Source organism: Phoenix dactylifera, chromosome 9, assembly GCF_051530095.1.
Source record: "Phoenix dactylifera cultivar Ajwa chromosome 9, Ajwa_hap1_PhDact_Kaust_v1.1, whole genome shotgun sequence".
Taxonomy (NCBI): Eukaryota; Viridiplantae; Streptophyta; class Magnoliopsida; order Arecales; family Arecaceae; genus Phoenix; species Phoenix dactylifera.
In genome coordinates, this window is record NC_143198.1 from 3,853,353 (window position 1) to 3,914,300 (window position 60,948).

At 37.7% G+C, this 60,948-nt stretch overlaps 6 protein-coding genes across 23 annotated transcripts; 2 read left to right on the top strand and 4 right to left on the bottom strand.

Moving 5' to 3' along the window:
* Positions 1-2,087: 2,087 nt before the first annotated feature.
* Positions 2,088-5,288, bottom strand: LOC120104505 (CCG-binding protein 1-like). Its single transcript, XM_039115734.3, has 3 exons — positions 4,861-5,288; positions 2,730-2,803; positions 2,088-2,637 (listed from the first exon to the last, which is right to left on the bottom strand). The coding sequence occupies exons 1-3, from the start codon at positions 5,096-5,098 to the stop codon at positions 2,323-2,325; spliced, it is 627 nt and encodes a 208-aa protein (XP_038971662.3). The 5' UTR covers positions 5,099-5,288; the 3' UTR covers positions 2,088-2,322.
* Positions 5,289-19,450: 14,162 nt separating this feature from the next.
* On the top strand, positions 19,451-23,873 carry LOC103723895 (uncharacterized). The gene has a single exon (XM_008814978.6). It carries the CDS (start codon positions 20,494-20,496, stop codon positions 23,326-23,328), a length of 2,835 nt encoding a protein of 944 aa, XP_008813200.1. The 5' UTR covers positions 19,451-20,493; the 3' UTR covers positions 23,329-23,873.
* Positions 23,874-26,222: 2,349 nt separating this feature from the next.
* LOC103723894 (Prolyl oligopeptidase family protein) lies at positions 26,223-44,569 on the bottom strand. Of its 4 annotated transcripts, XR_015968630.2 has the most exons (11): positions 42,679-44,569; positions 39,533-39,755; positions 39,313-39,454; positions 39,028-39,225; positions 36,252-36,386; positions 32,354-32,482; positions 30,743-31,155; positions 30,288-30,504; positions 28,701-28,900; positions 28,422-28,612; positions 26,223-27,268 (listed from the first exon to the last, which is right to left on the bottom strand). XR_015968630.2 is itself a non-coding variant. In XM_008814976.6 (10 exons), exons 1-10 carry the CDS (start codon positions 43,235-43,237, stop codon positions 27,088-27,090), a joined length of 2,388 nt encoding a protein of 795 aa, XP_008813198.3. In that variant the 5' UTR covers positions 43,238-44,569; the 3' UTR covers positions 26,223-27,087. The 4 variants fall into 4 exon arrangements, 3 of the variants coding, with proteins under 3 accessions (XP_008813198.3, XP_088560142.2, XP_038971658.3); XM_008814976.6 differs by lacking the exon at positions 28,701-28,900; XM_088704016.2 differs by lacking the exons at positions 28,701-28,900; positions 32,354-32,482 and having other exon boundaries at positions 30,743-31,121; positions 36,257-36,386.
* Positions 44,570-44,721: 152 nt separating this feature from the next.
* On the bottom strand, positions 44,722-52,004 carry LOC103723893 (uncharacterized). Of its 13 annotated transcripts, XR_015968631.1 has the most exons (5): positions 51,608-52,004; positions 51,376-51,541; positions 51,115-51,187; positions 50,339-50,421; positions 44,722-44,979 (listed from the first exon to the last, which is right to left on the bottom strand). XR_015968631.1 is itself a non-coding variant. In XM_088704019.1 (3 exons), the coding sequence occupies exons 1-3, from the start codon at positions 51,760-51,762 to the stop codon at positions 44,972-44,974; spliced, it is 282 nt and encodes a 93-aa protein (XP_088560145.1). In that variant the 5' UTR covers positions 51,763-52,004; the 3' UTR covers positions 44,722-44,971. The 13 variants fall into 13 exon arrangements, 6 of the variants coding, with proteins under 6 accessions (XP_088560145.1, XP_008813190.1, XP_089781356.1 ...); XR_015968635.1 differs by lacking the exon at positions 51,115-51,187 and having other exon boundaries at positions 51,423-51,541; XR_015968636.1 differs by lacking the exon at positions 50,339-50,421 and having other exon boundaries at positions 51,423-51,541.
* An 826-nt stretch (positions 52,005-52,830) lies between these two features.
* Positions 52,831-53,634, top strand: LOC103723892 (uncharacterized). The gene is made up of 2 exons (XM_008814967.5): positions 52,831-52,994; positions 53,117-53,634. The coding sequence occupies exon 2, from the start codon at positions 53,136-53,138 to the stop codon at positions 53,502-53,504; it is 369 nt and encodes a 122-aa protein (XP_008813189.1). The 5' UTR covers positions 52,831-52,994; positions 53,117-53,135; the 3' UTR covers positions 53,505-53,634.
* Positions 53,635-54,287: 653 nt separating this feature from the next.
* On the bottom strand, positions 54,288-60,420 carry LOC103723890 (uncharacterized). 3 transcript variants are annotated; one of them, XM_088704020.2, is made up of 5 exons: positions 60,234-60,420; positions 60,009-60,132; positions 56,042-56,111; positions 55,251-55,310; positions 54,288-54,937 (listed from the first exon to the last, which is right to left on the bottom strand). In XM_088704020.2, the coding sequence occupies exons 2-5, from the start codon at positions 60,083-60,085 to the stop codon at positions 54,869-54,871; spliced, it is 276 nt and encodes a 91-aa protein (XP_088560146.1). In that variant the 5' UTR covers positions 60,086-60,132; positions 60,234-60,420; the 3' UTR covers positions 54,288-54,868. The 3 variants fall into 3 exon arrangements, with proteins under 3 accessions (XP_088560146.1, XP_008813188.1, XP_089781357.1); XM_008814966.5 differs by lacking the exon at positions 60,234-60,420 and having other exon boundaries at positions 54,288-54,917; positions 60,009-60,227; XM_089925231.1 differs by lacking the exon at positions 60,234-60,420 and having other exon boundaries at positions 60,009-60,227.
* Between the last annotated feature and the right edge of the window lie 528 nt (positions 60,421-60,948).

The following is a 60,948-nucleotide window of genomic DNA, read 5'->3' on the forward strand; positions in this document are numbered from 1 at the left end:
TTGCATCAATCTCCCTATGGTGCATATAATAGAACTCTTCAGGTGCATATATATATATATATATATATATATATATATATATAAGACTTTTCATGTACATATAATAGCGTCTTGGAACATTCCTCAAAATTTTTTGCATAGGCATGAAAGATTTTGTCATCTAGTATTTTCGAAGTCATATATCATATCCACTTTTAATCATTGAGTTGAGGAATGCCCTAGAAACATTGGGTGGTATATATTTTGACAAAAGTTCACAGCTGGTATTTGAGTTGTTAAAAATTGGATATTTTGAACAATATGAAACGCTACAAACTTTTTCACCACTTGATGTAAAAGCTAGAAATTTTTAAACTCTTCAAGTGTGAGTAGTTTAGAAGTTGTAAGGATCATTATGTATTTGTGTTTAATTTCACGTCAGCTATGCACTAAGTAAATCTTGGATATTTATACAAGACAAAAAAAAAATCTATGACTAGCTTTTTTGGATGTTTATACAAGACCAAGAAATATATGGCTAGCTTTTTTGGATGAAGCTATAGATTGTTATTGTTAGAGCACGAAAATGGACGGCCCATGTTACGAGATATTGTCTGCTCTGGGGGAGGGCTGCGTAGGTACTTCACCCCCATACGGTTTTGTCCTTTTGGTGCAACTTTCGCTGCTACCAAAAGGGCCCTCACAAAGGAAAGGAAATGAGACGCTTATAAGCACGTCCTTTTTCCGCTACTCAAGCAGTATGGGACTAAAGTGGTCCCTTTCCCATCTGCCTCGCAACAGTACCCTAGTGGGAAGGGTTGTGCGGGGAAGTTTTGGCGGGGCTCTCAACAAAAGCACTAACTATTAGAGCATGAAAATGGACAACCTCCGTTATGAGGTATTGTCCACTCTGGGGGAGGGTCGCGTAGGTACTTCACCCTGCACTGTTTTGTCCCTTTAGTGCGACTTTTGCCGCTACCAAAAGGACCCTTGCAAAGGAAAGGGAATGAGACTCTTATAAGCACAACCTTTTTCTGCTACTCAAGTAGTACAGGACTAAAATAGACCCTGCCCCATCCGCTACCCAACAGTTATAAATAGTCATAGAGCGGACCCAGCTAGGATATTGCAGCATGAATCTATTTGGATTCATCATGATTTCATCTGATATTTGCAATTAAATTTATGATACACATTATTGGATTTGAATGGATATGGATCCTTAGCCCAAATCACGATTCGATCTTGGTATGTGTTTAATCCCACATCGATTATATACTAGATAAATCTTATATACTTATATAGAGCCAAAGAATCAATCTGATTTTTTTAAAGGGAGATTCTAAATTGTTACTGTAGTAGTAGATCACATCCATTATCTAATTCAACAACAGAAAAATATATCTCTATAAAACTTTCACCAAATGTAACTGCCGTACATTATATAGTAAATACATTATATAATATTTTATATATAATATAACTGTATAAAAGTTTCACCCAATGTAACTGCCGTACATTATATTGTAAATACATTATATAATTGTTTATATATAATACTCCATCCGAACATTTTTTCCATTTGATTTTTTGTTGTATTCTGGAATGAACGCTACTTATTCAAAAGAAACTGGCGATCATTTTGAGGAATATTTCTGTACCCCATCAAAAAAAATGAATACTTTTGTACGTACTGAAAGTTCTGTCAATCATGAACTACTTAAGATAATATTCTTTTTAACACCAGATCTCTTCAATTATGTGAAGGCAAATGTTTTGTTTTTTGAAATAACAAATGCTTAACTGATAAAACAATCTCTAAATCCAATTTGAGAACGAGGGTTACCAAATATTGAACAATCTTCAATGTGCAAGATTTGTTTTGCAAATCCCATCTTTGACATGACAAAGTAAACATTATCAGCAGGGACAAGAGGCCCAGTAGATTTTTTACATTCAATTTCTCAAACCAATACACATATTCTAATCTGAACCCAAAAAAAAACTTGATCAAACTTCAAGTGCCAGAAAGCAACAACCAAGTATATCATTCATAGTATACACTTGGTCGAGGACAACATGAAACAAGATATTTTCATTCTAGATGCTGGACCAACTTGAATCCACAACTGTAAAGTTGTGCATCAAAATAAATTCATATCAGCAAGATAAGGTAGTCTTTATACAGAAAACAAGAATAACACGCAATTTGACCAGTTTCACATGAAAAATATATACACACTACCTCTCCTACACCCAAAAGGACCTCAACCTTAAGAGACAAAAAACATACATGGAAAGTATTATATATACATTGATTCAGTCACCAACACTAGAAACAGTTCAATCAGTTTCATGATCTGGGGGTAGCGTATACCAAGCAGGAAGTCTACCCCTCCTCCTAAGTAGCCTGGTGAAAGAAGAGTCCGGCATTCTAGCTTTTTCTTCTTCTTCCATCTCTTCAGGGGTCTTGGGCAGTCCATCAGGCACAGGGAAAGGTCTTTCCCCTTGTGTCTCTGATCTCAATGATGTGGGATTTTGGACTTCTTTATCTTTCTTCTTTTGCATTGCTGTGATCCCATGTAAACAGTCGATTAGGGACTTCATTCCACCAGCTTGCCTCACTAGCTTCTCCACATCTTCTTTTGGCATTTCCTTCTGTAATTAACCCCCCAAAAAATAAATAAGCGAAGAGCCACAATGAGGTCATAATCGCACAGAACATTCCACAACTTGACAGCTGAAGTTACCTCAAGATCCTTAAGCTCAAAGTAGGCCCTCCAACAGCTGTAGGACTCATCACCTTCAAGTGTCGAGCAGTAATCTGAGGAACAAAAGATAAACAATAATGGTTAAAATCTAAGGAATCCAGATACAAAAAAACACCGTAATACCATTAGTGAATGCTCAGATAAGTCATCAATTCCTTCAACCACCTATGGTTTATTTAACAGATCACTTGCCAAAAGCCTTGGACCTAACCAAGAACTTATACCAATGACTTCTCTATCCATAAGTTTGTACGGAAGCTTCACAAAAAAATATTTGTTTCTCATTAGATCCAAAGCAGATCCACTCGAGTATTAGAGTAAACTGCCGTAGTATCAGAAACTGTCCACTAAAAAAAGTCAGTCTCTCTGTTCTGATTTACAGAAAGTTTCATTCTTTAGTTTTCATTTACAGTCAGTTGAGTATGCTGCTATGTTATCCTGAAAAGATCTTTCCAAAGAATATTTAACTGCTGCATTGTGGTGTTCTCCAAACACAGGGATCTCTGCTACTTTATCATCGCCGCTAAGAAGTGCTGCATTCCATTCAGGGTCGATTTTATAAAGGATTGTGCTGCATTGTGGTGCTTCATCAAATTTTTTTATTCACTTCAACTTCAGATCAGAATTCGTGTCATACACGTAAATGAAACAGAACATATTACAAAATATGGTTAGTGTATGAATATACTTTTTCAAAATTTGAATTGTATATTATTCCATAGAACGTCTTTAGCGTTGTTTTGTGCATATATGTTGTTAGCCTATGTATATGTATGCAATCCATTATGTGCTTTGTAAGAAAGGCACTCAGTTCAACTGTTGCTGAATATTGATGTTGGCATCTTATTGGTGTAATGATATATAAAGGATATTCTGACATGGCTATGACATTTTAGGCTTTGAATTCTGATATTTATTATGTTGCCATTTCCTGACCATTGCCCTTCATATCCAGGTACCGCTCTGCATTTTCAAATATTCTAATGTTTTTGAGTTCAGTTATACTTGACCAGAAGAAATGTAAGTTAAACAAGTCCATCATCAATATTTAAGGCACTCTTCGGAATTTGATTCTTAACAAATGATGGCAGCCAAAATTATGATCATTAGAAGCAAGTGACTCAGAAAAATTCCCCTTTTTTCCTTTCTAAGGGAATGAATTAAAGGTCTGTTTTTATTCTAACATTCAGAGAGGTCTTAAGTATAGCATGTGGATCACCTCCACATGTATCAAAATACACACAGTTATGAATCAAAGAAATTGAGAACTGAAGAGAGGCTAGAGTGGTCTCTCGCTCATATAGATCTGATTGAAAGTTGAAATCTACTAAAAAGAGAAGTAAAGCCAAGAAATGGTTCTGCAAGCTTCAATTTGCTTAGATCGGAGAACATGACTTGTGTGTCGACAACTCAACATATTGGTATACAACCTTTTTCTTTTTCACTCTTTCTATATGTCAACAATATCTGTCTGTCTAATATCAATGTTTTACCAGCTTCATCAGAGTTCATATATTGCACAACTAAGAAGTGTAAGAAAAGCAAAGTTAATATAATTCCTAGATCTTCTCCAATCTGAAAAACCCTTGCAAAATTTTGCTCTTATTCACAATATCTCACTTTCTTTTCTTTTCTTTTTTAATGTTTAGCATGTAAGTGCTGCTGCTGGTCGGTCATTAAAGATCTCCATCCCTTAACTATCACTTTGTCCTGGAGAGAGAGAGAGGGCTAATTTTCCTAATCCTCTCTTTAAACTCTCATGTATCACAGTGATTTTCCCCCCTTTTTCTTAACACTCTTCTCTTCGCATAACTATCTCTTTTTTATTATTTTGTTTTTTTTTCCTTTTAATTCCCCCCCTCCCTCATGACAGGGGAGGTTGAGATCATAAGAAAATCGGGTTCCTCCTCGTACATCTACAGAAAAAAATAAATGATTATAGCGTGAACACCAAACATATTTCTCAAATCATATCCCAGAACTCAAAAAAAAAAGGGTGCAAAGAACACCATCATATATCTCAAATCATCACCCAAAAACATAAAAAAGAAGAAAAGAAGGGGAAAAGAGCGAAGGATCAAGGTTTTTATAATAACAAGGCGGACAGTACCTGTGAGGTCGTTCTCGCATTTCTGCAAGAAAGAAGGCTCCTTGATCAGCCTATCTATCCGGCTCCTGCTGAAGGGCTCGAGCTTGGGGATGGAGGCATCGCTCCTCTGTGCGTTGCACACCACGCTCGATCTCGGCACCGGCCGAGCCTGCGAGAGATCGACGGCGGCGGACGGCTCCAAAAGAAAACTGGCAGCAAAAGAGGAAGATGGAGCTCGGATAGCAACGGATCTCAGCATTTCTCTCTCCTTCCGCTCGTATCGCACAAGGATTTGGTCCTTCTTCTCCTACCTCTGTTTCCGGCGAGAGGAAGCAAGGATTGGAACTTTATACACGGATCGCGGGAACGGTGGGCTATTACGGATAAGTATGGCGAGGGCAGTTAAATTAGTTTTTAAATTATATTCCTTGAGGTCAAAGAGTAGTGCCGAAATCTAGGCCGTAGATTCGCGAAGAAGAAGGAGAAGGTGGGGACGAGGAAAACTGCGGGCGTTGCTATCGGTTTGTTTTGGACGCCGTCAAGCGGATTAATCTAATCGGCGCCCACAAGGCATGATGCCCGGTCAAATAACCGGGCGTCGACGGTGACGCCAAGAGTGGGCGGATTGGATGGATTCATGCACGGTAAGAACGGTAGATCTGGTGTCCGTATAGAAAATTCTGTGTACCCGCGTTGGATGATAGTATTGTCTTTTTAACCGACCGTACTGCTGAGTTGTAGACAGTCTGGCGCAAAGAAAGATTTTTTTTTTTCATGGATACTTTCCTAAAAATTTAAATTTACGTGATTTTTTTTATAAAATTTATATTTATTCTGTATCTTTATATAACACTGTTTAATATAATGATTCTCCCAACATCATTAATAAAAATCATATATTATTTTTAATTAAAAAATAAAATTTTGAAATTACTTTTTTGTTCTTCACTGCGATCGTCTTATAAATGTTTTTTTTTTCACATCTACCCATTAAGGATATTTTAGTCATCTTAATTTGAAAACCGTTATTTTTTTAAGGACGTTAGATGGTGTGGATACATATACAAAAATAAAAATAAAAAAAATAAAGTAGCAAAATAAGTGTTTTACGAGGGTATACATGCAAATATTAATTTTAGAAAAGTATTTATATAAAATTCAATATTTAGAAGAGTATTTATGTAAAAAAATAAAATTTTTTTAACATCAATGTCAAAAAAAAAAGTGACGATGACGTGCTAAGAGTCCTGAAACTAACCCGAAATAAAACTATTAAAATATTAAATTAATTTGGATTTTGAAATTGGATCCGAAGTCCAAAATATAATTTTTGATATTTTGTTTATTATTTTTGGATGCACTTAATAATTTTAAAGAACTAGTCCAAAAAAATAAAATTTTAATTGATTTCGAATTTAAATTTTGATTTAATAATTATATTTTGGATTTGGATAAGAACATTTATAAATGTCGCTATCTACTTTGCCCTTTTGATATTTATATTTTAATGAGTTTTGGTTGCTTCTAGGGTTGCGTTGGCTGCCCTTATCATGAAGCTAGTTCATATGTCACAATCACTTATATTATAATGGGGGACCCTCGGGCCCATTTATTAGTTGCTCTTATCATGAAGCTAGTTCGTAATGTCACAGGACCTCACTGTGTAATGGGCCCCCAGGTTTTTATCTCAACCATGGGCCCATGATGTTGATTTATCACTTTGTCTCAAGTGACATAAAACCATAAATTGGTAAACCAATAATCTTTGAAAGAGTATAAGGGGCTCATATTTTTTTAATACTTCTTTTATTTTTATAAATAAATATTTTAATTAATAAATCTTGAACTCAATATCTAGTAATAGTTTTAAATTATTATATTTGTTGAGATTTTAATATCTCAATCCCAACATATGTATCTGGAAAAATGCTAAAACTTCTCAAATTTTCTGCATTTTGGCTTGAATACCTGCAAATTTTGATCGATCCTCCGATCATAGACGACTTCAAATCTTTGAAAATTGATTGAAAAGGCAATTCTTGATTCGTCTTCTGATCATAGCACATTTCTCTTCTTTAAAATAATTGAAAATCTTGATCCACGCTAATAAATCCCACTCAAAGGGAGAAAAAAGATTTAGGGCATATTTGGTTGGAGGAGTAATTAGATTCTGGAATGGAAATTGGAATGAGTGTTCCTATTTCAACCTTTTAGTTGGGAGGAGTCTTATTCTCATTTTGATTCAAGGAAAGAATGAAAATACCCCAATTTCCAAATATCCGATACTTGCTTTTATTTAGTTCAAACCCTATTCTGATTCTTATTCTAATTCATTCTGATTCCGATTCCAATTCTAGTCGTGACAAAATGTGCCCTTAATATAAAAAAATAATATTATAAGCATTACACTGGCGGAGCATAATCCTCTCTATAGCATTATGAGACACACCATTTATAACTGTAAGAGCATGGCTCCGATTTGCTTCAATGTCTTTGATTGGCCTTCTCATGCAATCTCAGGCTGAAGCAGATGAAACCAAAACATGGGAAACTAGAAGCCCTTCATGAGCACCCCCACCACCCCTCCCCTGTTTCGACCTTGGCTATGAGGTTGTGAATTATTCTTTGTCTAAATTTCGGGAGTGAATTATTGTAGCAACGATGGGAATGATCTGCAGATGAGAAGATGGGAAGCAGCAAGGATTGGTTTTCCTTCATTTCTTTATTAGTTATGGCGGCAGGGATAATTTTCTGTGCATGGATATGGATCTGCCAAAAAATATGGTCTGTGAAATCTCGTCACCTTTCATGATGCACGTTTGATTTGCGACGCAAAAAACTTAAGATACCTATGAGATTTGGAGGAGGTAACTCCTATATTTTCCTATCCTATATGTGAGGACCCGTGCGGGCGTGTGTTTAGTCCCACATCGGTTATTCACTGGGTAGATCTTAGGTACTTATACAGGATCAAAAAATCCAAATAATATCTTCCGGCTAGCCATTTTGGGTGAGGTCCTGAGTTGTTATAAATGGTATCAGAGTGGACCGGCCCATAACCTATGTGGACTAGGGAACACTGCAACACGGATCCATTGGGGCTGACCACGGGCCAATCGTGGTGTTTGTGATTTAATTTGAATAGATATGAACCCTTAGCCTGACGAGGACGTCAGGGCTTGAACGGGGGAAGCATGTGAGGACCCGTGCGGGCGTGTGTTTAGTCCCACATCGGTTATTCGTTGGGTAGATCTTGGGTACTCATACAGGATCAAGGAACCCAAATAATATCTTCCGGCTAGCCATTTTGGGTGAGGTCTTGGGTTGTTACACTATATGCATCTTATTCTTGGGGTTTTGACTCCAATCAAAAACCACCACCCTCATCATCCATGTTGCTAGGAGTGGTTATTGAACTATATGGGGCAATAAAATCACTTTTATGACGATGAAGCTGTTGATATCTTGATGTTTGATGCCAGCATTACTGCATTGCAACACAGAAAGAAGATCCGGATATACTCCTCAGCACCTCTAGTATCTTGACTTTCTAAAACCAAGTCCTATTATCCCCGATAAAGAGGACCTCATAAGCACTCTCAGATTAGTTGGAGACCAAGTCCGTAGAATTTTCTTTTATAATGCATCTTACTTATTAAAACAATTATGGAGATTAAGATTGGAATTATCTCTAATATAGTATCCTTATCGTAACTGCTATAAAATATATCCCATCAGCGTATCGGAGGCTTATCTTGAATACAGAATCCAGATTGAGTTAAATTAGTAGGTATGTGTTGGTGTAGGCCACATCGGCATGGGTTTAAATTGGATCAACTTGACATTGATATAATAGGAGCAAGTGCTTGAGATACGATTTACGAGTTATATGTGCATTGACATGTATTATGTGTATGTGCATGGGCATGTATTACATGTGTATACATAAATATTTGAACTTATATTACAGACTATTTTACCATTCATTTGAGAATAGGGGCATTATAGTTCAGTAAAGTTCAAAACAGACTATTTTAGCAATTAAACATGTTAAAAAAAAGGGACCAGTTGCTGCAAAAATGAGCATAAAGTGAATTCTTTTTACCAAAGCCCCTCGAAATTTCTTTACCATAAAATAAAAAAGCCCCTCGAAATTTGAGTGCTATCTTTTCTGATTTGCTGCGTATGTACTATGCTCAAGCAGGAAGTTATTTCAAGTCAATAGCACATTATGTTCAGACACAGAATCCCATTGCAATAAAAAAAACTTCTTCCAGCCCAAAAAATTTCCTTGGCTCAGAGAACTTAAGGTTTTCAGTCCTACCATTGCAATGGGAAAAGCAGGCCGCATAGCATAAATGACTATTTTAGAGCTTAGGAAAAGAGAACAGGGCAAATGAGTTTTTGTAAGCAAGCTAAGACTATTGCCACCAGATTGAGGAAGTGGTAGAACAAGCCACAAAGATGCCTGCCTCTCTTTTCTTTTTCTCTGTTTTGGTCACTGGAGTTAAATCAAAAGTTTCGGGGGCAAAAGCTTTCATTGGAAATGCTTGGAGCCTTCGAGTTTGGTAGCCTAATTAATCGGCTCGATTTTTAGCCATTTTGTTATCTTACCGAGGAGTGCAAAAACTTTGTATCAAAGTGCAGTCTAAAGAAATTGTGGAATCTGTTACTCAATGCAGTGATATTTTTCTCCTAGTGGTGCCAAAATAGAGCTTATTATTAGTCTGCAGAACGACACTTGGGCCATAGCAATTACTACTTGGTTCATTGCTTCTTTCAAGACCTTTCATTATTGCACCCATGGGAATGCCCATGCTTGTGTCATTCTGCATAGATGTTTCTTTCTGATGATTTGATCATGGCAACTATTTGTGTATGGGGGTGTCCTAAACCTGTGGTTTGGGGATGCAGCCAATTTATAGGAACTGTGGGCTGGCTTTGATTGCCCAATGTTGGACCTTCAAGAATTAAGGACATATCAACTTGGGTGCTCACCAAGGGTGGCAGGAGAAATTAGAAGTTTTTCTTTGGCTAGCTTTGAAAAATAGGCTGCATACAGGAGAATTACTTGCAAAATGGGAATGGGAAGACTCTACTGGATGTCCTTTGTATGGTGCTAATATTGAAAAATCTACTCACTTGTTCATTAACTGCCCCTTCACTAGAATTATTTGGCTAGCATTCAAGGCGTATCTTAAGTTGAAAGGTTTAGAATTATTTGGCTAGCATTCAAGGTGTATAGGAGATGCAAGGAAATCCACGCATCATGGAGAAGAGTATGGAATCAACTCATCGATGGAGATTTGGCTTGAGAAAAACTCGAGGATCTCTCTAAGGAAAAAAAAAAAAACTTTAGCATGCATAGTCCTAAATAAAATCCTTCACACCTTCCATCTATATCACGGAAGACTTATTAGCATCCTATAACAACCAGCTCTATGATCCAACCACTTGCTTTCATTCTCCTTGTCTCTCCCCCTTCTCATTCTTGTAAATCCCTCTCCTAAATTTTAATAAAAAGGGGCAAGTGTCTGACTTCCTCTATATTTATATAAAAAATAACGAGAAGATGCTCTCTTTGTTCTTTTTCCCATGTGTGCCTGTAACCCGCCACTTGCAAAAAAATAACAAATCCTTATTTTCTTGATATTTTCTACATTTGATGTCTTGTTCTAAAACTCTATCATTTTATGGGAATAAAAACTTTTCAATGTTTCTTCTTTAGTTGAAATTCTTATAGATCTAGAACTTCTTTTTAATTAAAACTATCCTTTATAATTAGAATGACCCATGGAAAAATATTTTTCTAAATAATATATTATTTTAAGACAAAAATATTTATTCAAGCATTTTGTGTTAAAAAAATCATAACTATGCACCTCAAATAAATGTACATGCTCATCCCACAAGCTAAACTCTATTATTAGATAGTGCAGCATCACATGATACTTGGGAAGAAAGAATCATTAAACTTTTATTTTGAATCATAGCAAACTACATCTTGTGATGAATAGCAGCTTATTAGATTTATTCTATGTGATTTCTCCTCATTTTCCCTTTTTGTTGCTCAATAACTTGATTCATCATAAAGACAGCCATTTCACTTATTCCTCTTCTCTTTTTCTTTATTTTTATTTTGCTGCTTTATTGGATAAAAATGTCTATATTTGTCTGTCTTTGTTCATTTTAGAGGTTTTCTTTAAAAATAAGTTGATAAAACTCTTTCATGACCTGAAGATAGGGATCTTCTTAGATGTCCAAAGTTATGATTTTGCCAGGCCAAAAGAAAGGAAAGGGAAACCTTTTTCTTTTTCTGGAGTGGAGGTTGCACCCCCCCCTCCATATGTTTTGAAGACAAATGATCATCTTGAGAAGTCCAGCCAATCACCTTTACATTATACCAGATATTAGAGCGGGCAGCAAGGCCACTCTATTCTAATTTTTAAAGCCCAGATACCAAGGACCAAGGTGCAAGATCCTCAAGCATCTGGGTCAAATGCCAAAGCCGTCCTTCCCCTTTTCCTCCATATAACCACAATGCCCATTCCAAAAGATCAATGCACCTCAAATCAATTTATTATCTCTTCTTTAGCTGTGTTATTATGAGCATAACAGAGCTGTAGTCCGTAGAGGTGCTCATCTGGATGCCAACTTTTTAGACTAAACCCTTGAACTGTATCAACATCATGGGAAAAGAATAAAAGAGCAGGTGGAAAAGCACTCAAGGAAGCATGATGGAATAGAGACTACATACAACTCAAGTGCACTCAGATGGGGTCTCAGCTCCACTCCCAAAGAAAGAGAAAGGTGATGTCTCTTGGTTGATTTGAAAAGCACCTTCCACTAAACATAGGCGCCCATAAATAGAGATCCTTTTTCATCAACAAAAAACAATAAAGATCCTCAGATATGAGTAGGCCACAGTTTAAACTCTTCCTAGGTAAGGTCTCAATCAATAATCTCATCCCATGTTTGGCACTGCATTATAGCCTTGAAACACTTGAAGAGATGTTATGGCCTCTAAGGAAACAAGAAGTGAGAAAACCCCTTGAAACACTCTAGAGGAATAGTATCAGACGATTTTTCCTCCTCTATCTTCAACACTTCAAACCTTACGCTTACGCCACCTTTTGCTTAGGAAATGAGGAACTGAAAAAAAAATGTAAAGCCTTAGACTACACATTATAAATAGACATAATCAATAAGCAAACACATGAGGACAAAGAAGAAGTAAAAAAAAAAAAAACAGTAAACCACCTAGATGAGAGAAAAGTCCCCCAGTGTGGAGACTGTTCTCCGGACATGCTCCCACTGAAAAACTACAAAGAATTAAGGAAAATGACAAGTGGGTAGTTATCCAATTATTTTTGTATTGAAACTTCGCAAGCTGCACACCTCACCATGCAAGTGTACTGAGGAAAGAAAAAAAAAGATCTGGTGTTCTTTAGTCAGCCACCAAAGAGATCTTACCTAATAATAATGCTATAGAGACAACAAAGGAGCCCCTAATGTGGAACTTTTAACCTTCCAAAACCACCAAAAGAGTCACTAATGGGAATGGATGATGATGTAATACACCATCCACAAGAGGGTGTAATTTCTGAAAGTAGCACTCTTCACATAAATCCCAACTGGTATATTTCCACTCATATATGATAATAGAGTCTTCTTAAACCCGAAAAATTGGAAAAGTATTCAATATAAATAGTTTAGGTACCATTCCTTGTGCTCAATTACTTACTGGTTAATGGTAGATAAGGAGGAAAGAACCAGCTATAAGTCAAAGGAATGGATTGTCTATTTACTAAACACACACACATACACACACTGTCGAAAACGAATTATAACATGTTCTCCAGTCCCTCACAAGCTTATGATTCTAGAGTCCCATGGCAGATTGCTGAGTTATTTTTAGTCCACACCTTTATCATGTCTTCATTTTCACATGCACATAAAAAAAGAATCAAATTCTGTTGATGCAAAGTCAATTTATAATATTTTAGATCATTGGTAATTTTCTATACTAATTCCATCCTAGATTATATGCTATCTTACAGGAGAATATGCCCACCCCTACAACTTGAAAGTGCTATTGCAAGATAATGTCTTATTTCTGGGAACATACACAATCACATTTGTGCTAACTAAAGTTTTGAAAGATGACCCAATATTTCAGACTTTGTATGAGGGAATATGTATTGGAAAGCAGCATAACAATATTTAAGCTACAGTGATTTGCTAAGATCAATAATGCTGCTTATATTATTTGAACCCATGTATCAGCCAAGAAGCACACTTCTAATCATCATGTTAATACAAAATGGAAGTGCAAATTAGAGACAAATTAAGATAGACCGAGTGGCTTCGAGTAAAATGAAGATCAGAATTTGTTTAATGAGATCTGCTGCATGACAATATTGACAAAAAAAAGATGCCTGTAGAATTTCTCTGCTAATCACTGGCTGACAAAACGTAGATTGTTAGAATCTCAATTATTACGATGAGCAGTGCCATGTTAACAAAGAAATCACTCGCAAAAAATGTCACCTAGCTGACGTGACAGCTCTTTTTCTTCATCCGCAGATGGCAACTGTTAATTTGTCGAACGCGAGGAGGAATAGAAGTGCCACGCATCAGCTTTGTGACTGTTTTGGATGAGGTCTTTGTGTCACCTTATCCCTTCTCAATTAAATAGGCTTATCTCCTTGGAAAAGTACAGGCCAGTTAGTTGAGTGAGGAGAAGATTAGTTTCTTCCTTTAAAATCACCTTCTATAAGGACATGGTTCTTATCTGGCACGCTTCTTTCTCCTCATTGTTTAACTTTACAACATCTTTGTTCAATAAAACTAAAAAAAAAAATATTTTTTGCAATAACGAGGGAATACCTATTAAATATGTGCAATGAGGTAATGAAAAGAGATGTATGTGCATGCTACCTTATATTTCCATCTGGGAGAAAAGGTCTTAGCTTGGTTGCCACAAAATGCAGAAAATATTTTATTGTGTTTTGAGTTGAAAGAGGATTGATATCATACCAAAAAAGATGCTAGTGGAGCTTGAGACGGGGGGAAATCATGGGATTATTAGTAACAAAATAATGATGATGACACACTTGGGATCATGATAACAGATAGAAAGGCATTAGTGGCTGGAGCTTTATGGAGGATCTCACTTAATATAGCTTGTTTTATGTGAAAAACAAAAGCAGTGTTGGTTTCAAGAGATAAAATCTGGAGAGTACTCATCATGACTTAGCTTGTTTATATCTGGAATCCTTCTGGCAGAACTTTGGATTAGAAAGGTTTGGTCTATGACTGATATCTTGTTTGGATTGAAGGTGACTATACAACAATTAAATCCTGGAGCAAGAGGAATTTTGATAGTTTGCATGCTACCATCTACTGCTCTCAGATTTGTGGAATGTGTTCTTTTATATCTGAAGTTTGGAGATCATCCTCATATTCTGTCACATTAATCAACTTGTAAATTGGATATGAACTACAAACTAAGCTGATAACTCCGGCTAAATTATATGACTGAACTCTCTCTCTTGGGTTTCTTGAATCGATGAGAGTGGATTTTGGGGACTATCATAGTTTAGAGTAATAATGTAAAATAAGCCTATTGAGAAACAGAAAAATAAATATCACCATCATGATTTACATTCAAAAAATAAAATAATAATCACAAATACCTTAACATTAGCAGCATCCTTCCTGAAAGAGCCAAAATACAACCAAATCTGGAAGGTGACATTGGGCTGTCTTTCGACCAGGAGAGATGTAAGAGCTTCTCCAATGTGTGAGGAGTGCCCTGACATGGAGGAATCTATCAGCCATACCCTTCTCAAATGTCCTCGGGCAGCACAGATTTGGAGAAGGGCTTCATTTTCACTACCGCGGTCTCGGGGTTGGTAGAGGGCTTTTTGCATCTTATGAGGAAGTCCCTTCGGAGATCGAATTTTGCCGAGTGGGGCATCATACATTTGGTTGGACAGAAATGCTCGGATCTTTGAGGGCAGAAGGGCGCCCACCGGAATGGCGGTGGACAGAGCTTTCCGACATTCTGCTGAGATTACCACGGTCACTGCGTCGACTTCATATAGGATGGCTAGGGACATCTGGGCCCCACCTCGCTGCGACAACGCCCAGATTCACTTTTGTCTCTTGGAAGCTCCTACCCCTCAACCATCTCAAGGTGAACTTTGATGGAAGCGTATCCACAGGTGGAGACAGATGAGGCATCATCTTTGTGATTAAAAGTCATGACTCCAGGTTGATTGCAGCTGGGGGGTGTCGCACCATTGATATGACAACTATAGGGGCGAAGTTCAGGATAACTTGGGAGGGCATCACCTACGTGAGGTGGGTATTAGGGGCTGAATGCATCTCCCTAGAAGGGGATTTAGCCATAGTTATCGAATGGATTTAGAACGAGGACCGGTGGGGGGCGGACACCCGCTGCTCAATGATATTTGCAGGCTGGTGAGGGATTGCGGCTCTTTCCAGGCTATGCATGTGTTCAGAGAGACGAATAAAGCTGCGGACTAGGTCGTCTTTTTTGCTGTTCAACACTTGAGGGAGTTCCTATGGATATATTATTATATAGCTGCCCCTCTACTATTACGCTACATTCTCTCTCTAGACTCTTTTGGCTTTTACTCACATTAGAGCTGCGTGAGCAGCCGTTGTACTCAGGAAAAAAAAATAAAGCCAAAATATGGGATCAAGGATATTTGCAATCTTTTGAATGGCGACCCCCTATTGGTTGGTCTACCGACAACAGTGCTGGTCTATTATGGTGCAGAAACAGAGAGTTTCCATTGAGATAGGATGTGATGCGATTCTTTGATCCATTTTTATCCAAATTGTGCTAAAACAATTGGTAGGTCTGTATTGAAGTGATCATCCATCAAATACAAGCCTCAAAGGCTTAGCTTGAAAGTGGGACAAGGGATGGGATAAGTCATTTATCCTGCCTTATCCTGGAATAAATGCCAAAAGAAACAATTATAAAGTGGAATAGCTTATACCCAACAATTTGATCAGCCTCACTTTTTGTCCCTGCTTAATTAGTGAAAATACCTGAAACCCCTTCAATTACCAAAAAACACTTCGTTAGCTAAAAAGTAAGCAAAGGCATAATATCTTTACCCAACTTATAACCAACACAAGTCAGCTTTATCATGCTACTTGATGATGATTATTCCACATACAAATTTTCTATTACTCCTACTTATTCACTTTAAAATGGAACTAGCTATCACCAAATTACTTCTCCTGCTTCCAAGCCAGGCCAAAAAAAACCATGGTCCATGGATGGCAACCCATCCAAGTTGACCCTCCTTGTTTCCACCATCCAACATACTTGAACTGCAGCATGTCACCATCTGCTTTTAGAGCTTGAACTCATCAACTTTCCACAACCCTAAAACTGGAATCATGGAGCAATGCCCAATTCTAACAACCCTAAAACTTGCACCCCATTTGCATTTAGAGACAACATGAGAGTGGGAGGAACATGCTCTTCCAAGGACACTGAGCCCTTTGAGATTAGGATGCCTTGAATATTTTTTGGTATTAACTTGCTTATTATGATCCAAAAAAGGACTGCCCCAGCTGTGCTTTGTCTCAAGTAGTAGGCCTAATAAGTTTGTACATGTCAAAAAAAAAAAAAAAGTTAGGTCAAACATTTGTCGCAGGGCTAGAAAGGCCTAGTTCCTTAGATGGGCGAATAAATTGGCCTCTCCTCCAAAGCGTGCGCTGACCTACACCAGTTCTCCAATCTCAAAAAAATCCTCATGAAGAGGCTGACCAATATCTGACCATCCCCGCTTGTCCATAGCACGACTAAGCTTGTCTTTTCTTGGAGAAAAGAATAAAACCGTGCCTGTTAGCTCATCAATACCGAAGAGGAGGGGGAGGGGAAAAAATAAAGTAGTCATATGATATAATTGTGATGCAACGTAGTCCACAGTTGAAGATGACTTATATGCTTTAATTATACTGTGATTTTGAGTTGTTGTGTGGAAAAAATGATCCTAATTGCATCATGATAGTGATTAATAAATGATCAAATGATGATGGAAAAAGGAATGAGGCTCCTGTATTAAATTCTAATTCATTGATGCTTGGGTGGTCCAATGCTAATTAATTCAACAAGAAATTTATATACTAGCACACATACGAAATTCTTTGGGTTAGGAATGCCGAAAAATAAAATCTATTCTGATGGATAGAAAAAAAGGATGGATGAGAGGACCCATCCTTCTTTGTGCCCAGTGCAACATAAAAAAAAATGAATAGAAATATTTTTTTATTTAATATAGGAGGAATGAATGGAAGGAGGGATGATATTTGTATGATTCATTCAACTACTATTTAATAAAAAAAAAGTAGGACATAAGTCTTTTGCCTTTTGCCAAAAAATTAATGCAGGATAATTTTGTCAACGTAGAAATCTATTCCTTATATGGTCCACCTATCCTTGTATCCTTTCAAATTTGGAAGGATACAAATTGGTGGGCTAGAATGGATGAGCAACCACTTCTTTTTTATCCATTGTTTGTAAGATTTTAAATTAACCAAATAGTGGATAGAGGCCATCCATCCTTCCAATTCCATCCATCCTCGTCTCGTAACCCCAAACAAACACAGGATTACTTTTTAGCATTTAAAGACAAGTACTAGATTATCATATGTCAATATTTGATGATCCACCTCAAACTTTGAGGCATTGATATTGCTTGCTTGATCTTATAAGGAGATCATCATGTGTCACTCAGACTTATTCGAGAACTAAAGATCTAGATCTTATAAAGATATATATCAACTTCATTTTGCTGATCAATCATCTCTCTCTCTCTCTCTCTCTCTCTCTCTCTCTCTCTCTCTCTCTCTCTTCTTCCTCATTTTTGTGGCCACCTTTTTTTATTGGCAAGGGATTTGGCTAAACATGTTCTGTGGCATGTAATGGTTTATGGTTACATTTCAATATTATGTTCAATATAGCCAATAATCATTTTTTCAGACCATAAGTAAAATAGAAATCACTATTATTGACTGATGATAATATGGAGTAGAAAAGTGTTCTCAAAACATACGTAGTAGCCAAATAAGAGCAGCTAATGCTACAACAGACAACCAAAATTATCATGCTCGCTTACTTCTGTCATAATGAGAACTTGGTCCACAAGGAGCTACCAGGATGCAGTCCTTTTCTTGGTGCCAGTTTCCTAGGTGCTGGGGTAGTGATAAGAAATTTTCATGGTGAGTCAGCATGTCATTATCCATTAAAAAATGGCATGAGTACGGTTACCAATTCATGCCTCTATCCAACCAAGGAGCAGACGGCTGGTGTGGTATTGACCTCTGATTGAATTGGCTTTTGTCTATAAATGGTTGTCAGACCTACCGAGTCTTAGTGTTTTAGGCTTATACCATGTTTAAGCTTCTCTATTCTACATCATCCGTCACCAAATATAAATTCTTCTCCTATGTCATTTATTCCAAAACCGTTTAACATTTGCACTTACCTTCCAGGATGTAAACTATTAGGGCTATAACCAAATTGAGTACCATTTTATTCATATCTATATTTATTTTATTTAATAAATATAAATATAAATATAGATATTAATTAGATGTAAAATTTATATTTATATTTGTTTTAAATAGATGCAAATAAAATATAAATTAATAGATAAATTACTAAGTAGAATCTAATAAATGATTAAGTAGGAGATAAATCAAATTAATAGCATATTAATATAGTAATTTATTTTTTAAATAATTATAATTACTATATAAAAATAAATAAGATTATAAAAAGAATAAGATATTTTGATATGGATTGGATAGTTATCTATCCATATCAAAATCTTTTTTTTTTATGGATATGGATACCAATATAGGCATTAATCAGATGCTCAAATTTATATCTATATTTTATGAGATTCAAATACAAAAATGAATTTGGACAGTCCACCTTCACCTCTAGAAATAAGTCTACTCTAACTTTTAGGTTGCTCCAAATCGAAGAAACTCAACGGCCATACCTCAAATTGTTAGAACAAAAAATAAAAAATTAAAAACTTGAAAGCCATATTGAAGGGTGACTCGGCGAATATGATCAGTTAGATTCAAGAGGTTCGAGTGGTGGTGGAGTGGGTCACTCTCTGCTTCGAGATATTTCGGCGGTAGTAAAAGATGGGGTGGCCTTTCAGGCTAAGCATATATTCAGAGAGGCTAACGAGCCGCGGACTGAGTAGCTGCTTACAAAGCCAGCCACTCCGAGAGCACTCTGTGGGCCGAAAAAAGGGAGTCAACTTGGGCACTCCATGATCCATTATTTTCTAATTTTATTGATGTATCGATACTCGTAATATATGAAATACATGTTTTATAAAATTAAAAAAAAAAAACTGCTCATAGAATGCAAGATGAGCTCAACAGGCACGCCCATGGCAGCACGTAGCGTTGCGCTGGCTATGGCTGGGGATTATGGAATTGGGCCCAACAGCAAGAGGCGGCAGGAGAGCCCACCCCCAATGGCATGCCACCCCACAAGTATTTAATTGGCTGTTCGATGGCAGTGATGTGGCAGGGCCCTATGAAAAAAAAAAGAAAAACAATATTTTATCTTGAGAAGTCAATGGCCATGCCCTTTATTTCTTAATCAATATCAGCTGTTAATTGATTAATTAATTTGTTTTATCTGTCCTTTTTTTTTAACTGGGAGTTAACGGAGGGAAGGGAGAGAGAGAGAGTAGGTGGTGTTGGGGCAGGGAAAGGGGCTATAATGGGGGAAGGGAAGAGCAGGCGGAAATAATGAATGCAAACAAATGGAGTAATGGAGCTGATGGGAAAGATGGCCTGCTTTTAATTCGTTGCAGGGAGGGGTTGGCGGAGAGAAGCAAACAGAAAGAGTATAAAGGGGTCGGAGTCTGTTCATGTGGAGGGGTTTGTGGATCTGGGTTTCTGTTGAGATGGGAGAAAGATCTGTTCTTTTGACTGCTCTGAAGGGCTTAAATTAGGGTTCCTGGGACTTGTTTTTGGATTTTTTTTCCCTGATTTTCTTCTTGGTTTTTTTTTTTTCTTCTTTGGATTGCTGAGTTGTTGTGCTGTGTCTATCTTCTTTGCTTTGGAGTGGTGGGGTTCAGGTGTTAGGGCTTCAGAGGCGTCTGGTTCTTGGTGTTTTAGAGGGAGTAGGAAAGGAAAAAGAGTTTGTTTTGGAATCAAAATCTAGTCTTGCCCCAGTTTGCTTCTTTTTCTCTCTTTTTTTTTTGGATAAAACTTCTTTTTCTCTTTTCTCTTCCCTTCTTTTGCTGTGGATGGGATTTTGAACTTCTCAAAGTTCTCATGTTTCGGGGTTTCGTCAATGGGAATCTGTGGTTTTAGAGTTTGAATGCCCTTCTCTTTTGTGTTCTTTTCAAACCCCAAAGTAAAAGTCCTCAAACTCCGTTAAAAGTTCGGGAATGTTGTTGAAGCTCTAGGGTTTCCGTCTCTCCCTTTCCCCAACGCCGTCCCCACCGTTTCAAGCTTCGATTTTTGAACGAAAGCTCGGATTTTGACCCTCTCTGTGCTTCCTGGGGTTAGGGTTTTGATCCAAATCTGATGGTCTTCTGAGGGTTTTCGAGGAGCTTGGCATACATGCATCTGTCTCTATGGAAGCCGATATCCCACTGCGCCGCCCTGATCCTGGAGAAGAAGAACCGGTGGCGGGACGGGTCCTCCGGCTTGTCGGAGGAGGGCAAGCGGCGGCCCTCGATGCTCCGGCAGCTGCAGGAGAGCAAGCTCCGGGAGGCCCTCGAGGAGGCCTCCGAGGACGGCTCCCTCTTCAAGTCCCAGGACGTGGACACCGAGCCTTTCGGCAACCCTGACGAGGGCTCCATCGGCCGGTCGCGGTCCCTCGCCCGCCTCCACGCACAGCGGGAGTTCCTCCGTGCCACCGCCCTCGCCGCCGAGCGCACCTTCCACGCTGCCGATGCCATTCCCGAGCTCGACGAGGCTTTCTCTAAGTTCCTCACCATGTACCCCAAGTACCAGTCCTCCGGCGAGATTGACAAGCTGAGGTCCGACGAGTACTCTCACCTCTTCGACGCTGGTGCCAAGGTATGCCTAGATTACTGCGGCTTCGGCCTCTTCTCTTACCTTCAGAGCTTTCAGAATTGGGAGTCATCTGCTTTTAGTCTGTCAGAGATCACTGCTAATTTGAGCAACCATGCTCTCTATGGCGGTGCCGAGAAAGGCACTGCCGAACATGATATCAAGACTCGAATAATGGACTATCTGAACATTCCAGAGAACGAGTATGGTCTGGTGTTTACTGTCAGTAGAGGTTCTGCATTTAAATTGCTCGCTGAATCCTACCCATTTCACACAAACAAGAAGCTCTTGACAATGTTTGATCATGAGAGCCAGTCTGTGAATTGGATGGCTCAGAGTGCAAAGGACAAGGGTGCAAAGATATGCAGTGCGTGGTTCAAATGGCCGACGCTCAAGATCTGCTCCACGGAGTTGAGGAAGCAGATCTCGACCAAGAAGAGGAGGAAAAGGGATTCAGCTGCTGGTCTATTTGTGTTCCCAGTTCAGTCTAGAGTTACTGGAGCTAAGTATTCTTATCAGTGGATGGCATTGGCACAGCAGAATAATTGGCATGTCTTGCTTGATGCTGGGTCTTTGGGTCCCAAGGACATGGATTCACTTGGGCTGTCTCTTTTCCGGCCGGATTTCATTATAACATCGTTCTACCGGGTGTTTGGGTTTGACCCAACTGGTTTTGGATGCCTCCTTATCAAGAAGTCAGTGATGGGGAGCTTGCAGAACCCAAATGGCAGCACTGGATCAGGAATGGTGAGGATTGTTCCAGTGTTTCCCCAGTATCTGAGTGACTCTGTGGATGGTCTGGATGTACTGGATGGGCTTGAAGATGAGACTGTCAATGGAAATGATGAATCACTGCAATCTGATGCCCACCGACGATCACAATTGCCAGCGTTCTCTGGTGCATTTACATCGGCTCAAGTAAGAGATGTGTTTGAAAGTGAGATGGATCATGACAACAGCTCTGACAGAGATGGGGCGAGTACCATCTTTGAGGAGACAGAGAGCATTTCTGTTGGGGAGGTCATGAAAAGCCCAGTTTTTAGCGAGGATGAGTCGTCAGAGAACTCCTTCTGGATTGATTTGGGTCAGAGCCCGTATGGGTCAGACAATTCAGGGCAGCTGCACAAAGGGAAGTTGGGATCTCCATTACCACCTTCTTGGTTTGCTGGGAGGAAAAATCATAAGAAGGTATCTCCCAAAGTGACATCCAATAAATCAAAGAGCCCAATTTATGATGATCATGTATTATCTTTTGATGCAGCTGTCCTATCAGTCTCACAGGAACTGGACCGTGTTAAGGAAGAGCCTGAAGAAGAGCATCCAGAAAGAAGCCGAAACAATGCAGATTTCCAGCATGTCAGCGAGATTCAGGAAGAGCCTGAAATCAAGGAAGCAGCAGCTACACGAGCTGTGAAGTTTTCCACTACTAATGGAAGGAAAACCAGCAGCTCTGCTTCTGTGTTTGGTTGCCACAACAGTCATGAGAATGGTTCAACATCTGAAATATGCCAAGAAGGCCATGTTGAGGCAAAAGAAAGTGCCATAAGAAGGGAAACAGAAGGTGAGTTTCGGCTATTGGGAAGGAGAGAAGGAAATAATAACAGATTTGCTGGAGGTAGATTTTTTGGTGTGGAAGAGAGTGAAGGGGTCATAAGCATGGGACGCAGGGTATCCTTCAGCATGGAGGACAGCAAGCCTGCAGAAAGATTATATCATACTTTAGATGCTGGTGAAGGATCTACACATGCACTAGGTGATGATGATGCCACAAGTGATGATGATGAGGATGCTCAAGAGTGGGGCAGAAGGGAGCCTGAAATTATTTGTAGACATCTTGACCATGGGAACATGATGGGTCTCAACAAAACCACTCTTAGGTTGCGCTATCTGATCAACTGGCTGGTTACCTCATTGCTGCAGCTGCGCTTTCCAGATTCAGGTGGGGGCACCGGTCTGCCTCTTGTCCAAATCTATGGTCCAAAAATTAAGTATGAAAGAGGTGCAGCTGTGGCATTCAATGTGAAGGATAGCAGTGGGTCACTGGTTAACCCAGAAATTGTTCAAAAGCTGGCCGAGAAGAATGACGTTTCTTTGGGCATTGGCTTCCTTAGTCATATAAGGATCATGGAAAGCCAGAAGCAGTCGCATGGGGCAGCGGATTTGACTGATACTTCATTCTGCCAGCCTACATCAAATGGTCGCCATGACAGTAAGACCAAGAATGCTATTATCAGAGTGGAGGTTGTTACTGCTTCCCTTGGATTCCTCACAAACTTTGAAGATGTGTACAGGATGTGGGCTTTTGTGGCCAAATTTCTGGATCCAGCGTTTCTCGAAAGTGATAGACTATCCACAGTTGTGGAGGTATCAGAGTCATAGCCAGCGGAATTTGGTTGCAGATGCTGTCAAGCTTTGAGGGAGGCCTGCAGCCTCCTGTGCAGCTCGAACCTAGAAGAATGATCATGAATGAGGGTGGTGATTTGGTCTGGGGGATGCAGGAAGCTAACAGAACCGAAGGGGTTGTTTAATTTTCTTCTGCTTCTTTTGGATCCCATGGGAATTTCCCCATCAGAAAGGGATGATAGCTTACGGTTCCGCAGGTAAATTTATTTATTCTTGGCCTGTTTCCTAGATATCTATCATTTTGTTTATGTAGAGTTTGCTTAAGAAATATTTATCACCGAGTTATCAGTGGAGCACCTTTTCGGTGAAATGATGCTTGTAAAGCAGAAGTGAATGGACAGAAAACAGTTCTGCTACATTGTAAGATACTCATTGCTCAGATAGGAAGACGAAGCAAGCAATTTTTACCCCTTCTTTTTTCCATTCTTATGTGTTCGACTTCATGTCTGCAACTGGTGGTGTATTAAACGTTTCTACTATATCAGTTATTTAGAGAGATCTTGAAAGATTTGTTCTTTTTATATATTTGTTTGATTTTCCTTAAGTTGTGTTTTTATCCCTGTTGTGTCACACTTTTCTGCGACTCCGCCTATCTAGGATTTCATATACCATATTTCTTAAAAAGATATTGGAGTGCAGTTGTTTTGATTCTTTGAGGTGAATGAATTGTTTGGAGTCATGGCCATGAGAACTTAGAATAGTCGTTTTGCTTTTACAGGATAAATTTTCTGTTGGGAACCTTAATTTTGTTATTTTGTTTAATAGAATTGAAATTGGTTAATGGGATGATCTGTGGCTTCTATTATCATTTTGTTGCATGTAACCTAGTGTGCAAAAACACCTGTCTGCTTGCGGTCAGTCCCGTTTGCCGGTCCTGAGGTTATACTTGGAGGAGTCTGAGAACTGTTTCTTTTGTCAGGTTCTTTGTGGCTTAGAAAGGATCAACACATAACTTTAGTAGACTTCATTTTTCTCTACCTTGATCTGTTTTAGGTCAAGGTATATGATACATTCTAACAAGTGGTTATCCAACATCTGGTTGCATGTAAACTCCTCTTTTTTTTCATCCTTTAAGTCAGAGCATTCAAGCTTCACTTGAATTCAATAAGAGATTGCCGGCAATCCAGGCCTATCAATATCCATTTACATGATTGAGGCAATATCGTGTTTGCTTGTTTATCCAATTTCTTGTTTTTGTACTATATTCACAATCACTTGTTCTTTTGCCCAGTGACATTATGAGGCTAAAATCTTGAGAGCTATGCTCAAGTTAGTTTGTCCGTTAGCCTGTGCCTAAGTTTTATTCCCTAAAATGGCTGGGAAATGTTGTAGAAGATTGTGATATTAGAAGGTAATTTCCTGTATATTGTTTATCATAAGGAAAACTTGTGAAATTTTTTGAATTATCTATTTGGTTGATACCTTCAAAGGTCATGGCCCTTGGGTCTAAATTGGTGCGGTTCGTGCTTATACATGACTATGAGATTCACTTTTCTAGCAGAATTTTTTTACTTATTTCAAACTCTAGTGATAATGACAAGAAACAGAAAGAGGCAGGATCGCAAAGCTTGCTTTTAGTTTCCCTTTTGAAATAAAATAAGACTTTGCAGGGCCAACCAGCAGATGCACCACATGGTGGTTGTGCATAATCCTGGTGATAGATTGCAGTTGCTAACATTGAATGCAAAACCATTACACCACTGGAAGGCAACTCGCTTTTTTTTTGGGGCCCCCCAGCAGGGGAAGTGAAGTGCAGCATCGATGCATCATTTCTTTTTCTTCAGTCTCTTCAAGTCCGCCATTCTCTTCACCCTCTTCATGATACCAGAGCAGATATTGGAATCTCCTTTTCTGATTGGGCCTTTGGTTTTTTTGTTTTTATTTTTCTGTTGGGTCAAGATATATGTTGGACAAAAAGTTACCGCAGGTAAGAGGTCCTTCACTTGAGAAATCACTGATGGCTAATTTGTTAGAAATACAGATATCCAAACAGTATGCAGCAAGAGATGATGAAGTATTATGTGTTAGAAACCTATGCTGGTTGGTTTGTTATTGATGCATCATGTCTTTGTTGCTTAGAATCAAAGTCAAAAGGACTCTCGCATCAGCAAGAATTAAAATCAAAAGTAGTACAAATACTTGATATTTAGCTAAATAATAGGAGTTCCTTTTTTATTGGTGAAAATAGGATGGCTTTTCCGACCATGTAATCTGCACCAAGAAACAAAGGTGGGAGAACTAATTATGGGCATGCAGTGGAGGTTAGCAGTGATGTGGTGGAGTTTCTGCTTCACTGGTATTACATGTCATATCTAATTACCCTGTTGTTCCCCATGCATTCAGAAATCCCACCATCTAGTTTCCTGGCGCTTCCAAAATTTTCCACTGCCCTCCATGGATTTGTTCACCTGTGGTCTGGTGAATGGGAAGTGGGACTTGGTTTGGCCAAACAAACCTGTCATGATCCACTTGTCAACTCCCTCTCATTCAAGGTGAAATGATGACATGTTGCATCCATACAGAAGTACTTCCAAACAGGAGGAATTGGTACAGTGATAGAAGTTGTGGCATTATATGAAAGTAAGAAAGTAACCCTTTGACAAGAGGGGGATAGAAAGGTGCAGCCACTTGCTGATGACTTTGGTGCCCTTGAAAAATAAACTTTGTGTTGTGCCTTTTGACAATGCATGCGAGCTTTATAAAAATAATGAATCGACAACGAACAAGTTGTGTGGGTGGGCAAAAATACAAGGTAAGATTGGACAATAAAAAGGTCTAGTAATTGGCCATCCCCATCATCATCACAGCTGCGACAAGCCACACCAGCAGTCCATGGAAAAGAAAAAGAAAAAAAAGGACAGTTGATCAAGTCCTGAAGAAATTTCATAATGAGGAACGAGTGTCTTCAAATCACAAGTTTTGTAACTGTACAACCAGCACCATGGATGGCAATTACGTTGACCTATCAAGGCATGGACAACGAAACAAACAAAACAAAATTAGAGATACAACAGCCGCACAAACCGTATAGACATTTGACCACAAATTATTATTCAATAACCTATTGATGTTTTCTTTCTTCAATTAAAACATCAAAGGCCGAGTATACATTACATATATTTTACATAAAAAACCTGGGTCAGCCCTCTATAAACTACAGAAAAATGCATGCTGCCATACTTCAAGAGAATAACCTTATTAAGATTGTACATGAGAAACAGCATCACTGGGCAACTTTGTTGTTTTTGCAAAAAAATGCTTTGTCACTACTGTTTATAAATAAACAAATGATGCAGGTTCAGTTGACTTCTCACATCCATTTCAACATTTGCTGCAGAGAGAGCCAATTGCCTTCATTGGACTAACCCAATTTAGTCACATATGATAAGAAAAGGGTTTGGTGGTGATGACAACGATGAACCAATTACCTTCATAATGGAAGGAAACTTTCCAGAGTCTTGCAAAAGCAACTTCCAGATCGAATCATAAGTAGATAAACAAATTCTGATCTATTTGATAACAATTTTGGGCTGAATGGAGCACCAAAGTCAAGCCATTGATAAACATAACTTACTGGCAGAAGCACCCTTTATTTGTGATTGCAATATGATACCCTTCAAAGGATGACTTTTTCATAAAACATCACTGTCCCATATGCTTGGAAAGTTCCAGCTCTCAAGAGATGCACCGGATGGCCCAACTTTTAGCTACGAGATGCATATGATGGCTCAAATTTTAGCTATCTGATACCATTTTGATAAGAAAAGCAGTCTCCAATGCCAATTCTTTGGACTGTAAATACTTGTTTTCCTCGACTATATCTGTTGTTAAATTGAGCAGTATCGGATGTTGTGGGTCATATATGGTGTGATCACGTACCTTCGCAACCCATTTAGCAGCTTCCCACAAGCCAAACCTACCATATTAAAGAATAAATTTCTTTTGTTTGAGAGTGTGCATGTACATGAGTCTATTTGCGCACAGCAACTGATTTGACAACACTTAACATTCAGAGGGAAGTAATTTTATCATTCGGATACAAAGAAAATAGATGCTAAAAGTCAAGCTGCTACTTTTTAACAGATACAAAGGAGGAACAGTATAAAACAAAATGCAAAAAATAGAGATATTGCATAATATATGCACCATAACTATCATCATTTCTACAACTGATTTGGAAGTATTTAGTTTAGTTAGTATAACTATGCAGGTTTGTCTGCAGCCATGCCGACAAAATATATGACAGATCATCCAAATTGAAATTCTACCAATACGACTTATACTCAAATTCTACTGGTTATGCCCGCCATGTATATTGCACTGATGGGAAATACACTCAAATTCTACCGGAATTACTGTAGCCCAAATTATATAATGGCAAATAACCTCTAACAAGTTAGAACAATGAAAATGTTTTTAGGGTAGGATGGCCTCAAAACATGGAATTTTAAGTTGCAAATATCACATCTAAGCCATGAATTACAAGCATTATTAAGAAATACAAAAAATATTATTAAATGTAATCGGCTATTATAATCAATAAATTTGATCACTTTGTTCAAAGATCCATTAGTATTCGCGTACTCTTCTAGGCATTGACATAATAACAAAGTAGTAAACAAAGATATAGAAGAATCATGTAAAACATAATTCTTATACAATCTTGTACAAGTACTAATTGAACTAAAGATTGCTGGTTCCAATACTTCCTTTATCTATTTAATGCCTATAACAAATCTAAAGTGCAGTTTTTGAAGAAAATATACACCTAGGAACCACGTTGTACCATTCCTGTATTAAAGGGCACTTGACCAATCAAGGCAATACTCCATATGATGCAAGGCAGCCACATTTAATAATGTTGTTTCTGACATAAACCACCTTATAAAAGTATATTACCTAAACATATGACAATAAACTACAAAGTTTATTTTAGAATAAACTTGAACAGTTGAACCTATGATTCGTGAAATGAAGTTTTTATACCGATGGATGGTGAAAAGAAGCATATTAATCTTGTTTTAAACAATAACTGAAATACTCTAATACAGATTTCAGATGAAACTTGCCTTGTAATGAAAGATGATGTCACCAATACAGATGGGTAAAGGACATCCTTCTGAATATTATCATAAGGTGAATACTTCTTGATGGCGAGAAAATCCTCAAGCTCCACAGGATAGCCAAACTCTTCATAATCAACAGGAGTGAGAGGTAAAATTGGGTAAAGAAGTGTGTTGCAGACATCTAAAAAGGGCACCTGAGGAAAATTACGTAATAAAGTTACAGAAATATATACAAAAATGGGATCAAAGATACCAGAAAAAAGTATGTATGTGCTGTCATACCATATTGACACCTGATATGCATCAAAAACGTAATGTTATGCAGCTTTGTCAAGGGGCCTCCACAGATACACAAAGAATGTAAAAATAGATTTACTTTACTAATTCAGGATGTTTTCAGTGGCTCTAAAATTTTTTGGCTGTGGTTGGCAATGCCATACTATAAATACAAATCCATGTGACTAAGCTGCAACAAGTTCATGCTGCATATCAGGCAAAGCAGCAAGAGTTAATTAGTACAGTTTAGTATAGCCAAAACTCTATAGCAGCCAAAGTGGCTCAAGATATCAGTAACCATATGCTCTTGAAGACACTGATCCACCAGCAATGCGAGATTTCATTGCTAAATACTGCGATCTGTCCATAGGTGTCCATGCACTTAGGGCACCTCTAAGGAAAAGCATCAGATCAAACTTCACTAACATATGCAATTTGTAGCACTTTGTTTTTCAAAATACTTAATTTAATGCATTGAATTGAATGTCTAGAAGATAAACTGTTCATGACTTGACTAGACGCATGCTTTGAGATCTAATTTAAATCATGAATTTGAAATAAAACTCAACTAAGTCATAAAAATTAAAAGCATGCATGCAGCAATTTAACGTACAAACACAGTCATCTACATGGGCATATATGCAGAAACTTTTTTACATATGCATACATATGTCCAGAAGAATCTCACTGCCCCACTTAGTCTCTTCTTACCACTGCAAAGGAATTTTTTTTGGAAAAAGAATGTGTAAAGCTGAGAGCTCAATGCCTATATTTTTACCACTTAAAAAACTTGGATGGTCCAATTGCAGATAACATTGTAAGCCTCAGCTCTAATCTGTAATAGACTTTCTGTTTTTGGGGTGGGGGGGATATACTTAAAATAAGGGCAAGAAAAAAAAAATTGGATGAAAACTCAGCTTCAATGGAAATCATTCACTGACTGAAAGAAAAAACCTTGTTTCACTTATTCTTTGATGGGTGAAGAAGGGCGGGCGGAGGATAGGGAAGTCAACTCAGGCAAGGCCAAAGGGTGGAATGACCTGAGGCTGCATGGCAGGGGCTAGGTTTGATGTCCAGTTTGAAGGATGAATGGGTAAAAATTTAATTATCAAAAGTTACAACAATGTTAAAGAATGAGAGAAGTCAGCATCACAAGTCTACAAGAAAAAAGGGAGAGCCCCTAACAATGATTGGATTTATCTTATCTAATCATCATATTTTAAGGAATTGCCAACCAAGAGTGAAGATTATGGTTGGGGTCAGTCAATCCCATTGAATCCTTAGGATAATATACAAAAGAAAGAAAATCAAACAGGAAACATACTCCACAATATGACATGTGAAAATGGAGTACCCTCACAAACCAAAAATTAGCTTCTTTCATTAAGCGACCAGAAATATGCAGACATGCATTCCACCCTTCCCAAACTTCTTGATGACAGTTTCCAGCAAATTATCCAGCGAAAGACTATCAAATAACATCGTTAAAGATCATGAATTCTTTTGAACCAAATTCTGGACAATCATAAAGGCTAAGCATACATTTCAAGTGAACAAACTGAGATGGATTTCCGGATGTGACAGGATGCATACCTTTAAAACTGCAGCTCGGAATAAATCTGGACGAGTATTAATTGCTGAAGCAACCAGAAGCCCACCAGCACTATATCCCCAAGCAGCAAGTTTATTTTCTTTCACAATACCTTGGTTAACTAGAAACTCAGCACATGAAACAAAATCATTGATTGAGTTTTGCTTTTTAGTACGTCTGCCATCATGGTGCCACTTCTTACCACCTCCACCACCACCTCTGTGACCACATGATTTAATCCATGAACATCATTTAACAGAATATCTAATATACTAGTTTAAAATTTGGACCTAGTTTTAAATAACAATGCCGAAAAACTTGGACACCTAGTTGTAGTCACCATGCAAACATGACTTCCTCATGTCTTTAGCATACATAGAATAATGTTATAGCACATAGAGCAACTAAGAACAGATAGAGCAAAAAGAATTTCAGATGGGTGTATAGGCAAACAAACCTGACATCAGCATATGCAATGATCCAACCCCGGTCAAGAAGGCTTTTTAACTCACTTCGCCAACGCTTGTCTAGTAGTTCACCATACGCGCCATGCCCATGAAGTAAACCTGGATTGCCTTCTTGCTTGTGCTTTCTTGAGTATACAATAGTCAAGGGGACCAAAACTCCATCATTTGAAGAAACGTCATAGTATTCACAAGCATAAAACTCAGAAAGCTCATTCCACATATTATCCAGACCATCGACTTCATGTCTGGTGCCAAAGCTCTGTGAAAACGAAGATTTGTTTATATTGTTGGCAGCAGAAGCAGTGCCGTATAATGTTCTTGTTCGCTCATGCAGCATGTTCTGTTGCTGTACTATGCACCACTTCCCGTCTGATAAGTTATAATCAACAACAGCATCAGGCATCTGCAATTTTTTTTTACAAATTACAATGAACTACCAAATAAAATAAACATGCATTTCATATTGCTAATAAAGTATACTGGCATTTAAGCTGCATGCAAAAAAAAATCTTGCGTCATGAAAAGCAACCACCTATAACGTGCAAAATCTTGTGCTGAGTGAGTACCTTGAAAACTGAGAAGGGAAAAAAATAGCACAGGAATTTGATCTAAAGTAGGGAAACCAGAATTTGGTGCTACCAAGCTAACAGATCAAGCTGGTGTTTCATGCAACAGAATAAGCAGGTCAAGGCCACCGGAACATCTCCTGGTATGTTTGAGGGCACAAGAACATTTCAATATATGATAGAAGTTGATGTACAAAGAAAACCAGTTTCAACATACTCCCCCATTTTTTCCTATTTGTGACTGGCCAAAGCCTTCCTTTAGGGCATAGAAAGGAAGCTAAATGTATTGATTTCTAACATCACAGCTTTATAAAGAAAGATATAAGTCTCAAGCCTTTGAGGTCCAACAAAAATATGAGCAAAATGCAAGATCTCAAAAAATCAAACATGACAATCAGAGAAGCTAATTTCTAAACATGTCTATTATGACATCACAGCATAGTTACTCAAAGAAACACACAATCCAATTAAGTATAAAACAACATTATTTACTGGTTAATACATCTCTACTATTTCGATGAGAGAAGTCTACAGGTCTGGACTTCTTGGTTTGTGGCAGCATGTCCTTTTGTAGCCGGACTTCTAGAGTTTCAACATGAGCTGGAGTTCTTCTTCAAGTTTTTGTTTTCAAGAAAAGAGAGAAGTTCAACTCCAGGAACCGAACTCCATGCATGGTGTTCTAGCCTTTTTAAAACTGGTATCTACTTCTCCAAGCCCTGCCCATCTAATCCTCTTCTACCAAGCCCATCTTGGTCCACTCCATATTTCTTCTCTTTCACATGCATTTCACTTGCCGATGGCTAGTTAAAGAAAGTGTGTAAGAGAGTATCTATATGAAAAGATGCAATAACTAAATTCATGAAACATAGAATGATTGTTCTATAAAGGTACTGGCATGTTAATGCAACAGATATTTCAGAAAGGGAAAATCCAAGCTGCAGATTTCACATGGTATCATCATGAAGATTTATTTATTTATTTTGTGGTTGTTAGTAGCACAAAATCTCAGATCATAGATATGAATAATCTTCATACCACAGGTGAGGATATTATGAATCGCATTGTTGACGAATAGTAGTCATAATTGGGTCCAGGTGAGATCTGACAGACATGCTTTGGAAGAGGTAAGTAGCATGGACAAAGGGCTGCTAGATGCACTGGTTCCTGCCAGCAAGAATGCCAGATTGAGTCACTGAAATATTAGTGCTAGTAGTTATTAAGCATGTAATAGTACGGTACCACCTGGGAAAATAGAAAAAGAAAAAAAAAAGTTGGCCACCAATTTAACTGAAAGGAGAGTAAAAGATGATAAACAGGAAAAATAAGCAATGAAAAAAGCTTGAATCCTCCAATACAATTCATTACTCACTGCTTAAATTCATAGATTATCACCTCAAAAGGCTTTATACAGTGAAGATTTTTACTTCCCAAAGAAGCCTCTTCTGGAATTACTCATTATATGAATAAGTTAAAATTTGATTTAATATATTACCAATATGCATTAGATATCCTGTAACAATCTATATATATGACCAGATTATTAATCTATTATTCAGATAAAGTAGCTTACATCACAAAACACTGAGAAGGCTTTCTAATAGATTAGGTATTGGCTGCTCAAAAGAATGCAGAAGTAGGTCCCCACCAGGAGCTATCTTGCAAGCATTGTATCAAGGACTTTACTGCATCTGGTGATCTTTCCCACCATACTACGAGATTTCAGTAAAGCCTAGCAGTAGCAGATTGGCTTCTGCTACAGGATGACATCCAGCTTCAACACAATGAGGGGTCTTGAAGGTGTTACATCTTTGGTCAGCTGGCACAGCATCTTGAAGGTGTGGTGTCCTTGCAGGCCAGGTCCCCTTTGGCAGGTGCCAATGGGAGCTATATGCTATTGCCTTGTGGTAGTTTCTTGTGCGCTGTCATAACTTGTATCATCAGGACCCAGTACCCAGGTTCTGACAAAAGAGTGTTAGCTATGACCAAGTGGTTTCACCATTTGGACGAAAGTAATCCTTTCCTCTATGAATCCCCTTTTCCATGTATTCGCAAGTCCATACACTATTTATGTAGAGGGTGTTGACCACCCGAAACTGCAAGTGGCAGAGAAGAAAGTGAGCATTCTTAGACACCTTGCTGTACGAGGTTTTCCTCAAGCTGCAACCGAGGGAGCTTAGCCTGTGATGCTGCCTCGGTATGTTAAATGAGGGTGATCCAAACTTGGGTGAACTGATTTCTACTCAGTTCCCCTTGGGACAGTTAGGCTTGACACAGGAGGGAGCAGGTAAACTGTGCATATTCGCTATTCCGAACGGCTTTAAACATGTTTTAATAGGGCTGCCTCATGACTGGTGTATGAAGGTTCTGCCGCAAATTCCCACTGACATGACATTTAATCAAACTGCTCTCCCAGCCTGGTTATACCAGTTGGACCACCTTGATTCGTCAGTGGCGACCGGTATGTTTCTGCTACCATTTCAGGAGACGGTGGTCAAGACCTTGTTCAGTCGCCAAGTCTCTTTAGCTTGGGTCTTTAGTGGGTTCAGTAAAAATATGTTTCAGGCTCCTTGTGATTCAAGAAAGGGAACTAAGTCTGTGTGTTTTAATAGTGGGCAACCGTTGGGTTACCTCTCATTTTGGCCTTTGTTACATGTCACCATTTTCTTATCTGGTTAGCAGAGGTCATGTTCTGCTATGTGCTCAAATCAGATACCCAAGCAATAGCGGAACCAGCTAAAAATATAGATGGAACAAAATTAGTAAGACAGATCAACAGCAGTCTATAAAGAAAACATGATCAAATTATTTTAAAGCATTATCCATGTCAAAAAGCTAAGATCAGAAAACACCATGACAATTAAGTCACCGAATGGTATAATGGTGTAATAACATAAAATTCCAGAAGGAACCAAATAACCACATATCCAAGAATGTTGTGCTGAAAACATGCCCATATGTACATGATTTGTCAGGCAACTAACAACTGAAAACAAAAAGAAAACTAAATAAAAAAAGATGAACAGGAGAAAAAGAAAAGAGATGCTCAAAATGGATAAGCTCAAATATGCACTTAATTATGTAGGAAAAGTGCTGTAAGTGTGCTGCAGTAAATAGAGTAGCAACCTACGCTCTTGGAAAAGCCATTTCACATCCCAGAGTAGGGGTCTGCATGGACCAGGTCAGGTGGTTTGAAGATAAACCCGAAACCAAACTGATTTAAATTGGTTTTCTAAAATCGAACCTGAAACCGAACCGACTACCTACAAGAACCGCTTGAAACAAATTCAGTTCGGTTCAGTTTTGTTTATTAGGTTGACGTTCAATGGGTTGGGCTAAATGGACTGGGCTAAGTCTAAACATAGAAATTCCATACCATATAGGGTTGATGTTCAATGGGCTGGGCTACATGGGCTGGTCTAAGTTTAAACATACAAGTTCCATTTACATAAGAAAAAATACAAGAAAAAAATTGAAATATATATACAGACATATGGTTCGGGTCGGTTTGAATATATATATTTACATATATACATATGGGTCAGGTCAGATCGAGTTGGTTTGAATATATATTTATATATACATATGGGTTGGTTAGGTCGGTTTGAATCAATTTTTTGAAAAACTTAAACTGAAATTGAACCAAATTTTCCGATAAGCCTTTCTCAAACCTACATCAGATCGAATTTAAAAAAAACAATATAAACAAACCGAAGAGACCAATTCGGGTTGAGTCCGTGACTTGGCCGGTTTTTGCACACCCCTAATCCCAAGTGTGTAGTAGTGTTTGTTTCACGATGTTTGAGTCCTATAATATGAAAATAAGGCAATAATTTTATATAAATAATTAATTTGGTTCAACACAATATTGCACATATACATGCATACATGCATATGCCAATAGGCAAACAACAGCCCTGCCCCATGCGCACATGTACACACGTCTCCAGGTGTGCATTTTGTAAACTTGACATGCCCGACTTACATATTTGACATCTATCACATTAATCATATAATTCACATCATTATTGTAACAAGTACCAAAAAATTTGAACCCACAAGAAGAATGACCTACCCAACTGCCAATGTTAGAGAATGTAGGATTATACGAGTGTCATCTCAAATCCAGGTATGGTTCAATTCTAATCTTGAACACATATACAAAATATCTCTTTGACACATGCTTTATTTATAATCTACATAAAATCACTTACATAGCAACAAATCCAAAAAGTTCAGGTGGCGAATGGCATTGGAAGAACCAGGACAAGATGCTACAAGCTAACAGCATCACAATTGGAAACATTAGCATTTAAGAACAGCTATTCATTTAAGTAGAAGATTATGTAGTGCAAGTCAGAACAAAGCACGAAATTCCAATAGAAGTTGTGGGTGATGTTTTTAACATTTGTAAGTCTTCTAAATGATCCATCAGCCCTTGATTCTAAAGGTAGGAACTTCAGTCCTGTTACAATGAATTCATGATGTCCTCCAGTCAAATTTATTGTAACTGTTGGATCAGATCGCATCAGTATTTTTGGTAAAAAGAGGAAATCAATATAAACAAACATAAAATTAGAAATATCATCTTTTTTTCTCTTGGCTTCCAGACAGGCGTATCTTATGATTCTGTAAATTATATAACATGTGCCTTGTGGCAATATATTAAACAGATGAATTAATAACTGCCCCATGAGCCATGGCACATGAAGAAGAGATCAAGTTCAACAACCCAAGTTCCATTTGAAATGTATGATTAGACATCTCACATGACAGATATGATCTTTGAGAATTAACAAACTTATATTTAACCAATATTATTCCACTGCCGACATATTTTAAAAGATCGATAAAATGAAAAATAGAAGAATGGGTCTCTGAGCTAGCCAAATATGCACACTAAAAAATTATAAGAACCATAGTAAGAATAGCTTACTTTACCATCCATAGGCAAAGGTAGCGGAATGGAGCAAATTCTGAATGTTTTGCCCTCCTTTAGAATAAGCACCATATGGGTGTCACAAAAATCGACATCCTCTATGGTAGTACCTGGATCCTCGAGAAGTATACTCTGAACACACAAAAGAACCACAAAGATATGTGAGTCGAAAGTAAAACAAGTTCCAAAATGATAAAACATGGAATTTTCTTTTAAAAAAGAAAAACTAATATAAAAAGGAGTTGCGCGAGATCTATTATCAGAAATTCATGTTGAATCAAAACAAGATCTAAAAGACATGAAAATACAGATCAGGCATGACAATTGATTTCCCAAAGTTTAAAATAAAGGTTACAGTGAAGCAATAAAGAAGCCTCTCTCCAATGCCACATATATTACTTATACAAGTTATATTGCTTGACAGCCAATTAGATGCCTCTGTTATTAAGACATTGAACAAAATGAACAAATTACTGAAGAAGAAGAAGATTTATAAGCTTCTATGGTTAAAGTCTGATATGAAATAACCTGGCCAGATAGATATTCTGAAAGCTTGTATTTTGTTAGATCAAGTTATAAACTAGATGTGGAAGTAAAATGCAGCTTCGTGCTCTATTGAATATTATTAAATGAAGATAGCCTCTTAATAGCTGACAGAATCATGTTTGTCTGCAGAAGGTAGCAGACTTTGTTTCTCAGATAATCGAATACAGTCAGTCTATTTTGCTTTCAATAAAAAATATCACATCCATATTTCAGTAACAATAAGAGTTCCTCAATGAGAAATTGACTGCATAAATAACAAGTCTTATCCAAGGCAGCCTAACAGGCATCAATAGAGTAATAGGCAGATATGAAGAGAAACAAATGCACATAGGTCATCTGACATGATGAATGCACATATGCTACATATAGGAGTTGTTTTGTACTTGATAGTCGAACTGAAATTTGATGGTAGAACCAACAAATCTGCAGCTAACATATTCTAAACCAAATCACTGACACTTTATCCAATTAAATTTGTGTCAGCTTTCAGCTAAGTTGCAGTTGATAAGCCCTCACAAGACCTTAACACAGGAAGCCAGTTATTGCAACAACATCACAGATCCTATCATAGTTGAAAGAATAGCTAACAAAAGCCAATCAGTAGGACACCTTATTGAAGACAACCTCACCCACAAGACATGTAAATAGACAATAAAAACTTGATCCATGTAAGGGTAACACTCCATAGTTTTCTACTCCACAAATAAGTAAAACTCACCACAGTAGCTAACATATATGAAGATCAATTAGGTTTAAAGCACTCTTGATGATCCAAAACATATAGAAATAAATAACAAAATCTGAGTCTCAGCCAAAAAGATTTTAGATTATACAATAATTAGAGAAGGAGAGAAAGAATATAGTAGGAAAACAGTCATAAAACAAAAATTAAGGAAAATGAAAAGATTATAAATCTGTTACTCATAGGTAAAACTTTCTTGTAGACCAAAAGAATGTATACACAATAAAGTAACAGGAAAATGTGCATATGAAAGTAGCATAAATTATGAAAAAAAGAAAAAGGAAAGGAAAAGCCTGGCTTCTTCTACATTTCATAAAGTCATGACTATGATTCCAAATAAGAAATTAATTTGCCAATGTTTGCAGATCATGAATCATCTAACAAAATCAGATATGTTATACCAAATAGAACTAGAGAAAGCATAAGGCCAAGTTAGTAAAACTAAATAAATTATTGAACTCCATCATGAATACGACACCTGCTAGGAGGATGATACATTATGGTATATACATACTCCTCATAGTATCTCGAGTTATAGCTAGGTCAAAACATGAGCGAAACCTGGCTAGCATGAGTCGTGAATACTAAAAAAACTTACAAATTTAAGTATTTAGCAATCCGACTGCTTATAATTCTAGGTTTTTAGGTTAATTACTTAAATGCAGTCTTTATCTTGAAAATTATTTCTTTTGTTATTTGCATATACTATTCTCTCTTATCATTCTGTTCCCTACAATTTTGATTGTCTTGGGTAATTTATTTCCTTGCGTCCTCTAAAGAGGGATAGGAAGCGTATCACTCAGGGTCTATGTGAAACACACTAGAGCTTGAGAACACTGTCTGTTTGCCAGTTTAATATCTTTTTCGCCAAACTGCTACCACTTGAAAAAGGAAAGGTTCTAATTCAGCATTCCTCTGACATCAACCTACACCTCATTCCTGTTTGAACGTAATTTGGGATTGGTTTAAGTCAAGTCAGATCGAGGTCAGATTTGGAACTTATTTTTTGTTATCTATTTTTTTTCTATGTTTTCTTCCATTTTATTTTAATTTTATTAAATGTATTTAAGTAATTTATTGATTTTGTTGCCCTTTAATTAGCATCTTGGATCTTTTTAATTATGATATTATACTTATTAACTATTTTATTTTTTATCATATCTCAACAAATAGCACATATTGGCTTTTTTCTTGAAGAAAAGATATGCTATAGGCTTATATATTCAAAGCTTTCATATAATTAGAATAGTTAGTATTTTTGTTGTTATGTCAATTTTTTTACTTTTATTAAATAATATTTTATACATCAATAGCTGAACACTTATTTCTAATTATTATTTTATTTCGATGTTATTTTTGAAATTTAACATTGTTTTTTTTCTTATGCTCCCTACATTGTGAGGGTATGTTATTTGTATAAAATCCATTTGAATGGCCTTAAATATTGTCAATGGCGGTCTAAATGAACACATGCATCTTGCGAACCTCCCAATTCTTTGAACCAGAAGCTTCAGCAACACGACGGAGCAGATAATGTGAATCAACGGGTACGCCTCCTCTTGCAGCATTTGTAAATAAATATATGCATCCTCGATGATGCTCAATAACACAATGAACATGAGGTTCACATTCCCAGACTAGTGTCATACCAGACAAGGGATCAGCTGCATTTATCAAGTATACCTACAAAAAAAGGGAAAAGAAACTTGATGGGACCAGGAAATTTTGATAGTGAAATTAATGCATTAGAGTGTTTGTTTTGGGTGATACCTTTGAATAAGTAGTAGAAAAGGTATTTACAGTTACAAACTGAAAGTCCTTGGTATTTCTAATGTTTACATATACATCCTCACCAGGTTCTTCCAGAATGAGAACATCATCCTTACCAGATCCAAGAATGCTACAAAAGATCCTAAGGAAAAGAAACATTCAATTACAGCACGGAAAAAGAAAGCAATTTGCAAGAATTTTAAAACATTAATGTACTAACCGGTACGGTCTTTTCTCATTGTTTGTGACCGTGTAAAGCAATGCCTTGCCATTCATTGCCCATGACAAATTTGCTACTCGATCAGCTCGAGGTTTGTCACAAAGTGAACCCGTAGTCAAATCCCTAACAGATAAGGTGAAGGAGTCTTTATCTTTGTCATACATAGTATATGCAAGAAAACGATGGTCTGGGGACACTTCAGATAATTCTTCATAAGAGTAACCTGTTAATTGAACAAACAAAAAAGGTATAACATATGTACTTTCTTGACAGGCATATTCTTGAAATAATAAATGCTATGCTTCATAAAATGGCTAGCTTAGCAACTTAGTTATGCTATGTATGTTGGCCAAACAAAAATACCGAATGTGTATAAAGCAATACTAACAAACAAGAAAACTCATGTCTCACATAGCAAGGCCTTGTGACTAATAAAAGATAAGGACAACGAAATGACAACATGAGGCACCTGAAAATTTATAATACAATCTTTAACCAAATATCACTATGCAACGGGATGTGATAGTCTACTAGCTGACTCAATGGATGGTCACGCCAAAATAAATGTAAAATATGCAAAAAAAAAATGAGTGTTTGCACAATAGGCATATGAGCAACATAAAATTATTGTAGAGGTTACATGAAACAAGACTAAGACTAGCAACAGCTCTAATTGAAAGTGATCCAGTTATATGTCAAGAAGGTCAACCACCAAGGTAGTTGCTTGCTTAGACAGCCAATAAAAAGATACTGCAAAAATTTACAAATGGAAGCTTTGGTGTATACATGTTGTATCATAAAAATTATACACAAATTATTCACTCTTTCTGTTCATTTATGCTTACCATAGTGGAGATCATACCACTTTATATTGACATGTATAAGGATATTGACCAGTGCCCACCATAGTGGGTCACATGCACTTACACATCTCTTCAGCTTTTGCTCTCATGTAGAATCGTGTATGAGCTCTTCCTAGGCATTTGCCAGGCTAACGGATCATCTGATCACCAATCTTCCTAAGTGAAATGAATCATCAAATTCCTCTCACGATTGTAAGCTCTCCAAGTAACATGGTATATGAGCTCTCTTAAGCATTTTGTGAGAGCATAGCTCATCCATTGCCAATCTCCACCAGTTAACCAAATCGTCTATACCCTCATCAATTTCAGGTTGCAAGCTAAACCATTGTATTCTAAATTCTAACAATGGTTCACTGCAGACAGTCAACTACTTTGTCAGGATTCAGTTAATTTATAGAGTTCTGTGCCACGGTTATGAGAAGTTCTACGGTATGATCAAATTTCCCAAACAAGTTAAAGCCTTCATATCATCCATGTCTTTGACGCAAACAATAGTAACCAAAGCTACGTCTCAAGCCACTATTCAGCTATCATCTTATCAAATCTTGTGTCAAGAAGGATCATTAAGACCTTTTGGTTTTAAATAAAAGAAAAAAAGAAAGATCTATGTAAGAGTCTGCAACTTGGAAATGCCCTCTCTACCAACCACTCAATTGATTTCAACAACAGCACCATATTAATCACAATAAATTCAAGATATCTCTTTATTTTCTTTTACTTTAGAAGCATGTATCTAATATTCTGACCATCCTAGAGAAGTAGAGATTTATTGCCTCAGAGTTTGTGGTGTGAAAAAGGGCATCCATTCAGAGTTTTGAGAGTTTGAGATATTTAATTTACCACCTTGATAAATTAATTCCACTTATACTAACTTCATTTAGTTTATTAAAAGATCATATGAGCTGTGTTACATAGACTAGGGTAAGTGTGTCGGGTATGGGTGTATGTCCAAGCTTCAAACCCTTCCAATATCTAAGTGACCTGCAATTGAGTATTATACTGATGTCTATGTTCAAGTGTCGGGTGCGGGTGATTAAGGCTAAACTGAAGAATTCAGGTAACGGAGCATATTGAGGGCGACAAAATATATTATCATTTTTCTTAGACATCATTTGCTCATCTCTGGAGTATTACGTTTTGATCAGTTGCATGGCACACTAAGGGTTCTGAACTTCATCTGTCACACTACTCTTTATTTACCTTGATATCTTTCTGCAAAGCACCGTTATGGCTCCATAGATTCAAAAAAGGCTGAATGATACGTATCATCATTTTAATTGAACGGTTACATTTGGCTGTCTTAATTAGGAGCGGCCCTAACAAGGATGTGCACATATTTGTGTATAATGATCAGGAAAATAAGGAAAGGGATTCATAATAAGTAAATGGAAGTTTTGAGATCATTCAAAAAGGTTTGCAATCATCAAGTATGTATGCTAGAGAGAGGCAAAAGTGCAGAATGATTGACAAAGCGATCAAAAAAATAAATGGCATAAAGGTAGATAATTTTAGCTATGTATACAATTGAATTAAACTGTAGCATCAAATACAGTCACCCTAAGACTCCAATGGTTACTAATTCTGGTATCATGCGCATCTAATTAGGTAGCAACTTATGGTATTCAGGTTGATAATTCTGTATCATGCCTCCCTAACTTGAAGATATTTGAAGAAAAAAATAGCATTAATAACATTCCCAAAAAATGGAATTGGAAAATGACTCATGTTAAATATACAAACGGAAGAAGATACCGTGTTCCTAAAGAGGAGAAGAATTCCACATAAAAAATTCGTGTCAGTGGAGTATAATTGTCATGGGAAAAGAAAATTTAATGAACTTCACCATGTTAGCTATATGATATAGTGGCAAATAAAACTTTCAAAGCAATTAACCATAGTTCAGAAGCACAGTGTACTGTTATATGCAAAAAAAAAAAAAAAGTCGAGCCCAGAACGTCAACCATGCCATTTCAACTCTGTTATCCTGTATATCAGCATTGTAGACGTCATATACATGCTCTGAAATATTTTAGTACTAGAATATCAACCTTGCTTAAATTACCCAACAATGTCTGACTAAAAGAATTCTTCGTTTTTAGTCATTCTATTTCTGCTTCGAATTTTATTGTTCGTTGAATTATAGAATTTCCTCTAAAAACAGCTAATAAGTAAGAGGTAAAAAGAAATGAAAAGAGAGAGATATTTCAGCTAGCAAAAATAATGATGGACATAAAGAAGAAGAGCAGAGCATAGGTGGAGAGGGGAAAAAGGCAACATTTTTACCTCCGAATCGCTCAGCTTCTTGATTATAATCGAGCAGCTTTTGCTCGATCCTTTTCCCGGAGTTGTAATCGAACCCCGCCGAAGGCTCATTGTAAGAGATGAACTCCTCGTGAAGGCTGGCCAACCTCCGGCACAGCACCGGGTACGGCTTCCCCTCCTCCACCCGGCGGTAGTAGAGCCAGGGGCCCCACCGGACGGGCGGAGTGCAGAGATCGGAGGCCATTCTCGGGGCCATCTCTATCTGGAGCTTACGCTGTAGGCGGTCGGCGCCGGCGGCGACCATGACGGCCTCCGTGTACTTCTCCTCCTGCTCGATGTACACGTCCATGTGGCGCATCGCGACGTTGTCGGAGAGGTTGGACATCCAGCTGTAGGGGTCGTGCCAGGTGACGCCATGGACAGTGAAGGGCACGGGCTTCTGCGGCGGCCGAGGAGGGGTGGGCGGCGGCGGGGGCGGCGGCGGCTTCGCGGCCCGCCGGTGAGCGAAGCGGACGTGCGCCGCCGCGAGGAGGCGGGGAATGAGGGGTTTCGGGGAGGCAAGGATTGGGAGGCGAGGCATCGGGGAACAGCGGATCGTTTAGGGTTTAGGCCTCGGGGTTTTAGGGGTCGGAGTCCTGGGCTTCCACGGAGTGCGTTTCTTTGTGCATGCGTGAGAGGGGAAGGTGGGACCCCCATTTTAAGATCACAGCGTGACCATCAATTTATCTCCCTAAAAGACCGTAAGAACTAAGAACGGACTACTCTTAAAATTGCTGTTATCGTTTTATACCCGGTCCTCCTAATATTTAATTTTCTAGTCCTGCATGTATTTATATGGAGTTTTCATGCAGACATACATTTATATTGCATACAATTATACTAGTTCTGTATACAATTATATTGTTTCTGCACATAACTACATTATCAATGTATGGAGCTAGGTATAAGTGTGTAGCAGGATCGGGAACTAAACTTTAAACAACTTATGTTTTGTTTGAAAAATTCAGCAGTATTGATCTAAATTTTTTATAGAAACTGGACTATTAATTAGCCTAGCCTGCTCAATTATTTTTTTATAAAGACTCATCCTAATCTTAGCCTAAATTTCAGCTATCCGCCTATTGGACTACAAGATAAAAAAAATAAATATATTGAGATTTTTCTTTTTATTCTCTCATAAGATTTGTGCTAGAGAGGGGTTGGGTTGATATGGATCTTATTTAAATAGGCTGTGTAATCCATTATCTAACGGAAAAAATCTAACTCAATCCTGTTGGATTTTCCTTCGAGTCTGTTTGGGAAATCCATGCTCTCCTCTTCAAGCTAGTTCCATGCTCTCCTCTTCAAGCTAGTTCCTCTTCCTTTAGCATTATGCCGAAGATGAAAATAAAGAGGAAGGCCTGCCTTTGATCATGTACACGCTGAGAGTACTCCAAATAGGTTTCGCATATAGACAATAAACGAACAAACGATCGATACGTTTAGAGCCAGACCAAGCTTATATCCATTGAGATTCCGTTCCTAATCAATATCTCTTACCCCTATATCAGCTCTCAGTTCTGAAATTGCTGACCTTAAGGGTCCAAGTAGTAATAGATATGATAGGCTTAATAGATACGGATAGCGAGTTGCATATTCCTGAATCTTGGATGAAAGGTTTCTGTTCGAGCTCACTGTAAAATGGAGAATGACCTTCTAGATCTTCCGAGTATGATGGAAAATGTTACTTTGCTGTGTTAATCTTTGATAAAGGTGGATGCGGGGAAGTAGCATCCTACTTTCTCTAGAGGAACCTTTCCTGGAAACAAAACCATGTTATCTTTTGGGGCATATGAGTTGGGAACTATCAAGCAATCTCTTTTTTTGCCATCTTCATTTATTTTAGACGTGCCTATTTGCTAGTTAGATTTCAGAAATACAATAACATAAAGTAACCTGATCTGCATATCAACCTACATTAGTCTCTGGATCTCAACAGTTGCGCTTGACATTGCATTTCAAGGACCCAACCACAAATTCAAACATGCACAGTGCCAATTGCATAGTACCACATGAAACAAAAGCAGACAGAATCCATGACATGCATTGAGAGTCCCAGTGGCATGATGAACATCAATGCGATTTTATCCTCAGCGGTTTACCAAAAAATTATAGTTAATCAACCACAAGAATTGGGAAAATTCAAAGTTTATCAAAATATGCAAAACCGTTCATAGGTTTGTCCTACTCCAGCTGCTAGATGATATAGCTCAAAGATTTCGAAAACAACCCTATGATGACTGCTCCAAATGCTTTTAACGAGATCTTACTGCCTTCAAGTACCTGCCCAATGGGGAACATAGATTTCAGCAAGTAATTTAACCATGCCTTAGTCAAACTGTTACCCACCAAAGGTAAAAAAGGTGATTTCAATCAAACAAGACAGTCAGACATTATAAGCTGGCGCATGTGATCTCAAAAAATCATGAGGACTTTTCTTTTGACAAGCTCCTCCAGGATAATAATTTATGCTGCTGTATAGCACAGACATGACTTAAATCTAATATTCCATGCATGTTTGATATCTAATGGTCTGATAATACTATATCAGATGACTAAAGAAAAAAAAACAAAAGACAGGTGGCATGTATAGGTGTTTGGCCTAGGTAAAAATCACTCTCTCAATGTTCCCTGATGTACATACAGCCAACACAATGTCATTATGATTCAATTAAACTAGAAATTAACTAAAATGTTAGAGTAATCAATGCAATTACTTCCATCTTTGCATCTAGACATTTTTTATTGCTTTTAAGAGGTCATAAGAGTTAAATCTTTCAACAATCATATGTTGTGATTAAAGTCAATTCCCTTAACATTTTAAGATTTAAGATTATAACTTCAAATATCCCACAGGCGAGATTATCAGCACCCAGTTATTTTTCCACGTCTACCGAAAACTACTACTGGGAAGGATAAGACACATTCAATGTCTTCACTTACATGGAATCAAATACCAACAAAACATAACAAAACAAAGCTCAAATGAGTTGCTTAATAGATTTCTGCAAAAATGTTTTGGGCAGAAGTGATACTCAGTGATGGGACTATCTTCGATGTCATTTCAATGGTCAGAATAATAAATGAAGACTAACTACACCATATAGTTCAACTTTATGTGCTTTTGTAAGATGGTCAACTGATATTACACCTTCAAGTTTCTTCTCTCTATTTGCTGGAAGTAGGCAAAATGTTTTTTTCGTAGGGAAAGTTCACCGCCCATGGGACTGAATAACATCTGTGGAGAAGAACTCAAGTGTGCGAGTCAGCTACTCCACCAGTACAATTCCACGATTTTGCCCAAAGCTGGGTAACTTAACGAAATCTCAGTTTGCATATCACGTAATTATTTGAAACTGGAAAAGAGTCCATGAACTCAAGACATGGGCAGAGCATAAACACAAAACAGCTCAACTAAAATCTTCAATTTTCCTGGTCATGCCTGCACAAATATGGTCTGTCCTTTTCATCTATGCTGTCCCTTCAATCCAGCACCTACTAACTGCGATCATCTTTATCCTACAATTCACATGGCAAAAATAGCCACTCATCACTTTATCCTCTATTGGTGCTACTCACAAGCTTCTTCCTATAACCTAGTGCAAGATTCATTTCTCTTTATACATCCTGGTACCACACATCAGTCTCAACATCTTCATCGCACAATTTCTTGTTGAAGACCATTCATTTCCATAACTTGACAAGTTTCCTTTTTCCTCGATGATTCCAATGATCATAAAGATCCAAAATACCATTTAAACTTCATTAATATTGCCCTTCGTAATAATATAGAAATTCTTTTCTATATCCACATCCTTCAGCATTGTTTTAGAAATCATTCAGGCTCTCTCAAGATCACGTGTATGTTTGAGTTCAAACACATTACTAAATCCTGAGTTCGCCTAACATTGAAACATCTATTCCTATACTTAAATAATTAAAAAAATTAAACTTCATCAAATAATCCTGAACCTTTTGATTAACATGCACTCAGGGACCTCCCATGTTATCAGATACTTAACAACAAAAGTAACTTTCATAAGGTCAGCAGTCAAAGCCTAGCCCTTGCTGAAGACTTACTCATGCTGGAAGCTTCCTATCCTCCCCATAGGTAGTTCGCAGAGTTGTTCCTCATGTCTTTCACACTATCAGTACATACACCATATAGGTTTTTCTTCCAGAACACCTCCAAATGCGCTCTCTTGGTATCAGAATATGCCTAAGATATCAATAAAACCGCATGTAGGTGTTTCATTGCTCTAAAATATTCCATCAACTACCTGAGTAAAGAGATTTACCTTGACAGCAACCTTCCAAGCATGAATCAGGATTAGGTTTTGGATACCCCAGTTTAGCATTTGTTCGACTAGTTTGCAAATTATTTGTATTCCCTTTAGTCTAAAATATACTGTGCTTTTAACTTCGTTTCACATTCTACCGCTGGTCGAAACCTTTATAATATGATCCACTAGCCAAATCAACTATATATGCTCCACTATATCCATCCATTATGCACTTCTCATCTACTTTTGAAACCTTAACATACTTCATCCTGAAAATCCTTAATTTTAATAGCTTGCAAGCACAAACCTGATCTACTGCTATCAACCATATGCATAAATATGTTGCTAATCAAAAGCTCGTCACTAATCCTCATTTACAGAATCAAGTATCTTTTGTATTTCTAAATCTTTTCAAAGCTCCCCAAAGGACTTCACCACCTTCATCCTTTAAGCATATTTAAAGGTCCACATCTTTCTTCTTTTTTTTTGCTGTCCCTAATCTCCTTGACTTCTTGCATATATCATTAATCTTTCCCTTTTGAACCTCCTATAACTATCATATGATTTTGTGTTTCAAATTTCAATCAATTCTTAGGCAGAACCATAAATTCAAATCTTCATTTTTTCCAAAATATGCAAATACAACAAGTATTCATATTTCCTAGACTCTTTGATTTAGCCTAAACTAACTGCACCAACACTTCAACATAGAAGTTGGTGATTCTTCAACACAGCATGGCAAGATTTTTTTTTTTTTTTTTTTTTTTTGATATTGAAAGGATCCAACGCTTAGACACACACCTACACCCAGCCCAAGAACCCAAGTATATCTAACATAGATAAGTACACATAAAAATCAATAGGACACCCAAATCTAGAAAATGCAACGAGAACCACGATGATGTGAGAATAGCTGCCAAATATATGCATAAAGTTTGGAGGTTGACCATAGGTAGAAATTTATCACAATATATGCAGTTGACACTATTATACATTCGGAGACCTAAAAAAAGAAGGAAATCCAAATCTACAATCAGTGCCATCTTCAATTTGAAATACATTCAATGCTTAACAATCTCAAAACAACAAGCTTACACTCACATACAATTTAACTATGGTTATCCAATGTGTTTTATCAGTAATGGACACTATGAAATAGCATATACCAGGTTGTCATCATGCTTATAAGATAGCATTAAGTCAAAATACATTCACATAATAAATGCCCTCACTAAAAAGGTTCAAACTCCAAAGTTTCGTTATAAAACAGAGATAGTCCCATACCATTACAGAACATTCTGCCTTTTAGATTTTCAGAAATGCAAAAGTTCTCACAAATGCAAAAGACTTCATAATGCACCAGAATGTACAAAAGGCCACAAAGGGACAATTGGGGGCAAGCTATCATCAATCATTTCCACCTCCATTGAGAAAACAAACATGAAGATGCACTATCTAAGTCAGCGCCTAGGATAACCCCATCACATACCAATAACAAACTTAGAGTCTCAATAGCCCCTTTGCATCACAAATGATTTTATATAAACCGTGTACAAACCCCCAATCTCCAAGAAAGAAAGAAAAATATATCAGCAAGAAATCACAAAGACTCATTCCACAAAACTAGCAATATTTCTTCCAATGTAGCCACCTCCCCGAAATACATTACTATTTTTTTTGTGGTGCCAAAGAGTGAAAAGTTAACAGTTAATAATACAGATTAACTATTTCCCCAACAGATCTTATATATGCCCCCTTTTTTTTTATTATGACAGTGCCTCCTCATATGTTTACTTCACATATCCACTGCATAACTTAATCCTACTCCACTTTCTATCCTCGATTGGGCAACACATAAACTTCAATTATTCTCAAGTGTGGATTTATTAGACAACCACATAAATGTCTGCACCTAACATATTTACCTAGACCATCTGTCATACCATCCATGTGCCACTGCAAGGTTTAATGTCATTTTATGATTTTCCACCATACCTCAAGGATGTAAGTTGCTCTCAAGCTAGAGGCACCCCAACACTATTCATCAAGCACCATTTCATTTTTAGATTCCTTGTTTTATCTCTCTCCATTTCAACAGCAACAACAATAGAACAGGGCATCTCTTAGCCATCAACATTGACAAGAGCCTCATTTTCATAAAAATTCCAGTTAAAGTTTGCATGGTACACTACATTGAAGTTCTAAGTATTTGTCCCATAACTTTCCATCTAAGTCATAGGAAAAAGCATGTAACATAACCATAAGGTAACATCTTGAAACATTGACAATTGGTTCTCGATAAGAAGTGTTACAAGACAGTGAAATAAGGCGGCAATTGGTTAATTCAAGCTTAGATATGAATCAGCTTTAGCAAAAGGACATCAACTGAGTAGTAGGTGTTTCTTTTATTCAGTAATGAGGATGTTTCTTCTGCCATGCTCACAAAAATCAACAAAATCAGCCAAATGATTGTTGAAATTGGTCATATCTCAAGCTGTACAAGGGATCCCCTCTACTTAACCATATACCTTTTAAGGGGTATTTTAGTGATAGGTTCTGTAGGAATCAGAAGATGCTGTTTGGTCAAATACCTAATGACAAACTCCTATGTTCCTTTCTTTATGATATTTCTGAACAAGTTCAGTGATGACAATTCTAAAGGTTATAGTCTTGATGATATTATATTGATAATAGTAACGATATAAATGATGATGCTAGCGATGATATCAATATTGATGATAGTGACAACATTGATGATAACCTTGATATGTAGCTGCTAACTATGACTCATCATTAAATGTCAAATTAATAAATCTAACACCAATGATAGTCCTAAAAAATTAACTTCATTAGGCAACATGCACTTTCATGTTTTGCGGAAAATCAAAACTAAATGCTACGCAGAGTTTCATGCTTTCAAAACATAATACTCAAATAGAGAAAGGTAGCAAAAGGACCAAGGGGGAACATGGATAAGGGGAACATCAATTTGAATGCATGAAAAGCTCACTTCTTTATATTCATATATGACCAACAAGATAAACGATAAAATTTCTTGAAGAATTAAAAAACAGAATAAAATGTTCAACAACAACAACCTCCGCAAAGTGGCCCAAGAAAAGAAAAAGAGAAAAGAAAATATGCATGTACTATGTTGTTGCTTTACTACATTATGCTGAACTAGCATGAGCTACCAATTTAGTACAACATCAAAAGAAAGATCCAGTGTTAGGCAAAATCATCTTTACCAAAGAGTTATGTTTATACTTTTGTCCAACTTTATTTTCTGCTATGCATACTTTTTCTTTTAATCTTACATATTTACTTTTGGAATAACCGTTAGGAAAGAGAAAACCTACAGTGGTTGACACAACATCACCATCCTCCTGCTTTCACTGAATCCTGTCCTCTCTCTTGCATCACCCATCTTTCCCATTCCTCCCTATCAAATCTCAATCCCAATTACCTCAAATCAACCAAAAATGAATTCAAATAAAACGATAAGTTAAGAAAAGAATAGACTAGTCTTAACCTTCTAATACAAGCCATCTCAGAAGTATGCAACAATGATCAACAAAAGATGGCGGTAAAAAAAATGTCACTGCAACTCCCAATTAAACACTATTTAATATACCCTTTTTGTCAGTCAGTAAAGGAGACCTCAAATGGTCTCACAAGTACTTTAATTAGTTCATCCTGATACTCATTTAAATATTGCAGTGAAAGATGGAGAAATAACAAAGTACTAACTTCTAGTTAATCCAAGAAAGAGACAAATAAGACAATGCATCAATACGGACATGTAAAGACATGTTGATCTATCTCTAAACTAATTACATCAAATTTAAACATTAAAATGTAAAACAAAGCATGCATGCATACATACATACATACATACATACATACATATATCACTTAAAAAAATGTCAGAAACGTAAGAGATGCATTCACATCAATACTTATAAGGTAAACAATACAGGGAACCAGATTCATCAGTCACATGTAATTTGCAAAACATGATTGTGTTTTCTTTTTCTTACTCTTCAAATCATTCAACTTTCCAAGTTTTCTCTCTAAATTTAAACTTTCCTATCCATTCACTGCAGGAAGAGCAATTAAGAAAAGAGGAACCTACATCAACTTAGAAATCAATGCTTCCCACCGAATGCCAGCCTGTCTCTTGCATCAACCATCTTTTCCATTTTTCCCTATCAAATCCCAATCCCAAAAACAATAAAAACAAGCATCTCAAAAACCCTAACCATCTAATGCAAGATCCCATCGTATCATATAAGTATCGATTCAAAACAACATAAAAAAAGATAGCCTTTTATTTTCTTTCAATCATGCAATTGACATCCTAGAAAAGCAAGACTAGACCGATGACAAGACTCACAAAGAAAGGAGATAACTAGCGATCTTGACAAGTGCGACGAAAGGTACCCTGAGAGAGCTCACAGCACGCTCTCGCGCTGACGGAAAGGTGCGAGGTGAGGCGGGGCACGGCGACCACGCTGTGGAGCGGGAGGAGAGACTGGGCGCACCCTAGCTCTCCCAAAGTCCTGCCGGAAAAAGCCACTTGAGAAATCGACAACCAGAGGAAATCGGGAGAAAATGGACGGATTTACCTGGGAGAGGCGAAAGAGAGGCGGCGGCGCGGGAGCCGAGGGGAGGCAAGCGGCGGAGGGCGAAGGCGGGGGGGAGCCGGCCGGGAACGGAGGGAGGAGGAGGACGACCGCGCTGCGGCGTGCAGCGATCTGGAGATCGACCCACGCCAAGCCATTTCGAGAAAGAAAGAGAAGCTGAGGCTCCGGGGATTGCTGGCTTCGAGGGTTTAGGGATTTTCTGGGAGGGCGTGGCGACACAATAAAAGACGGTAGAGGGCGAAACGATAATTTTGCGCCCCAAGGAGAGCAGCCGATCGAGAAAATTAGGCCGTTGATTTGATAAGCTTTGTGTATGATGGGAAATCGTTCTAAAGCTTCGACTCCCTCGAATGGAGAGTTAGTCCGACGTACCTGTCCGCGTAGACATTTCTATGTGGCTCTCCGGGGGTGAAGAGGATATCGGTGTGCATGGATATTGGATGATGAGAAAAAAATATATCTGATACACAAATTATTAAGGTCTAATATACATTACAAAAGGGTAGAATAAGCTATTTATTCATCCTCTTCCTGCTTTATCTCTTAAAAAAATGGCAAACATGTCTAGAAATAGCCTCAAATTGCTAATCTCCGATATTTTGGTAGAACAAGAATATTCAGGAATCAATAATATCTTAAATACCATGAAACTAGAATTGTTCTTATATTTTATTCTATTTTTAGGATACGTTTCGATATTTATATAGAATTGAGCTGAAAATCCTACAGACTTTATGGATTAGACAGATTATTTAAGCATAACCCCGTATCAACCAAACACCATTCAATTCAAATCTCATATAATTTGAGTAGATTTTTTTTCTTTCTACAGCCCAAAAGCTAGAATCTGGATCGTATTTGGATAAGTTCTTCAAAAATGCAAGGGCAACCTGTCCAATTTCTATAAAAATTTTAACCTAATTTTGTAGAAATATTCAAAAATACTAGTTTGTTATGAAAAAGTAAATACAAATAGTGAGGTATTTGTATCTTTCAATCAAGACTAGACAATATAATTATCAGATAAAATTAATTTATCCAATAAAAAAATTATCCTATCTTAACCCATCTTATCCAAGAATTTGTCATACCCATCGCTGATAACAAATTATTCACAAATTTCTCTTCCAGGAGGAAAAAAAGAGGCAGACCTAACTTCTGACTTGTCTCATCAAGTGCCTATAATTTTAGACCTCCAATTTTCCTGGCCAACATTTAAACTCTTCTCCAAAGTGAGGATGTAATCTCTTTGGCAGCCAAACATCCTTCCTCTCACCTTATCCAAAACTCGCCCTCCCTTTATCATGCAATACTCCTCTCCCTTCCTCCTTCCCACCTCTTCATTCTTTTAGCCTTAAACACACAACAGGTATCAAACATTCATCCTTCTCTCCTTGTTGAATTCCTACTTATAATTCTGTCCTCCACTACTTAATCGTAGAATCAAATAGTTTTATACTCTCAGAACTGATAACATAGTTTATGCTGCAGATTGTGAGCTCTCTCAGAGATGGCAGCTCTCTCTTCAGCAACACTCCCGGCAGCTGCTGTCTCGTGCACCCTGAGCTCCTCAATGAGAAAGAAGTCCAGTGTGGGTTACATTGAAGGACTGAACTCCTATGGAGGCCTCAAAGCTCACAACAAAGTAACCAACCTCGGCCTTCCAGCTTGCACTACCCAGTCCTTCGCCATGGTTGTGAGCTCCCTCAGGTCCTTATCGCAGGGAAAGAAGGGCAAAGGTGGAGCTCTCTCTTCCACCTTCAGTGCGGCAGATGAGATTTTTAAGATTGCAGCGATCATGAATGGCCTTGTGTTGATTGGGGTGGCCGTGGGCTTCGTTCTTCTTCGAGTGGAAGCAACTTTAGAGGAAGCTGAGTAGAAGATGGCAACTTAGTTTCTTTCAACATAATATTGTCCTTGTTATTTTCCTTTGGATATTTGGGGCCGAATGATGAATTGAATATTGGTTGAAAGATTGATATTTGATTAAAAGCAGTTTATATTGATCAGTGCAATGTTTCAATTCTGTGTTTTCAAGAGAACGGCTGTTTCAGAGAAACATGTTAATGATGCCATCATCAGAAAAAAAAAAAAAAAATCATGTTAAAGTTGTTTAAGATGGTGTTTATTTTTATTTTTATTACAGGTTGCACTGTTACTTCATATTCATTCATTAAACGATATATGAAATTAAATAAGCTCGTTTTATGACTAATTTGCTCACTTAATGCCACTTCTGTCTGATCATCTTGACAATGTTGATAAAGTTCATTAGCAAGTAATGATTTTTAAAGCTAATCACAGATGATAGCAGCAGGGCTTGATGGTATTCTGACCTCACAACAGACTATGCAACCAACAGCCTTTGGCCATCCATTTCTTTAATCGGATGTAAGTATAGATTTTACATACTATTGAATATAAGTGTAACAAACATAAATTTCGGATAAGTTTTTGTATTTTTTTGTTTTTTCCGAAACCAACTTGGATCCGTGGAGGACATGATTTAAAATGCTGATCAAATTCAATGAGGACTTCACAGCGAGGTCTCATAAAAAATATATTTCAAATTATGGGGCAATGAGATTCCATCAACATACCAACCTTCTGTAGAGTGCTCAGACTAAACCTTGTCAGCAGATTCTAATAATAAGCAAGCAGATCAAAAAAGGATAGGCTCTCATTAATGGGGGAAAAATTGGCATAAAACCACAAATTAGAAGAACCTTCACAACTGGAGGTGCAGGTAAATGATTATAACATTGCTGTGGGTATACCTGATAATTTTACTTCACCCAGTCAGCTTAGCTCAAAACTTACAATCAAAAGTGACTTAAATGACAGTGCAAGAGTTCTGAAAGTACAAGAGGCTGAGCTTGCTCCATTTGTACTCAGCTGGAGCAGAGAAATTAAATTAATATAAAAAACACATGCTTTGTACCAAAAAAAAAGAAGAGCATATGCTTCAATCAGAGAGCAGGCCAAGATGCTGCAAGCATGACAAGTTTCTTTGGCTTTGTTTTTGGGTACATAGAATCAAAGGACGTGGGTAACCCTTCCCTGACCAAATAACTGAACTGGTGGCAATCTCCATTTGTTAGGCTGGTCTCTGACAAGCATAAAAAAAGCTGCCAACTGATGAAAGCCATCATCAAAGAGGAGAATAATTCAAAGCCCACTATCTTTTTTCTTTTTTGATGTAAAAGCCCACCAACTTTGAAGGCTGTCATCCCAAAGCTCTTCTCAAATAGTTGCAAGATCCAGCGACTTTTTTATTATATTCACAAGCATGCTGGCAAGCATATATGTCAACTGAGATGGACAGAAATAATGTTGCTCACAAAGTCAGGTGCAATCATAGGATCTTTACATACTATATAACAAGAAATTTCAAATGTGAAAATTCGATAGTACATGGCATGTAGCATGCAGCCTGAACAAAATAATGTGGTACTGTTGAATGTGCATGCATTAGTGCAAATCATGATGCATAATGAATCAGCCTGCTATTGAGGAGTTATATAACATTCTAGAGAGGGAGGGATTTTTGCAAGAAAAATACATATTGAAAGTTCAAGCACTATGAAACCAAATGAAGACATTCTCCTGAACATGCCAAAACTACCTGACATGAATCAAAACTGTCATTCTCAGATACTTTGAGAAAAGTTGCCAGGCAAACAAGCTGCAATTATAGAATAAACAATATTAGAAGTAACAAGCAACCTTCTGCTGATAAAGAACTGTAACCATTAGAGAAAATAAGTGATAAATAATTAGTTCTTGAGTGGCTCAACAAAATTCAAAAATAATTTCACTACATCAACATCAGATCAACAAACAAGATGAGACTATAAAAACGAATATATGAACAGCTATGTTAACATAATTCTAATATCCAATTATAGACAATAGACCGGACATGATAAGATTGGAAAACTATAAAATGACTTTTTCGATGATTTAATACAAATTTTCACATTGCCTGTGTTTAACATCTTCATATTTATTCAACAATATGTTAACTGGAACATCTCTCATAGATTTTAAGGGCTTTCTTGAACTTTGAGAAGAGGTCCTTCGCACATTTTCAAATAAAAAATAAATCTGGCTTTTTTGCAGGTTAACACATTGGTTGGTGTCAAGAGAAACTGCAAATCCCATGGTTGTTCACCAATCAAGTGAGTCAAATCAGAACTTTAAAACTTTTTCTCCAACTATGGAAGAAGCAAAATGTTGATCTGGAGAGCTAAAGAAGCTGATGAAATATACATATTTGAATAAATATACGCTTGGAAGTATTAAGCAGTTATCAGAAATAATATCCTTAGATCACTACTTTTATAGGTATTCTGGGATAAACTTCTCCTTCTTTCATATATTTACAAGAATATTAACAGCAAATAGATTACAAACCTTCACTAATGCTGTTCCAAGATAAACAGCAGCAGCTTTGAAAGAAGTTTCAATAGTATCATACTCTGATCTGCATTAAGACAAACTGCATTAAAATCTATCTATAATAAACCAGACTTCAGAAACATTAGGGATACAAACTGGTTATGTATTGCTCTCCCAAATTTTGACAGCGGCAAAACTTACCCAGATAAATTTGATGTTTGAAAAAGCATAATCATCTAATTCATCAATAGGATAAGGACAAAGGAAAAAGAACAACCATTTACCATAATAAGCAATTGGCATAAGTTCTGCTGATCAAAAGCATGAATATTGCCAGAAAGTAATTTGACTAGTAACTATAAGCTCAAATTTCAAATTACTAAAAAGTGCATAAGCTGATTATATTATGAGCTCAATATTTTATGTTGAATGTCAACCATGCCATCATGCATGTACACATAACTATCATGCATCTTTGCAAAAAATATAAGGGTTTTTTGCATAGATACCCTTCTAAATATCAGATTTTGCGTGAATACCCTTTGAAAATTGGTATTTGCATGTATACCCTCGTAAAACTCTGTTATTGTACAAATATCCCTAATATAACGGTTGTTCTAACGGTGTGAAAAAAAATCATATTTTTATTAATTAAAAATAAAATTAAAATATGAAATGACGTTATTATCCTTGCTCCCCTTCCTCCCCCCACGCCGGTCTGCCCCCCCCCCCCACCCCCCCGCGCCCGGCTCCCCCTCCTTCCACCGTGCCCGTCCCCCCCCCCCCAACACGCCCGTCTTCCCCAACCCCCCGCGCCCGGCTTCCCCCTCCTCGCGCCCGTCTTCCCCACTCCCCGCGCCCGGCTTCCACATCACCCCCTCCCCCCCGCCCCCGGCTTCCCCCCGGCGCCCGTCTTCCCCCCCTCCCCCTCCACGGGATCGCGGGCGACGCGACCGGGAGATCGCGCTCGCGAGATCGCGATCGCTGGCATTCGCCCGCGGGCATTCACGACGGCGAGATTGCAATCTCCTTCCTCCTTCCTCCCTGGTCTGTGACCCATGACTTGAAAGACTTGCAATTGACCTTCCGTCAGAACAGATGAACCATGACTTACCAAGCCAAATTTCATATCACACTATTTTTTATCTATATGACTGATTGGACGGAACTTGTCGTCTCCCAGCTCTCCTCTCACGAGGACAAAAAAAATCCCAGACCTTCTTCCAAAATCCAATTCCATTGCAGAAAATTGACACGGCCCATATTTCGTTCAGTGTTCCCTCACTTTCTCCCTTCAAAAGTTACAAGAAACAAAAACAAAAAAACAGAAGGAAAAAAAAAAAAACCAGCTACTGAGACACCAGAAGTATCAATAGTGTAATAGATCGAGAGAGAGAATCCTGACGGGCCGAGGTTCCTTTGGATTCTATGAACCTATGCTTGTTGCCATCCTTCCACGCTTGAACCCTACTCCCCTTATGATATTAATCCCATCATCAGATCAATTGCAGGAGGTAAATCTAGATGCAGCCAATTTGCAAATCCTATTATATATTTTTGTTATATTCATGATAAAGAAATAGGCCTTTGGTCATAGAACCAAATACATTTCCTAATAAATACAGGATTATAAAGGCTATCACATTAATTAATGTATCTAAATTCTTTCCATCTACTAGGATTTGTTTTGCGTAAATATCCTTCTAAATATAGAAAATTGTATGAATATCCTTGTAAAGTTACTATTTGCTTGCATACCCTTATAAAAATTTCTATTTGCACGCTTACCCATTAAGGGTATTTTAGTCATTTTAATTTGAAACCGTTAATTTTTTAACGGCGTTAGATGGCATGGGTATATATGCAAAAATAAGAATAAAAGCGGATAGAATAGCAAAACAAGTATTTTACGAGGGTATACATGCAAATATCAATTTTGGAAGGGTATTCACGCAAAATCCGATATTTAGAAGGGTATCCATGCAAAAAACCCAAAATATAATCCTCACTGTTGGATAGATATATACGCAATTATAACTACAAATTAATACTTGAAAATTAGAGATAAGAATATATAGATATGGAACCATCAAACATAACTAAGATTAGTCAGTACTAACCTAATCACGATTTATGTAATTCAGCACTTCAGTGCACTTTGGCATGTTTCCAACAAGATTGAGTGGCCAAAGGCATCCATGCAAGAATTTGAGTATCGACAATTACGGATACCTACCTACTATATAATGTACTAAATCAGCAGCTTCCAGTGTCGATACCAACACAGACATGGTGCATCAACTCATTTTTACCATTCCAGAACTATGGGGCATACTGCATCTAGGCATGCTAAGATATCATGCCTTACCCATCCATATGTTATTAGTAAGATACTAATATTGGTACCTCATCCCTTGCATCTATGTCCTAGGTTTGAGCTTATTATTTATAGCATTATAATTACTTCACGCCTTTCCTCCTTTGCCATCTCTAGACCTTCTTCATTTTTCCTTTGTGTGTCTTAGTAATTCACTTCACTTTTTTCCATTTTTGTATACCTTCATCATTTATGACTTCATAGCAATGAGGAATCAAATTGAAAAGTTCAAATATAAATAAAAAATAAAAAATTACCTCAAAAAATTTAAAAGTCAACAGAAAGAAACACTTTTATATTGGAGAAATCTTTATTCAAACTCGGAACCCCCAAAAAAGGGTCCTAGCTTCTCTTTTTCATTTTTTCACAACCATGTTTACTTACATTCTCTTGTCAATGAAACACAATATATAAGAGCATCCTAATATCCATACTACTAACCATGAAATTCAGATCCAGCTTTTCAGGAACCACACCAAGGATTCAAATTCTATGGTAAGGGGTCATTCTGGTTTTTTCATGGTAAGGTACACTCCACAGGCTGTCCCCTTCTGATGCTCAAAAAGGGGTCGCATCCAACATAGGTTTTCCATGTACTGCGATGAATAAAATGGACCCTAAAGCTGCTAATAGACCACATATATGCAGTTTAGCATGGGTCAGAAACAAAGGAGGATTGGAGAAAACCTAACTCCCCCTCTCTAGCGCCTTCCCCAGCTCGGCCTGGAGGTGGGAACCAATTACAGGATGGACCACACATTGTCCTCAAACTACCGCATTGAAGGCCGTTGACCCTCCTCCACCTTCTTCTCCGGTGCCACCCAACTGCCTCCTCCTCTCGTGGGGCCCTGCCCCTGTCATGCATCATTTCAGCATCCAGATGCTTGTGTCCATCGCTGTTTTCTGCCCCGTTCTTATGGCATTTCAGCCTTTGAGCCATTAATTAAAAATGAATATCATCATGGCCTCACCTTAAATGCCCTGCATTATCTCAAACACCCCATTATTCCCAAGCACTGATGCTTCGATAATTAACAATCCTTTCTTTCCACTGCAAGATTTATCCCAGCCAGAGACCCAATATCTCTAATCGTACGCCTTCTCTTAACATACGTCTGCCACATCAGGCAACAGTGGTATATGGCAGCCATTTTTGTCTTTTATTCCACCACGCCCAATATCTCCATCAGGCAAGCGGGGATCAAATCCCAAAATGGATGGGTAAAGCATAAAATCAAATTTTCCAAAAGAATATACGCACAATCTTAACATCACGGTCCTTTTTCCAAACTACACCATTCACTTCAAGGAATCTGCAACCAACATGGGAATAAATCCACAATAGATGCTGCCACGAGCCGACCAAATTCAAGAAAATCAAATGCGAGCAGCGAGCATCATCTCTCAAATCACAACTAATTCCAATCATATCACATTTTCCTAAAGATATTAGCAGAGTCATAAATCTAAAGACCTAGGGTTTTTGCGACAATTCCGAATTGTTATTGGATGGATTCGGAGTATAAGAAGGTATGAAACCAATCGGTCGGGTGTGGAAATTAGGAGGGGTTTCTTGGAGAAGAAGATGGCGGATTTAGAGCTTACAGAGGAGTGGCGGAGAAGTAGACGGCATGAGGGCCGAAGGTGAGGATGGCGCAGTTGAAGAAGTGGAACACCGTCATCCTCCATTTTCTCTTCTCTCCTCCGCAATCGCACGCTGAATGTCTCTCTGCGCCAATTTCCAAACAATCGACAGAACGAGTGTGACAGAGCGAGAGAGAGCGAGCGAGGGAGGAAGGTGTTTAGAAGACGGGGCTAAGAACAGCTTACTCGAGGTGGAGAAATCACAAGGCTACCGCTGGGACTGCCCTTGAACGGCTTGATTTGGGTTAATCCAATCTAGTGTTCATATCTCTCAATTCTAATTCGATCCAATCTAGTCTTGATTGAGTTTATTTTTAACCCAACCCTATTTTAAGCTGAATTTGGATTGAAATAGCCTGTAACGGTCTAGATTTCGTTACGCTAATAAAACTAGGTCAGATTGAACAAATACTTTAAAATAAAATAATAACATAAAATATTTCCATTAAATTGATGCTTTAAGCATTCATTGATGTGATGGCACACTTTTTAATAATTTTTAATTTAATAATATTAGATATAATATACTATATATATGATATTATTTATATATTTATTTTATTAGCTTAGATTAAATTGGATAGACACGAGGATGTTCATCCTCTGCTCCGGAAGATACGCAGATTGATTTGAGATTTGGCTTCCTTTCAGACGACTCATGTGTTCCGTGAGGCGAACAGAGCAGCTAGCTGGATCACCTCATTTGTTGCTCGGCATATCAAAGAAGTGAGCTGGACGTCTGTATCAGAGATGCTCTTACTCCTGTACCGTCTACTTTCTTCTGATTTGGCAGAATGTACCCACGCTAGAGTGATATGAAATGCCACTTTTACCACCAAAAAAAAAAATAAATTCACGGCCACCCCAAGGGCTGGCAATTTGGTGCCATAATCTGCCAATT

Excerpts from the sequence above, each read along its gene's own strand:
- LOC120104505 (XM_039115734.3), bottom strand. The coding sequence starts at position 5,098 with ATGCTGAGATCCGTTGCTATCCGAGCTCCATCTTCCTCTTTTGCTGCC. Across the intron at positions 2,804-4,860 it reads ATGCGAGAACGACCTCACAG|ATTACTGCTCGACACTTGAA; the intron begins GTACTGTCCGCC and ends TTTGTTCCTCAG. Across the intron at positions 2,638-2,729 it reads TTGAGCTTAAGGATCTTGAG|AAGGAAATGCCAAAAGAAGA; the intron begins GTAACTTCAGCT and ends GGTTAATTACAG.
- LOC103723895 (XM_008814978.6), top strand. The coding sequence starts at position 20,494 with ATGCATCTGTCTCTATGGAAGCCGATATCCCACTGCGCCGCCCTGATC.
- LOC103723894 (XM_008814976.6), bottom strand. The coding sequence starts at position 43,237 with ATGCCTCGCCTCCCAATCCTTGCCTCCCCGAAACCCCTCATTCCCCGC. Across the intron at positions 39,756-42,678 it reads AGAAGCTGAGCGATTCGGAG|GTTACTCTTATGAAGAATTA; the intron begins GTAAAAATGTTG and ends TTCAATTAACAG. Across the intron at positions 39,226-39,312 it reads TTTCTACTACTTATTCAAAG|GTATACTTGATAAATGCAGC; the intron begins GTATCACCCAAA and ends CTTTTTTTGTAG.
- LOC103723893 (XM_008814968.5), bottom strand. The coding sequence starts at position 51,762 with ATGGCTTGGCGTGGGTCGATCTCCAGATCGCTGCACGCCGCAGCGCGG. Across the intron at positions 51,542-51,607 it reads CTCTCTTTCGCCTCTCCCAG|GACTTTGGGAGAGCTAGGGT; the intron begins GTAAATCCGTCC and ends TTTTTCCGGCAG.
- LOC103723892 (XM_008814967.5), top strand. The coding sequence starts at position 53,136 with ATGGCAGCTCTCTCTTCAGCAACACTCCCGGCAGCTGCTGTCTCGTGC.
- LOC103723890 (XM_088704020.2), bottom strand. The coding sequence starts at position 60,085 with ATGACGGTGTTCCACTTCTTCAACTGCGCCATCCTCACCTTCGGCCCT. Across the intron at positions 56,112-60,008 it reads TACTTCTCCGCCACTCCTCT|ATCAGAGTATGATACTATTG; the intron begins GTAAGCTCTAAA and ends GTCTTAATGCAG. Across the intron at positions 55,311-56,041 it reads TTGGAACAGCATTAGTGAAG|CTTGTTTGCCTGGCAACTTT; the intron begins GTTTGTAATCTA and ends CTATAATTGCAG.